The sequence below is a fragment of the Scomber scombrus genome, chromosome 9, assembly GCF_963691925.1.
Source record: "Scomber scombrus chromosome 9, fScoSco1.1, whole genome shotgun sequence".
In the NCBI taxonomy this organism is placed as follows: Eukaryota; Metazoa; Chordata; class Actinopteri; order Scombriformes; family Scombridae; genus Scomber; species Scomber scombrus.
In genome coordinates this window covers 30,144,427-30,205,374 of record NC_084978.1, presented here as the reverse complement: position 1 = coordinate 30,205,374, position 60,948 = coordinate 30,144,427, and the positions used below count along the sequence as shown (strand labels likewise).

The following is a 60,948-nucleotide window of genomic DNA, read 5'->3' as shown; positions in this document are numbered from 1 at the left end:
TAAAATTAGGATTTAAGCCCATAGTTTTATGCGAGGCTTGTCATATCTCGTGTGAGAAGGTGACAGTTGGGTTATCATATGGGATCACATCACTAGTTTGAGTAATGAAGGCCTGCACCGGGTAGGGGTAAAACAGCCTGTTTTCAGGCTCCATACATGCAGCACACAGTAACACTAACACACTTATGAAATCCCATTCACCTTTATTGTATTGAGATGATGCATAAATCTCAGAGACACATCATCATCGTCATCATCATCATCACTACCTCACTGTCACAAAGACTTTCATTGGTAGTATTTTCAGAGGATGTGTATCTGCAGTACACATGTATGGAAACAGCTTGTCAGTGAAAGTGTGTGTGAAGGTGTGTATGTGTGTGTTGGTATCAGGATCAGAGAATGACAGTTTTCCTCTTTCCCAGTCCAGATGCACTCTGATCCTCTGAGGATTTACCATTAGTGGGAGATGAGTGCTTTTGTATGATGGGGACCATGCTGTGTATTCATTCAAATGAAAATATATTTTCCATGATCCACAGATAATTTTTTCCTTCCTCTGGGCAGACTCCTCAAACACACCCAGGTCCCATGATGTGTTGTCTCCAACTTCAACATCCCAGCTGTGAGTCCCTGAGTTGAAGCCCACAGAAGTTAGAACAGAGTGGGGATGGTAGTAACAATAGGCACATCTCTCTGGATTGTCAGGAAGCACCCCTTTTTCTCCAGCTCTCACACTGGTCAGATCATCAGATAGAATCAGATCTGAACTAGCAGTGTTTGGATCCAGAATCACAGGAGTGTAGGAAACCATCTCCTTCATCTTGTTCCAGATGTTGAAGGTCAGGTTGCCCAGATGTTTGGCCTCATCTATCAGAGCTCCTGAGAGCAGCTGTGGATCATCCGGCAGGGGGTGCTGCTGGACTCTTTCCACTGCAGCCTTGTAGTTGTTCAGGAAGGAGACGTCTGCAGCTCTCAGCTGCTCCTTTGTGGCTCTGACTGTGTCTGAAAGAGGTTCTATCTCTCTGCTCAGGGTCTCCATCTTCTCTTTCATCATCTGACTCTTCTGCTCCTCTTCCTCCCTCAGAGCAGCCATCCTGGCCTCCTCTTCCTCTTCTAGAAACTGGTGGAGCTTCTTAAACTGCTCCTTAATCTGCCTCTGTGTGTTTTGAGCCTGGACCTTGATGTGTTTTGCTGTTTGATTCCAGTTTTGTTGAAACCTTTTACGAAGGTTCAGTTTTCCTCTTAAAGGTCTCAGGGATTTCTGGAGTTCCTCCTTTAGATCTTTTACAACTTCATCGATGGGTCTGAATGTGTGGTTGGTGTGTATTTTAGAGTCTCTGCAGACGAGACACGCTGGCTGCTGATGATCCAGACAGAACAGTCTGAGTTTCTCAGAGTGAAGATTGCAGAGAGCCTCAGACCCTGATGAAGCTCTCTGATCTCTCTTCAGTAAGAAGGCCTCACACAGGTTCTTTAACACCAAGTTACAAGCTGGTTCAAACTTTGAAGACGTCTTACAGAGCGGACACTCCTGAGTTTGTTTGTCTGTCCACCAGCTGTGCAGACAGGCTTTACAGAAGCTGTGGCTACATGACAGGAGGACAGGATCTTTAAAGATGTCATGGCAGATGGAACAGCACAGATCCTCCTCTGAACAGGAAGCCATGATCCTCTGTGAGTAAAACAAACCTCTCAACAGTCAGACAGCTCAAACAGCTCAGTGTGGTGAGGTTCCTCTCTCTCCTCTAAAAAGTTACTTTCACCTTCAGTCCTGTTTTCTCTAAAACTGCATTCAGTGTGTGCAGTCAGTAAGTGGTCGAAGTGACAGTATTCCAGTATTCCAGTCTTCCCTCGTGTTGCTGTTCTCACTACGTGGAAAACGTTGTTTCGTGTGTGAGTGTGTTGCTGTGTGTTTCCACAGTGAAGAAGACAGACCGTTTCTTGGTTTTTTATCTGTTGGGTGATGTGAAAGGGTGGAGCTTTATTGGGCTGTATCTGGGTTTAAAGTCCAACAGAGACAATGTTTTTCAGTCATTAAAGAAGGAGCATTAAGGTCAAATGCATGTAGAAAATATCACATCAGTAGATAGTTTGAATCATTGAGGGTGACTTACAGTATCATTACTTACTAAAGCTGATGTCATATTGTTTTGTCTCCTTGTTTCTCCAGAGAAGTACCTGTTGATGTTGCAACCAATAAACAGGACTTTAACCATTGAGCCTTCTGAACCATGGATGCACCAGTGTAACCCTCACATACTGTTCATATTGTGACCCTTCAGAGTATCTCTTCATATTTCATCTATGTACCAAATGTCTGCACAACAAATCCTTCCTTAATACCTCATAAGTCACAGATACATGTGTGATCAATCCTTAGTAAAGCTTTCAGAGAACAGAGAGAGTTTATTTTTATGTTCTATGATTGTGTATGGAGAATACACTTTTACAATCGCACTATATAATGGTTCTACATCATTCATTAACTCAACCTGTTAACACACATTCTAAGGGTCATATGTTGGATTTAGTACTCTCATGTGGTCTTTCTTTTTAATGCTTTATAAAAGTTTTTAATGATCAGTGTCCAGGTATCCTAAATCAAATTGCAAGATTTAAAATAAAACAATATCAGTTAGCATCACCTATCTCAATGATCACACTTGACCACTAAACAAATATAATCCCCACCAAGTTGGGAGTCTGAATGTGTGGTTAGTGTGTATTTTAGAGTCTCTGCAGACGAGACACACTGGCTGCTGATGATCCAGACAGAACAATTTGAGATTCTCAAAGTTCAGATTGCAGAGAGCAAACTTTGAAGACGTCTTACAGAGCGGACACTCCTGAGTTTGTTTCACTGTCCACCAGCTCTCTCTCCTCTAGAAAGTTACTGAACACCATCAGTCAGTTTTTTTTTCTAAAACTGCATTCAGTGTGTGCAGTCAGTAAGTGGTTGAAGTGGCAGTATTCCAGTATTCCAGTATTCCCTCCTGTTGCTGTCCTCACTCAGTGGAAATCCCTGTGTTTCTTCTGTGTGTGTGTCGGTGTGTGTTTCCACAGTGAAGAAAACAGACTGTTTCCTGGTTTGTGTCTTGTGGAGAATGTGAAAAAGTGGAGCTTAGTTGGGCTGTATCTGGGTTTAAGCCTTAAAGAAAGAGCATCAATACAGTGTGTTAAAGTAACATGGAGGAATACTGAGTTCTTCAACTGATAAATGAAATCATCCAGGGCTGAGATTTTTCATGTTATTCATTACAGACACACTTTACATTTCTCTGGTTTTCCAAAGTAAACATGAATTATAAGATTGTTTTTATTTTCCTCCAGGCTCTGGTTTGATGTCATTTCACATCCACAAAAATGATCAGTTTTCACTCTTATTACAATTTTGCTGTGGACATAAAACTTGTTTATCAGTGAGAAACTGAAAAACGTTTCTTTGGTATGCCTTGAAAGCACCATGTGGGGGAGGACGTCAGTGCATCATGGGAAGTCCCCTTGCATCCTACACCAACAGTAGCATAACTAGAGGCTGGTCAAATGCAGTCCTGGCTTGCCCAATTGTAAAACACATGTTAAAGATATGGTATGAGGTCAAAAAATATTTAAAAGAATCACATTCATTATCACAATATAGCCCAATATGGAGCAACCAATTCTTTGTACCAGGAAGAGCAGATGCTACATTGAAATTATGGTACTCCAAAGGACTTAAGTCTATTGAAGATCTTTATCATCCATATTCTGATATCATGGTGTCTTTTGAACAGTTGAGGTCTAAGTTTAACCTTCATAGAAAACATTTCTTCAAATACCTTCAGGTTAGAAACTTTGTCAAAGTAAATCAGAATAATACACTTACCAGATCCCTACACTCAACGCTGGAGAACATAATGGTTAAGGACAGTTTCAGAAAGGGTATTATATCAAGGTTTTACAATTTATTGACATCTTGCTTGCCAGAAAATTCACAGTACAAATCGAATGCTTGGAAGGAAAATCTGCAAATTGAAATTTCGAGTGAAGATTGGAAAAGAGCTTGTGCTAATGCTAACAGAATATCGATAAACACACAAGTAAAACTAATACAGTATAAATGGTTAATGCAGGCATATGTGACACAGGTGGATCTATATCATTATAATAAAAACATACCAGACATGTGTACCAAGTGTACAGAAACCACAGGAACATTTGTTCCCTGTATTTGGCAATGTAGAGCCATTAAAACCTTCTGGGATGAGGGAACAGTTACAATTGAAAAAATAATTTCAAAACAAATCCTACTGGATCCGAAACTTTTTCTATTGGGCTTATATCCAGAGAAACATTATTGAAAAACATTCATAAACCAAGTATTACTCAGTTGACAAGACAGTTGTTATCTGGCATTCCATTAGAAAAGAAGAACTGATATATTAAAGGCCTAACAACATGTTTTGAGAGTATATGGAGGCCCTTCATTAATTATGCTAAAGATTTAGATTTAACAGATGATCAGGTGATTTTACATAGATTGGATGTATGTAACTCTAGATTGTATAGATTACCATTTGTTAGAATAGGAGGAGAAAATGAGGTTTTTTTTTGTGTATGCGTGGGTTTCTGCTTTTTGTTTTTTTAGGTTGATGATGTTTTATTTATTAGGGCCCGAGCACTAACAGTGCAAAGGCACTATTGAATCTGTAGGAATTATTGTTTGTAAAAAACAAACACAGAACAGAAGCTTCACACATAAAACAAAGTATCTGCTGGATAAAACAAGACGTAAAAGAGGGAACACATTAATTGATTTAAACTGATCCTGATCTCAACTCTCATCTTTTTTAAAATAACATATCATCATCATCCTCGTCGTCCTCGTCGTCCTCGTCATTGTTGTCATTATCGTCGTCATTGTCGTCGTGGTCATCTCTACTTCAATGTCACAGAGATTTTCACTGGTAGTATTTTAAGAGGATTTGTATCTGCAGTACAAATATATGGAAACATCTTATCAGTGAAAGTGTGTGTGAAGGTGTGTATGTGTGTGTTGGTGTCAGGATCAGAGAATGACAGTTTTCCTCTGTCCCAGTCCAGATGCACTCTGATCCTCTGAGGATTTCTACTTAGTGGGACATCAGTGCCTTCCTCTGATGAGGAGAATGCTTTGTATTTATAAACAAAAAACTCTATACTCCATAATCCAGAGACTATGTCTTCCTTCCTCTGGACAGACTCCTCTAACACACCCACTTCCCACCATGTGTTCTCTCCAACTTCAACATCCCAGCTGTGTGTCCCTGAGTTGTAGCCCTCAGAGGTTTGAACAGAGCAGGGTCTGGCAAATCTATCTGGATTGTCAGGAAGCTGCTGTTCCTCTCCAGCTCTCACACTGGTCAGATCATCAGACAGGATCAATTCTGATCCAGCAGTGTTTGGATCCAGAATCACAGGAGTGTAGGAAACCATCTCCTTCATCTTGTTCCAGATGTTGAAGGTCAGGTTGCCCAGATGTTTGGCCTCATCTATCAGAGCTCCTGAGAGCAGCTGTGGATCATCCAGCAGGGGGTGCTGCTGGACTCTTTCCACTACAGCCTTGTAGTTGTTCAGGAAGGAGACGTCTGCGGCTCTCAGCTGCTCCTCTGTGGCTCTTACTGTGTCTGAAAGAAGTTCTATCTCTCTGCTCAGAGCCTCCATCTTCTCCTTCATCATGCAACTCTTCTTTTCCTCTTCCTCCCTCAGAGCAGCCATCCTGGCTTCCTCTTCCTCTTCTAGAAACTGGTGGAGCTTCTTAAACTGCTCCTTAATCTGCCTCTGTGTGTTTTGAGCCTGGACCTTGATGTGTTCTGCTGTTTGAGTCCAGTCTTGTTGAACTTTATTAAAGAGCTTCAGTTTTTCTTTTACAGGTCTCAGGGATTTCTGGAGTTCCTCCTTTAGATCTTTTACAACTTCATCGATGGGTCTGAATGTGTGGTTAGTGTGTATTTTAGAGTCTCTGCAGACGAGACACGCTGGCTGCTGATGATCCAGACAGAACAGTCTGAGATTCTCAAAGTGCTGATTGCAGAGAGCCTCAGACCCTGATGAAGCTCTCTGATCTCTCTTCAGTAAGAAGGCCTCACACAGGTTCTTTAACACCAAGTTACAAGCTGGTTCAAACTTTGAAGACGTCTTACAGAGCGGACACTCCTGAGTTTGTTTGTCTTTCCACCAGCTGTGCAGACAGGCTTTACAGAAGCTGTGGCTACATGACAGGAGGACAGGATCTTTAAAGATGTCATGGCAGATGGAACAGCAGAGATCCTCCTCTGAACAGGAAGCCATAATCCTTTGTGAGTAAAACAAACCTCTCAACAGTCAGACAGCTCAAACAGCTCAGTGTGGTGGGGTTTCATTCCTTCCTCTAAAAAGTTACTTTCACTTTCAGTCCTGTTTTCTCTAAAACTGCATTCAGTGTGTGCAGTCAGTAAGTGGTTGAAGTGGCAGTATTCCAGTATTCCAGTATTCCCTCCTGTCGCTGTCCTCACTCAGTGGAAAACGTTGTGTTTCTTCTGTGTGTGTGTCAGTGTGTGTTTCCACAGTAAAGAAGACAGACTGTTTCCTGGTTTGTATCTGTTGGGTGATGTCAAAGGGTGGAGCTTTATTGGGTTGTATCTGGGTTTAAAGTCCAACAGAGATAATATTGCTTAATCATTAAAGCGTTAATACAGTGTGTTAAAGTAACATGGAGGAATAGTGATCTTCTTCAACAGATAAATGAAATCATCCACAGTTGAGATTTTGCACGTTTTTTTCTTAATTACGGACACACTTTACATTTCTCTGGTTTTCCAGAGTAAATATGAATTATAAGATTTTTATTTTCCTCCAGGTTCTGGTTTGATCTCATTTCTTTTCTTTTGTTCTTTTCCTGTTAGTTTTAAGTATGTCATTGTCCATCCTTTGTTTAAAAAAAAATTGGACCTTCTGTTCTAATGCAACTACAGACCTATCTCCAAACTGTCTTTCCAAAAGAAAGTAATTTCTACTCAATTGATTTATTTTATAAATGGCAATAGTGTTTTTAACTAATTTGGGTCTGGTTTTAGAGCCCGTTCATGTTGAGGTAATTAATTACCTACTTTTAGCTGCAGACAGAGGTAACTGCTCAATTTTAGTCATTTTAGATTTAAGTGCCACTTTTGACACAGTTGACCACAGTATCCTCCTTGGTCGCCTGGAGACTTGGGTTGGCATCAAGGGCATGGCTCTCAGATTATTACAAACTTACCTCCTTTATAGAACTTTCTCTGTCGCCCTGGGTAATTACACCTCCACAAAGACTCTGCTGAATTGTGGGGTTCCTCAAGGCTGAGTTCTAGGCCCCCTTTTGTTTTCCTTATTCATGCTGCCCCATGCTGCCAATTCATACAGAGTCATGATGTATTGTATAACTTTTATGCTGATGACACACAGTTATACCTTCCATTAAAACCCTCAGATCTGAGCAGCCTAGGTAAACTAAAATCTTGCCTCGCTGATATTAAATCCTGCATGTCTCAAAATGTTCTTAGATTTAATGACTACAAGTCTGAGGTCATAATGTTTGGTCCCCCGAATTTTATGAGCTCTTTTGCTGCAAACCTTGGTGAGCTTTCAAGAAATATTACAAGGCTGCAAGGAATCTCAGGGTAATATTTGATGCCAACCTCTTATTTGACAATCAAGTCAAAAACATGTTTCATGTTTCTTCCAGTTGAAGATAATTTCTAAAAATGAGTTGCTTTCAAAAAAAATATTTTGCTGATCTTCAAAATGTCATACATCCTTTTACACACGTGGACAAATTTGTTGGTACCCTTCCACGAAAATGGAAAACCCACATTTTCTCTGAAATAACTTGACACTGGCACAAGTAATTGACAGCCATCATGGTTTATTACATATTTTATAAATATCAGATATTGCTTTTGATTTTTTTTTATTCAAAAGAATCTTTTAAATAATAAAGCAAATGAAGATGGTCAAAACTTATGGGACCTTTGACCTAATATTTTGTTGTACAACCTTTAGAGGCAGTCACTGCAAAAAAAGTGATTTCTGTAGCCCTCAGTGAGACTTCTGCACCTGTCTGTAGGTAGTTTGGTCCACTCTTCCTGAGTAAAATGCTCCAGCTGTCTCAGGTTTAAAGGGGGCCTTTTCCAGACTGTTCGCTCTTTACATATATGTTCGATAGGATTCAGATCAAGACTCATTAAAGGCCACTTCATTAAAGTCCAATGTTTTGTTCTTAAAATCTTGGGTGCCTTTGGCTGTGTGTTTTGGGTCATTATCCTGTTGCAGGACCCATGACCTGCGACTGAGATGGAGCTTTCTAAAACTGGAAAGTACATTTCTCTCAGGAATGCCTTGATAGTCTTGAAATTTCTAAAATCTCATCTCTGCACTGATTTAAGGTACCCAATGCCAGATGCAGCAAAGCAGCCCCAAAACGTAACCAAGCCTCCTCTATGTTTCACAATAGGCATGGTGTTCTTTTCTTTGAAAGCTTCATTTTTTTTTGCCTCTGAACAAACAGCTGATGTGACTTGCCAACAATCTCTACCTCACTGTCACAGAGGCTTACACTGGTAGTATCCTCAGAGGATGTGTATCTTCAGTCCAAATGTATGGAAACAGCTTGTCAGTGAAAGTGTGTATGAATGTGTATATGTGTGTGTTTGTGTCAGGATCAGAGAATGACAGTTTTCCTCTGTCCCAGTCCAGATGCACTCTGATCCTCTTAGGATTTATACTTAGTGTGAGATCATCATAGTTTGATGGGGAGCATGCTGTGTATTCATCATTATAAAAATGTATACTCCTTAAGACAGAGTCTACGTCTTCCTTCCTCTGGACAGACTCCTCTAACACACCCACGTCCCACTCTGTGTTCTTTCCAACTACAACATCCCAGCTGTGAGTCCCTGAGTTGAAGCCCTCAGAGGTTATGACAGAGTGGGGGTAGTAGTAGCCATCAAATCTCTCTGGATTTTCAGGAAGCTGCTGTCTCTCTCCAGCTTTCACACTGGTCAGATCATCAGACAGGATTAGTCGTGATCCAGCAGTGTTTGGATCCAGAACCATAGGAGTGTAGGAAATGATCTTTTTCATCTTGTTCCAAATGTTGAAGGTCAGGTTGCCCAGGTGTTTGGCCTCATCTATCAGAGCTCCAGAAAGCAGCTGTGGATCATCCAGCAGGGGGTGCTGCTGGACTCTTTCCACTGCAGCCTTGTAGTTGTTCAGGAAGGAGACGTCTGCAGCTCTCAGCTGCTCCTTTGTGGCTCTGACTGTGTCTGAAAGAGGTTCTATCTCTCTGCTCAGGGTCTTCATCTTCTGTTTCATCATCTGAGTCTTCTGCTCCTCTTCCTCCCTCAGAACAGCCATCCTGGCTTCCTCTTCCTCTTCTAGAAACTGGTGGAGCTTCTTAAATTGCTTCTTAATCTGCCTCTCTGTGTTTTGAGCCTGGACCTTGATGTGTTTTGCTGTTTGATTCCAGTCTTGTTGAAATTTAGTAAAGAGCTTCAGTTTCTTTTTTAATGGTTTCAGGGATTTCTGGAGTTCCTCCCTGAGACCTTTTGCAGCTTCATCAGTGGGTCTGAATGTGTGGTTAGTGTGTATATTAGAGTCTCTGCAGACGAGACACGCTGGCTGCTGATGATCCAGACAGAACAGTTTGAGTTTCTCAGAGTGAAGACTGCAGAGAGCCTCAGACCCTGATGAAGCTCTCTGATCTCTCTTCAGTAAGAAGGCCTCATGCAGATTCTTAAACACCAAGTTACAAGCTGGTTCAAACTTTGAAGACGACTTACAGAGCGGACACTCTTGAGTTTGTTTGTCTGTCCACCAGCTGTGCAGACAGGCTTTACAGAAGCTGTGGCTACATGACAGGAGGACAGGATCTTTAAAGATGTCATGGCAGATGGAACAGCACAGATCCTCCTCTGAACAGGAAGCCATGATCGTCTGTGAGTAAAACAAACCTCTCAACAGTCAGACAGCTCAAAAAGCTCAGTGTGGTGAGGTTCCACTCCCTCCTCTAGAAAGTTGTTTTAGTTTTTTCTAAAACTGCATTCAATGTGTGAAGTTAGTAGGTGGTAGAAGTGGCAGTACTCCAGTATTCCAGTAATCCCGTATATCAGTATTCCCTCCTTTTGATGTCCTCCTTCAGTGGAAATCGCTGTTTCTTCTGTCTGTGTGTGTCAATGTGTGTTTCTACAGTGAAGGTTTGTATGTTTTGGGTGATGTGAAAGAGTGGAGCTTTGTTGGGCTGTACCTTGGTTTAATCATTAAAGAAAGAGCATTAATAAAATGTGTGGTGAGGTTCCACTCCCTCCTCTAGAAAGTTACCTTCACCCTCTGTCCTGTTTTTTCTAAAACCGTAAGTGTGTCAGGATCAATTTTCAGTGTTAATACAACATTGCTGTTGACATGATGTCATGGATGCTCCCTCCACATCTGACATTTCCTAGTGTTTTCTTGTGTTTCCTTCCCTTATCTTTCTGTGTCCTTGTCAGTCTCTGTGTGTCATGTGTCAGGCTGCTGGTGTGGGCGGATGCTTCTCCTGCCTCCATGACCTGTGTCACATTCCAATCCCTGTAAATCATACTCACCTGCTTCTCATCTACTCATCAAGCTACAGTGTATACTGTATAAACCCCGGATCTTCAACCACTCATCGACAGATTTTTGTACTTGCCACAGTGGTATTGTAGCTCTTGGCCAATTTAATCTTGTTTCTTGTGTATGTGTTATATGATGCATTGACTTTCCTTTCCTTTCTTGTGCCCTGGATCATTTGCTTGCCATTACTGTCTGCCAGCAACCGGAGAAGTTTTCCGCTATCCACCAGAGTCTTCGTCTTCACTGAATTCGATCACCACCAGATTTCACTCATCCCTCTTGTGTTTTCTCTGGTGACTCCCCGGACTTTCCCCCATCCCAACACATTACATTTTGTAAATACACTCTTCTAATTTTCCCATGTCTCTGTGTCATGTACTTAGTCCACCCTAACACATGAAGCCTTTTAACAAGTAAGAAACTGGTAATTATATTACTTTGGTATGACTTGAACACAGTATGACACAGCTGTATACAGGGTGTATACCAGTGGTCACCAACCCTGCTCCTGGAGAGCTACTGCCCTGCATGTTTTACGTGTCTCCCCACTATAACACACCTGATTCTAATAATTAACTTGTTATCAAGCCCTTGACAAGCTTCAGCTGTTTGATAATGAGCTAATCCTTTTGGAAATGCCTCTGTCCTGATTGTTGCCTTATTTTTTTTATCTGTCTCGTGTGGTTTTATTTCCTTCTGTAAAGCACTTTGTAACATTGTAAGAAAAGCACTATTTAAACTGCTTATTATTAATGAGTAAAGAGTACGGTCTTGACCTGCTCTATATGTAAGGTGCCTTGAGATGACTTTGGTTGTGATCTGGTGCTATATAAATAAAGATTTATTATTATACTAAGTTACACAAATGTTTTTAAAAAGTTAAAATGTTCCCAATGTTTGTATATTTTGGGTCACATTAGTAGAAGTCATCACATTTCAGGCTAAATGAAAAAGGTGTTTAAGGTGTTTTTACTGCTCTCAAAAGTACAAATGGGTCAAATTTGTAACAGTATGTAAGGGGTTAAAGGAAGTGACCACATAGACTGAACCACTCTTTCATGCATGGCTGCAACCAATAATGTAAATGTTCAGAAAGTGTCCATTGCAAACTCTAAAAGCCCAAAGTGATGTTGTTAAATTTGTATTATTATTATTATATTATATTGTTTATTTGCTGCAGATGTCAGAGTCGTGCTTTGTATGACCCACAAATATCCAAGACTTCACTTTGATTCACTTGTCTGCTCCTCTTGTGTTTGACCCTGATGGAAAGCAGAGGTGTAGGTCCCATGTAACCGACTTCAAAAGAATAAAATAAAGACACATGATATATGTAGAACACGTTAGATTTATTAAACTGTCCTGTTGATCAGAGTGGGAAAGAAGCCATTCTACATGTTGCAAATCCTGAGTCAGCACCTTCCGGTCTCTCAGTCAGTGAGTTGAGCTAGTGTGTGTCTTCATATTTAGAAGCAGTGGAGCAGAGAACATGAAGCTGTCTTCACAGTTTGGCTCGGTGTGTGTTTGTGTTCAGAGCCTCCACCTGTCCAGTGGTGTGGGAGCAGAGGAAGGTGTGGTCCTGATTCAGGTAAGTGGTGATGAACTCTGGGAAATCTCTCTTCAGGACCACCTCCAGGAACATGTCTGCTGCTGTGTGTAACCTCTGTTTATCCCTGAAGGAGACAGAGAGACACTTTCAATCAGGCTTTACAGTATCTCACACACTATGATTAGACTTTGGGTTGTTCTGTCCTATGAATGAAGTTTAAAAATAAGAGGTTTAAAGGATTATTTAACTGCTGTTTTGTAACTGTTTATCTCAATGTATTGTTTTACTCATAGTTTTCATTTATCATGTACAAATGCTGAGGCCAATGTTTCCTTCACAGACACATGCACACACACACACACTCATTTTTTCAGTTTTTATTTTTTTTATCGTTTTCATTATATATCATAATTATTTGGTTTGTTCTCACTTTTATGTGTTTATATTATTTTCTGTAAAATTGTGTAATTTTAACATTTCTTTAGGTGGAGGTTAAATAATCTGCCTCTCCCTGCACTGTGTATTATCTTTCATTATCTGTCATTTTTTGTATATATTTTAACTTGTACAAACTAAACTAAACTAAGTTTTCAGTATAAACACACATTTACATTTTTGTTTCTGTCACAACTTCATGTGTATCCAATTTTAACGGTCCAATGAGTATAAAACTCATTCCTACTAATCCTATTCACTGAAATGTCCACATGAAAAATGACTAAACAAGAAAAAGCACATCTTCTCATTGGTTTTATTAACACCACAGACCTTTTTGTATCCAGTTGTTGTTGAAGAACAGTTTCAAATTTGCCATAAGGTGATGATAACAAAGATACAAAAATGTTTGGTATCAATATTAATATCATTGCAGTTAATCATTAAAATCACCGAACACAAGTAGGTGATACAATGAAGATTTTGGCTCAACTTTTAAAGAAATAGTATACTGTAAGTCTGCTCATTTAGCTTGTTTTAGTGAAGTTGAGGGAGAAATGTTCACAGAGGCACAATGACCAGAGCAAGCTGCTTAACTATATTTGCTGTAAAAAGGCTGACATAACAGATTCATGCTTGAAATATACATAACTGACTTCAGTCAAACACAATGAATGTGGGTTATTCTGCGGTCCACAGCTGCTTTATACTGTATGAAAAGTTTCTCCTTCAGTTCATTAAATCCCTGCAGCACCTGAAGGCAGCACGGCTGATTTATTGATAAATCTGCAGCCTCATATTAGAAAAGTGTGCACCAGAATGCAGCACAGTTACACACACACATTCACTGTGTTTACCCTCATTAATACAGAATAACCACACACACACCTCTACATACATCAAGCTGCTCGGTCATAACTTGACATTCTGCATGTTTATGAAGGAGACGTCAAGTTAGCAGCTCATCAGACTCTTTTTTAAACTTTCTTTTTTGGCAAGTTATTGTTTCATGTTTTATCCATGAAACACATTGCAGTACAAATGCTGTTGTTTAACATTACTTAGTAAACTATATGACAGTGTCAAAGGTGAGATACTTTAACATTATGACTAAAATAGCATTGATGCAATCCTATGCACACCAATGTATTTTTTTACCCTTAACATTCCAGACATTTCCTGAAGAGAAGCTTTCCATGTGTTGGGTTAGGGTTAGGGTCAGGGTCAGGGTCAGGGTCAGGGTTAGGCTGTTGGCTCAGCTGCTTCAGAGCTATGACAGCAATCATGTGACTGGCTGAAAGATTATTTAACAATCACCACACCCACTGATCTATATTCACCATCGCCCAGCCAGTTTGTACTTTGTGCTGCTGCACATACTGTATACGGACCAAAATAGCAGTTACTCATGGATACGCCCACACAGTCCATGCTACCACCTTGCTCTTATCATTGCACTTGGGTGAGTAAAATAACCCTGTACTCATGCACTAGAGTGGTATCAATCTACTCATCTAACTCTCAGAGAGAAAGCCAACAAGTGTGTTTCCCTGAAAGTTGAACTATTAATTTAACACAGAGCTCATAGAGATCTGTTTTCTTTGGATCAGTCCTCATGAAAACTTTGCTCCGTGAGTTATGCAAAGTAAGTGGGACATCGGTTTGTGGCAACCACCAGGCAGCTATCAAAGGGTTACCATTGACCCCTTAATTGCCTCTCTGAGAGTTTCACCAGATAGAGCTCTTGGACCAAATGAATACTAAGATAAGTCAGACACACACACCCTCATTGCTCAACAGGTTGTTTCTAAGGTCTCCTGGAGAGTCTGCTTACCTAACGGACTGACAGAGAGTGCTGAGCTCCATCATCACCTCCTTTGTGAAGTCAGTCACCAGCTTCCTGCTCACCACCCTGCTGTCATCCTCCAGCTGAGTCTGATGGCGGATCCACTGCCACACCTGAAAACACACGTACACACACTTTTGCTTTCCCCTTATGTTTACACTCAATGATAAACTTTGATTTTTTGCATTTGAAAAACAAGTGTTTACAATATAAGCTTGATTGATGGTAAAAAAAATACCAACCACAAACTGATTCTGGAAGAAGATGAATACAAATGGAATTGATAATCTGCTCTCTTGTGAAGGTAGAGGAAATATCACTGTTACCCAACTGTGATGAAATGGTAAGAAATAAGTTTTTCTTTCATCAAATATGTCGTGTTTCCTGTCCTGTTCGTCTCTGTTTGTGATGGATTGTCTTTGCATGTCACCAGATGTCTAAGTACATTTGACAGAAATTGAGCCATGGACCAAAACAAAAAAAACAAAAAAAACTTCTGGTAATTTTTTAAGCATCATTATCCTTAAACATGATCCCTAAACTGGAATCTTATGTTAAACAACATCTGTGTGTTTAGATTTAGGTACATTTCTATCCAGACAGATTTCTCAGCATTTTGCTAATAATAACATGTAATTGTAATTTTTTTTTTTTATATATGCTATTGTTCATTTCAAATGTCTTGTAGGTGAGGCTAATTTGATATTAATTGCAATATCTTTAAAACACATTTTGTACTTGATCAAATCCAACATGCCAAATTCAATGTGGTGATGTCTCAGATACACGTAATGACAGACACGACTTTTTGTTTGTTATTTTGAGACATGATATTGTCCATGTACAGCTAACTTCTAGTCTCTAGTCCACAAACACTGAGAATGTGAAGTAGGAGGCATCCTATTTATATTTGCTTGAATGTTCTGATCAGTCTGATTCAGCTGATATATGTCTAAAGTAAGTCCTCTGTGGTGTACACATGATGAGAGAGCTGATGTTAGATCATTTTATCTTCAACTCACCTGTGATCTGGAAATCTCTGCTGTGGCTGAATCTTCCACCTGGCCTCTGTAGAAAAAGTGACCTTTACCTAGGGAACAGAGTGTGGTTTTAACAGTCAGTCTGCACAATAAGACTCAACAAACATATGAATGAATACACTTACCTAATAGCCAGGCATTAATAAAGAGGACACCAACTGCAATGTTGTATTTCAAACCATAAAGGGTGACTCCTCCCTATGGAACATCAAAATAGATTAAATTACACTTTATTATTAGGGACTAATACAGTACAGGGTCAGTGACAAATGAGTGTTGGCAAGGTGAGCAATTTAAAAAATATCTGTAAAAATAGTTTTAAAGCAGCATCAGGTTTGTTAAAATGTACATTTAGAACTTTTGTTGGTTTTATGGCATTTGAAATGACATTTGCACAATTAAAAACAAAAACAAAAGTAAGACTGAATGCTCCTGAAAATGTCAAATGGTGTTACCACAAAAGAATGATAAATATTACATATTTTATCACCTACAGTGTATTTAAGTGGACTTAAACAAAAAATTACTTTTAACATTTAAAAAATGTAAATGTTTCCTGATCTCCATGATTCTACAGATTAAATGTAATATTTAGAACAATTGTATTCCATTACCTTTATTTTTTTTTATAAAAAGTTATAATGTAAGATCATGTTAAACTAGTTGATATGGTGTTTTATTGAGAATTTACTCTTTTTAAGCAAGTTTAACTATTTGGTATACAAATTGTTTGATGGTTACACCACTTAGACATTTTTATGCTAGGTCCATAAAAAGAATGTTATTCATACATTTATTTTCAAATTTAACCCCTTTAAATTTGACTAAACCACATGAACACAAAAACCATCAATGACCCATATCCAGTAATTTTACTCAGCCCAGTGTCATGTTTTCATCCTATCATGCTCTGTGACATGAAAATACTGAGATCAGATCTCAACCTGACTTAACACCTATGGGAGATTCTGGTTTCAGACATCACTCCAACACTATCATCAAAACACCAAATGAAGACGTGAAAAGAGTTCATCCTCCATTTGGAGAATCTATGACAAGAAGACCCGAATCTGAGGCAGACAATGCCAAACTAACACACTTAATGGCACCTTTTCATTTAATTTGTCACTCATTTGTGTCTTCTAAGTATATTTTCATTCCCTCCTACTAACATCTGCACAAAGTAAAATAGCGCCATCTTCCTGTGCCATAAAGTAACACAGTGTCTTTGCTGGATGACTGACCGCAGGCATGGACAGCAGGTCATCAGGGGTCACAGTGACATCATTTCGAAGCTGATGAAGCTGGTTATCACCTTCAGTGTGGTGTTGAAAGAGCTGCAACAGAGAAAAGAGTATTATCACTGGATAATAGATCAGAAATACTAATTATTATTATTATGTTAGGGGTCATTCTGTGTTTCTAGGAAACAGTATAAAGACCATGATCTGTTACTACTCACTTTCTGCATGGGCTCAATCAAGTTCAGGTCATACACCATGAAACCGTCCACACCTGCCTTGATCTCCAGAGACTTTAGTCTAAAAAGAGGGAGAGAAACAGTGTTAGGAAAACAGGCATCACCAGTGTGGATGTAGTGTATATTAGATAAATATTAAAAAATAAACATTAAAATAAGACATCTCAGGGTGCTTTCACATCTAACCTGTTTGAATTTTGTTCAAAACAAACTGGCGTATTTTGGGTTTGGTTCAGACCGAGCACCTGAAAAACAGTGTCTCAGTCTTCCATGCAGACTGGTGGTTTTCATTTATAATGTTAAGACAAAGCTGATCAACCACAGGACTTCTGCAATATTAAATGCTATACATATAGATTATACATGACTATTAGATTTATGACTCACAGAGGATGAACCCTTTCCATTTTGGCACCTATACTTCAAGACAAAAGATTATATCAGGGGTCGTCAGTCAAGTTCAATAATGGGCCAGTTTTTTAAAAAGATTTTTCATTGGGTGGGCGATAATCGATAAAATGTATTTATAATTTTAATTTGTTTAAGAATAAAACAGATTTACAACACTGTTAAAGATTATATCTAAAGGGGAAAAGAAGCATCAACACCGCATGGCTCTTTAAATGCCAAAAGTTGTTGAATTCACATATTAAACCTTAATTTCTGGAAGGTTTTTTGGACTTAAGATAGTATGACAGTTTTATTGTGCCTGCTGGTGTGGGGGGTAGGGTTAGATCTAACAAGGATATATGACAATATTTGGGATTCACAGGAGCCTTGGGTTTATTTTATTATTTATAGATTTGTGAAAATTCAGTTTAAGTTTTGACGTAAACTATGAAAGTCAGTATAGTACCTTTATAGTCAGTACCTCTGGATTATATTATATCTAAATGTCAGGCTGCCACCAAATGCTCCCAGGAGGATGGACTCTTTTGGTTTCAATGACCCCATAGTATTATTTGACAGACTACCTGTAGAACTCTAGATTTTGGGTCAGTTTAATGAGTCAAGGCCTAAATATGTGCCAACAATGCTGCTCTTGCCTGGTGACAGTAGCCAACACTGTCCTGTAGGGGTCACTGTTTGGGTCCTGAGGCAGCAGCGGGGCAGCCATGCCTCCTGTGGCCAACGCTCCCCGCCGATGACACGTTTGAACCAACAGGTCCATGTAGCTGCGCAGGAAACGCTTCTCCATGTTGACATATTTACTGCGGTCTGGCAGCAAGAAGGCACTTCGGTGACCTGGACGAGAAACATGGAAGGACATTTCCCTTTTCACCTTTTCACCTGATTTTCCCTTTTCAACTGTGTAGAGTTAGATTGAAAAGCTACTCATCTATATAACAATACCAATACTTTATCATACCCTACATCTGATGGAGTACATGTGACCCTGGTCCTTTAATGAGGCAATGACTGGATTGAGAGGCTCAGTGGAAACAAAGAGACAGAGGAAAGACAGGAGCAGTTGAAAATTAAGGTTTTTGGCTCACCAAACTTATTGACAAAGGAGGCTGAATAATCCCAGATGCCACAGTTGAGTCCTGCTGAATGGTCTCGCAGCTCATAGAGGATCTCCTCCATCTCAAATGCTGCTAATACATTTTCAATTAACACCGTCGCCTTGATGCTACCCAGAGGAAGGCCCAGCTAGACACACACAGACACACCAATTCACATATAGCACACACACGTACAAAGGGCAGTTAGTTATGAGTTAACCCAGAAAAAAAATAATAAAATGGAAACCAAAATCAACAGTTTAGATTATTTGTATACAACTACTATTAGGGATAATGGAAGGTACTGATAACTAAAATGACAAGAAGATATGGAATCAGAAAAAAACATCTGACTTTTTCTGTTGCATGTGGCTGCAGCTGTGTTGGATGCATTTGAAACAGTCTGAGATGCAATGTATGAGCAGCAGGGGGAGTCTGTGTGCTAACAACAGGATTGCCTCTGTGCTAATTATCAGTGCAGGGCTTTGGTGTCAAATAATCAGATTTTTTACATTTTTCTCTCAATTTCTCTCTGCACTTTCTGTTCAATATAAAGCATGATTTGAACTGTTTACTGCAGTGTTGTAACTTATGTGTAACTGTAATGTATAACTAGCACTTTCTACTGTTATCATTTCCAGTGAAATATCTTTATTTTACAGTCCACAGTTTTCATATGAATATTTTACAGATTAGGATTTTATGACATGATCATCTCATAAAATATGATACATTTTAACAGATGAATCTACACAAAGAGGTTAAGGAAAGGACCATTATATCCTATTTATACCAACACATGTCAATAGAAGGGGGGGAAGGCACTCAGAGTGCATTGTAATATCAATGCAATCAGATCAGCTAGACCGCATTTGGAGCTGGTAAATTGAAAGGTCACTGATTCCTTTGACCTGGGATGCACCATGTCTATTCATATCATATAGAGATCTAATCACAGTGCACACTTTGATAACAGGTGTAAATGCCACATAGATTGCATGTCATTATTCAGATAATGCCTCCAGATACAGATCACATGTTAATACCAGATGTAAAAGAAGGGTTGAATGCATTATGTGCAGACCTTCTGTTGTGTCCAGACAAAGATTTTGTTCCATAATCTGGCTTCCATAAAACTCTCCACCTGGAAAACAAGGAGGAAAAAAAGTAGAGCTTCATACTGTCCATATTCATATTACACAAACTTTGTGTGTGTGTGTATGTGTCTGTATGTGTGTGTTACTTTTGACAGGTAGAAAAACGGTCCGCTCTTGTTCTCAAACAGCATCTTTCCACAGTGAAACATGAGGAGTCCAAAGTCAAACAGAGGACCAGGAGCCTCCTTCCCCTCCACCTGACAGAAAAAACACACAATATGTTTTTATGCATTTGTTTTTTATTACTTATATAAATGTAGCTTATAAAACATCTTATAAATAATGACAAATAATGGCCATTACAAGAAAATGATATAGGAAAAGTAATAATTTTTTCCTTTGTGTGAAGCAGTTTGGATCAACCATGTTGTATTTAAAATGCTATATAAATAAAGTTGTAGTTGAAGTTGAATCCACAGATAACAGCAGCCACTATGGGGAAATCAGTGTCACATTAATAAAGCCTCCATGTCCTGCCTTATGTGATTATAACAACATTGACATTATTCTGATTTAGTTTGAAGAAAGATTTGACATTTGCAGTGTTTGCATGTTATAGTTTTATACCGCCACTAGGGGGTGCTAGAGTCACATTTTTTAATCCTACACATCAGGCTTTAAATCTCAGACCATGTAGGCGATGAATCCTGGCATTGTCATCTTGGAATATGCCCGTGCCATCAGGGAAGAAAAAATCCATTGATGGAATAACCTGGTCATTCAGTATATTCAGGTAGTCAGCTGACCTCATTCTTTGGGCACATAATGTTGCCGACCTAGACCTGACCAACTGCAGCAACCCCAGATCATAGCACTGCCCCCACAGTCTTGTACAGTAGGCACTAGGCATGATGGGTGCATCACTTCATCTGCCTCTCTTCTTACCCTGATGCGCCCATCACTCTGGAACAGGGTAAATCTGGACTCATCAGACCACATGACCTTCTTCCATTGCTCCAGAGTCCAATCTTTATGCTCCCTAGCAAATTGAAGCCTTTTTTTCCGATTAGCCTACTGATTAGTAGTTTTTTTAAGGCTACACAGCTGTTCAGTCCCAATCCCTTGAGTTCCCTTCGCATTGTGCGTGTGGAAATGCTCTTACTTTCACTATTAAACATAGCCCTGAGTTCTACTGTTGTTTTTCTACGATTTGATTTCACCAAAGGTTTAAGTTTGGTGAAACCAGTAGAACTCAGGGCTATGTTTAATACGGGCATGCATGGGCATATATATATAATATATATGCCAATAAGATATGGATCCAAGCCTGCTCTCAATAAATAAATGTGACTGAGCGAGGTAGAGAAAACACTGTCCTACCATCATGTTGTGCTCCACCATGTTCCAGGCTCGGGGACGAAGCATCAGCACTGGAGCCTGAGATATGTGCGGAACATCTGTAAATACATGAACAGAGGTGGGTGAGTGATAGAGGTACATTTGCTCTGCTCCACGCCTGAAATATTCACACACAAATGTTACTGTCCATGTGAGCGCATGAGCATCAATGTAAAGCAAAGCACTTACTGGGGAACTGGTTGTACACCGCCTTAAAAACATTATGAATGCCTTTGATCTGATTGTAGTATGTAGGGCAGTTCCCATCATCGAAGTCAACCTGCAACAAAAGGAAAAAAAAGAGAGATAAGAGGTATTCAAACTGAGTCTATAGAGGAAGAAAACTTAAGACAATGAATGCTGCTTTAAATATTTTGATATTATTCTATATTTCAACAAATCCCAGGGAAAAAACTCAAATCAATGATGTCTCTCAATACTTTAGAACCTGGCTACCAGATCTTACATGTTGTTTGAGTGAGTGTGGTGTTTTCTTTTTGATATTGTTGTTGGCTCTTTAAACAACTTTTTTACATGTGCAGAAATGAATTTTACTGCATTGTATAATTACTGCAAACATTAGTAGTAGTAGTAGATTTTTTTGGCCTGTATTAACTTTTTTTTTTTTTTTAAACAACACATATAGAAATAAATAAATAACAATAAGGAATTAGATTAAAAGGAAAACAAAAAATATTGTTCATTTTTAATTTCACTCTGTATCACTGCCTCAACTGAAATGTCTTCAGAAGTTTCACTCTTAATAATTGTTCATAAAATCTCTCAGATTCAGTCAGCAGTTGGTTAAAGTCACTGTTGATAAAAAGGTTTTTTTAAATAGAGTCTGGGCTTTTGAAAAAAATGAGGGGCTTTTGCCTGGTACTGGACATTGAGAATGGACGCCACATTAAAGAAGGAGACATGTATCCAGCTGTTTAGCTTTTGAAATGAAGAATGTCAAAACATTCATAGGTTCTGGATTTTTAACGAGGGAGAGGGATTAGATGTACGTTCATTTTAAGGACTTTAATGAGATAGTTTAACTTTTTTGTGGAAAAACCATATGAGACACAAATGATCATTCCCATCAGAGGTTTTCTTAGAGGTCTGGATGTGATTTTTAAATGGTTGTTGTTGTTGTTGATGCTTTGGCTCCTTAAAAAGTACTTTCCTCCTGGGCATCGTTCAGTCGCAGGACAATTTATAGCAAAGTGAAATAAAATACAGTTATTATTATCTTGTGGTATCATTATGTCATGTAGTGTTTTGTGTGAACAGAGTTGACTTCAATATTTGAGTATTTATGTAATATTCAGATCTTGTGTTGGCATCATGTGGTCACAGGTAAATGATACCTGTATGCCTTGTGCTGGTGACTGGAGAGCTTTAATGAAGCGCTGGGTGTCACAGGGAGCCAGATCCCCAATATCCACATGTCTCCTCTGGAGCCTTGAGGGGACGGGGAGCACCCTCCAGGCCGGGTCTCTCCTGACACGGGTGGTGTTTTCCAGGAAACTCGGCAGGTCACCTGAAAGGTCCAACTGGGCCTTTCTGGACACTCGTAATCGCAGGACCTGAGGAGAAAAGAGTAAGAGAGAGTTAAAAACGCCCTCTGTTCATTTAAAAAAAAACATCTTTTTCAGCAGTCCTACCTGGTCCACCTCCTCATCAAATGTGGAAATCAGCTCATGGAGGAAAAGGAGGGAGTCAGTAGTGAACAGTGTCTGATACTCTGCTTCCAGGCCTGAAGGAGGGGGGGACAGCTCCATGCTGACTAGACCCTGTGGGCAAAAAGTTTCTATCAAAATATCTGAATAATGATAAAGTATGTTTTTAAGGGCTGTCTTTGTATTCACAGAAAGGTACTAATTGGACTCATTGATGGAGATGTCAGAAATTCCAAAAGAATCATTGTATCACCTGTGTTCACACATACTGACTCATTTGCTGTAACTTTCAGCTTTCAGCAAATGTCAAAAACATTGAGTGTGGCCACTGGCAGCATTAGTCTGAGTTTTCCTCTGAAAATAGGGAACACAGAGTTGTTTTTTCCTCCACTACCCAAATTTATTTTGTAATTATTAACCATGAGGAGAGAGAATCTCCCCATGGTTAAACAATAACGGTGTTAATGAGATCAAGAGCATGTGTCGGGTAGAGGAAAGCTAGACTCACAGTTCACTAATAGATACAAAGAAACCATGACTGCATATAACAAAGCAGTATCTGGTAAGAAAGGATTGCTTTTCTGAGATTATTACAGAGAATGCTGGGAATTCGAGAATAATATTTTCCACTATTGAGCAGCTACTCAGCACTGTCTTCACCCCCCCCCCCCCCCCCCCCCCCCCCAGGTCTCTGCATCAAACTGTGAAGAGCTTACATTATTCCTTAATAAGAAAATAACATCAATTACATGGGAAAATGAATCTGTATTACATTTACTGAGCTTTGCAAGACTGTCATTGAATGTAGCAGTTCATGGATTGACCCTGTAGCTACTGTATAGTATTTTATAAATGGGTGTTTGACAGTGTTTCAAGTCAGGTCCTGAACATTATGAATATTGTCACTTCAAACAGACACCTTTCCAGAGCTGCTGTTAAACCGTTACTAAAAAAAACCCAACCTACATGGTATTGCTCTGTCCATCCCCTAGACTGTATATAAAATGGACGCAACATCCGTGACGTCACCCATTGGTTTGTGGACTGCTGCTTGGAAGCGAATAGTATCGGATCTGAGCAGCGCCATCTTGAAAATTTCAGGTGCATGCTGGGTAAAAATAAACACGGATTCCACTTATATGAGAATCAGTAGGAGCAAGAGGCGCCCTCCTGAACCTGTGAACCAATCAACCTGCCAATCACAATGTAGCCACGCCCTAATGCATACCCTGCTTTATCGTCAAATATAAAATCAGGGAGGCCAACCTTTCACAAATGAACATCATACTGCATTGAAGAAGGCTTTAAACTAGCGATTGAGACCATAAACACATATTTAAAACGTTTACTGAGGTTAGAAATCAAGTGAGAAGTTGGTGAATTCTCCATTGACTTGTATAGAGACGGAAGTCCTTTTGACACCAAACGGTCGCCCCCTGGTGGCCTTTTGATAGAATGCATTTTTAAATTACTTCCGCATTCGCATCATTTAAGAGGACCCGAACTCCCCGCCTGGTCCAGCAACAGGCCGATATCCAGCCTTCCATTTCTCAGTAAGATACTTGAACAGATCATTTCAGTGCAATTAAACTCCTTTCTTAAATGAAAACAATATCCTGGAGTAATATTAAGCTGGCTCAAGAACAGATCACAGCACTGAAACTGCTCTTATTGAAATAATCACTGACCTCAGACCAAACTCTAATGAAATTAAGGTCTCAGTTCTTATCCTCTTAAACCTAAGTGCAGCATTCCATATGACTGACCATGATATCCTAATCAATCATCTAAAAAACTTTAACTGTAAATTTGGTACAATGACAATAAAGAATCTAATCTAATCTAATCTAATCTAATTTTGGGTTGGTCTCTCTGTCTGTGTGTTAAACTGGTTAAAACATACATCAAAAGGAGAACGTTTTACGTCAGTCTTGGAGATCATGTGTCTGAGGAACATGACAACTATTTTGGGGTTCCACAATGATACTGCCTGGCTCCATTGTTTACTCTACATGCTGCCACTTGGTGACATCATCAGAGAGCAAGATAGTTATGTGGATGATACACAACTTTACATTTCCATTGAACCAAACTTCATTGCTACTTGTTTTCTGGCAATCATTTCTTAAAGTTAAACGAGGACAAAACTGAGATCCTTTAGTCATCTCCAAAACAAACAGAGGAACACTGTACTATAATTTGGAAAATTAACTCCCTGGATTAAATCTGAGGTTACAGGTCTTGGTGTTACCTTAGATTCAGATTTAAGCTTCAGGTCTCACATCAACAATGTGACAAAAACACCTTTTTAAAAAACCTTACAAACATAGCTGAAGTGTGACCATTCATAAATTAAAAAGATGCAGAAAAACTGATTCATGCTTTTATCTCAAGATGTCTTCATTACTGTAGTTCAGCTCATTCAAAACTCTGCAGCTCGGCTATTAACCAGAACCAAGAGGAGAGAACACATGAGTCCAGTTTTTTGACTTCCTGTAACTTTCACAATTGACTTTGAGCCTAATGGCCTAGAATCAAGCCAACTCCCTTGTTAACTATTTCCCTTCAAGAACACTGCAATTATTTATTTTGGGGAGTAATTTAACATGTTATTTTACAATATTATGTTATTACTTGGATTCTCTTTAATCATTTATGTATTCTATCTATCTTTTATTATCTAAAGTACCCATCTTTTATTGTTGTTTGTTTTTGCATTTGTCCTCATTTACCATCCTGTGGGGTTTTAGTCACTAGTAAAGCACTTTACAATTGCATCTGACTTGTATGAAAGGTGTAATGAAGTTAGATTGACTGATTGGATGAGTATAAGCCCTTTTTTGCTATATTTCAGTCTCCTAAATATGTCCCTGCTTTTGGAGTTGAATAGGAAAAACAATGCATGGGAACAGATTGCTCAGGAAAGGGAGTCAACTGGTTTTGAGTGTGTAGCAGAGGAAATAAAACTTAACCTAACTACAGCCTGGCCAGTATTGTTGTTATAAATAAAGCAGCTGAAGACAAGATAAGAAATTTCCTATGACTGTTTCCACAGATAAATTCACAGGAAATGTCCAGGTCCAAGAAACAACATTTCAATAATAACAGCATACTTAAACTGATGAAACCAAAGCTCAAAGTCCATTATGCAACGCAGTGTTATGCCTCCTCACATTTCTCCACATCAGCCGTAACATTGTATTTTCTACTATCCATAATGTCTATTTAACTGCAAAAATAATTTTGTTACTCACAGACATGCTGATGGCAGGTTCCTGTTCACTCAACAGATGTGGACTTTGGTTATGAATTTACTTTAGTCACTGTTTGAACAGGAAGATGTTTGTTTGTATGTAGGGTTTAAAGTCCTATGTGTATATTCTGTACATTTCTATTTGATGCTATTTAAACACTACATGCCCATTTTTTTTGGAAGCGATCTCAAACTTGGATCCGCCAGTCCTCAGAATGTTTTGTCCATTCTCTCTCAGATTCTACAAGATCATTTGTTGCATTGTTCTAAGTTAGTACTTGGTGTCTATTGATTTCTAAATCATAATGCCAAAACTTAACCGTAACTTAATTTAACCTGGGTCTTGGCTTCAGGTTTGGGAGAGTCTTCCAACGAAAAAATGTAACTAGTACCAGGGGAAACTCTCATTCCAGGTTTTGAGGGTATAATATCTTGGTTGAGTTTGATTTCAATCTCCAATAGTGATGATCAGAGATGTACACTTGAGACTTCACTTGTACTTATTGGTCTAAAAGACAAAATACAACTCTTGCTTTTTGGTGGCTATTCTTGAGGGTTTTTTTATCAGCTTGAATCTTGACAATATAGCAAGGATGCACTGTGTACACAAAGACACTTAAACAAATTTCTGTCTGTGGTGTAGGTCATATTGTAGCAGAATAAAGATAAAGGAAGGCCATGTAGGAGATGAAAGTAAAAGTGGATTGCCATTGTGTATATGCATTAGCATTCATTTGAAGATGTATTTTTGTCCTGCTGATGAATGTTGGCTCCTTTTCGCTCTGTTTTGGTCTCCACCACCGAGAAAAATATCTCTTTAGCTGCTAAATTCTATATTATATTCATCTGCTAGTTTTCAATCTATTCACAATCTACTTCCAGTATGTTTTCAAAATGTATTTCACTTTAACTTCCAAATCCATTATCACAGTACAAGGTCAGCCAATAATGTGCACCCCACCTGTTTACCAGATCACATTAGAAATCCCACCAGTCTAAAATCAATTCATAAATTAACCATTCTGTTCTTTCTGGATCAATTAAGTAATGCAACATCTAACCTCTCTCACTTTCATATACTGTGCATCAGTAAATTGTCACCTTTCTTGAAACACTGTGCAATATCATCGTTTTTTGTTAGTTTTTGTTTAGCGTTTGTATGTACATTTGTCTGTATTTCATTACTCTTATTTGCCAAGCAGTGCCATAATCCATAAATGATAACATGGAAAATGTGAGACAAAGGGACAAAGGGAATTCAGCTTTTATTTGTTTTATCATCTTGAAACAGAAACTATTCCCAGAGCAGCGCGACCATAAATGATAACATAGAAATGTGTCAATCAAAGAAGATATTGTCGGCCGCCACTAATAAATGTGGGGCAAACACTTTGATGAAGGGAATTCAACCATAAATTATTTTCTCACCTTGAAATTCAATTTATATCTTTCAGTTTCAGGATGACATTGTGCATCCAGCAGCATGAGCAGAAAGCAGCAAAACTGTAAAGATAGACAGAAAATGTGTCGGTCAGTGGTGATATTGTGATGGGGCCGCCACTAATAGATCAATATATGACAAACACTGACACAAAGGGAATTCAGCTTTCATTTGTTTTATCATTTTGAAACTGTAGCTATCCCCAAAGCAGCAAGACCATAAATTATAACATAGAAAATGTGTTGGTCGCCGCTATTAAATGAATGTAAAACACTAAGATAAAAGTGAAATCAGCCATCATTTATTTTATTATGTACACCTGTGATTTTCTTACTGTGGAAAAACTTACTCCAGGACAAATAAAAACAAGCCTTTAATGAACAGTGGTGCATGATACTGTGCAATACCATAGTTTTTTGTTAGTTTTTGTTTAGCGTTTGTATGTATGTATTTCTTTACTCTTAAGTTTTTATGTTGTATGTCTCACAACACAATAGAGGGACCACCTGCTGAGCCCTGATGGGTTTTATTGCCTCCATGTGCACATTTCTCTTTTGTTAATTATTGTTTTCTTTTCTTACTTTCAAAAAACTGTACTATTTTTTCTTTATGTGCAATAAATAAAACACACACACACACACACACACACACACACACACACACACACACACACACACACACACACACACACACACACACACACACACACACACACACACGTTAACCTTGTTCTCCATGGTCCTCCTCCCACATCTATTGACCCTGTACATCCGCAGGAACGCTTTTACTTTGAAAACACCGCTACACTTCCGCAGGAAGGCTTTAAGTTTGAAAAGGTTCAATTTAAATGGTGTCCGCCTCTGCTTTTCTTCACTGTAGAGTGACAGCAGCGGGTAGCCGGAGGTAGCACTGGTAACACATTGATGAACAACCATGGAAGACAAGGCACAGATACAAGAAGCGATTAAGACTCAAGGTGAAGTCGTTCGGAAGCTGAAGTCCGAGAAGGCGAGCCAAGAGCAGGTCAGTAACTTACAATACGCAGTGATCTGTAGAGGTGATGTGAAGGCCTGATGTTAACATGCGGTGAACAGCATGTTCTGGTGTTTAAATGAACAGACTACAGAGAGAACTTCATTCATACTGCATAGTCATATTTAAAACCCAAACCAAAGCATTCTGTCAGTTAACTGCGGCCTGTTGTAAGTGACATCATGCTGCCCACACCTGACTCACTAACGTAACAGTTAACGTTACTGTCTGGTTCATTATCAATCACTTAGTCAAAATACTTTATATGCACTATTTTAGCGAAACGCCCTTTATAAAATATGCCAGCTGTTGTACCTAAAAGAACAACTTCTTACACTATTATTTATACGCCGAATACACTATAAGACTCCAAGAATTCAGCAGACATAACGCATTATAACACATGCTGCATTAATATCCAGTGATACGTGAGTTCACATTAAATGACACAATAAAAGAGCGGTGTTTGGTGCAGTTAGCTCTAAACGACATGAATAGCTAACGTTAGCTCCACGCGCTGGTGCCAGCCTGCTTTTGTATCACATTTCAGTGGCTAACCGGGTTAGCTCGCTAATGCTAACAGCCGCCGTGGAACTGACAGGAAAGCAGCTAGCCGACCCAAAAAGCCAAACGAAGTTTTAATTTACAAAGCGACGTTTTAACATAACGCCGACAAGATGTGTTGTTTAAACGTGCACTTCATTCGTGTCTGTTTTTAAAATGTGGTGGGACAGCTGACGCAATAGGTTGCTTTATTGACACGGACATTTGCCACTGGCTGTTTCTATTATACAGTCCAGTTAGTTCAGGTGCCAGGCTGTTGTTATAAGCCTTTAATTAATGCTACACCTGTGTTTGTTGTTAGCAAGTAGCTACAGCCTTAGTGCTTGATGCCAGTGTTTATCTCTGCAGCTCTGAAATACAGTATGAAGGTTTGTTCCATTCAAATTGTAGTTCATGTTTCATCTGTGATATTCATGCTCAACAGCATGCCCACAGCAATAGTTTAAGTTTAATGCGTTAGGACAGTGGTATCAAACAAATGGCCCGTGGGCCAGAACCGGCCCGCCAAGGGGTCCAATCTGGCCCACAGGACAAGTTAACAAAGTATGAAAAATTGCTTGAAAGTCATTCAAATTTTTTTCTGCTGCTTCAGACATATTTACACCCTAATCAGAATACAATTATATAAAAAACAATTAATACTTATTGTGGTCAGATATTAAACCATCAATCAGCAGCTTCTGTAATAATTAGAGACATAATACTGTTGAAAATGCACTCATTTTTCTTCAGACTGTTCATCTGTTTTGTAAGTGGATAGTTTATTATAGTAAAGTTACAATATATATATAATATATTATGCAATGATTTTATTGGTCTGGCCCACTTGAAATCAAATTGGGCTGTATGTGGCCCCTGAAGTAAGATGAGTTTGACGCCCCTGCATTAGGGATTATTATGCTATCTGAATTTATCATGAGTAGTCTATAGTTAGCAGCCTTAATGCTGTTTTCTTTCTCTGTTAGCTTTCCTCTCTGCCCTCCTTTATGTATTTGTGTCTTGTGTGGTCTGATTCCTGTTATTATGTCAGGATTTGAGTTTAACAGACCTGTCCGAGCTTTCACCACTACAATATCACCATTGTCTACATGTTTATGCTCACACATGTTCTATAGACTTGACATAGCAGGGGAGGCATGGGTGGTACTGTTTACTTAAATTAGGACTATTAAAGTGTTCCCAAGTCATGGCAGTGTGCCAGTGAGTGCTTGCACGCACCTTAGTCATTTTGAAACTGAAAGCATCTCCTGAGCTGCGCAACGATAACACTGAGATAAAGAGAATTCAACCATTATTTATGTTATCATCTTGAAACTGAAAGTGTGATCATAAATGATTGATAGCAGGTACCGTTCTGCTGTTATCATACCTTGATGCCACACCTGTCACTGTTATCAGAAAACACCCAAAACCTTAAAACTAGAGCTTGGCGCCAGTATTTAGGCTATCTCTGTAAGACAAATATTTAACAAGTTGAAGTTGAATTTTAACTCATTAGGGGTTATTATGCCATCTGAATTTACCATAGCTGAGTAGTCCTGAGCAGCCTTAATACCACATCTATCACTTCAACATCACCAGTGACCACATATTTCAGCACACACATTATTTTGACTAGTCATAGTAGGAGAAGCACAGGTGTTACTGATAATTTAAATTATGATTGTGTTCTATAAAAGTGTAAGTCATAACCGTGTGAAAGTGCCAGTGAGTGCATTCACAGTGTCATCTTGAAACCAAACTTATTTGCCAAGCAGTGCCATAATCCATAAATGATAACATGGAAAATGTGTCAATCAATGATGATATTGTGGGCCGCCACTAATAAATCCGGGGCAAACACTTTGATGAAGAGAATTCAGTCATACATTATTTTCTCACCTGTGATTTTCTTACTGTGACTTGTCAAAATGTCTCCAGGAAAAAATAACATTGGACTTTAATAACCTTTAATGAACAAGTGGTGCATTACACTGTGAAACTTCCTTTAACTTCACAGCTGAACAGTATGCCATTCAAGTCAAGCACTGTGACAGTGTTATGTGTTTGAACAGTAACAGTGGCTGGCAGAGCATCTTATTATTTTACACCCGTGGCTCACTTGGCTTATCTCATAGATAAAAAGTGAAGACACACCAGCTGCCAATCAGGAGAGAAAATACTAGTAAAATTACTTCTCTTTTGAACAATTGACACATCATGGCAAATAACAGCATTGCATGTGAGTGTTGTTTGCCAGTGAGAGACCTGCATTTCTGTACTTGCACCATAAAGACACGCTTTGACTTTATGAAACACACTTTAAATCTTTGTGTACTTTTAACAAAAGCTAGACGCTGTCGCTTTTCAAATGTTAAATGTTCTCTAAACAAGTAAAATACAAACAAAATGACTGTAATTCACCAGGATCACTGACCTGACCAAGCATTCAGTGCTGACTCATCAGTCTTCAGCACTCATAGGTTTTCAAACTCTTAAACATATTGATAAAGCAACATGAAAAAAGTTCATGTTAATGGATTTCGTCTCTCTTGTTGTTGTTCTGTGTTCCATGCTTAACAGATTTAGGGGGACAGTCAGAATATTGTGTCCATCACTTGTTTTCACAAAGTTTAATTTGCATCCTAAAATGTCCTGACTGTCCACAGTCCACAATCCAAACATAAAAAAAAAAATCAGTATATTTAGTTGCTGATTCATTTTCCATTTTCTGTCCGTCGACTGATTGATTAATTGTTGATTAGCAGCTGCTCATCCTGTAGCCAATAATGTGAAATGGAGACATGAATTCTTACAGTCTAGGAATAAACTTAATTTTTATAAAATGACATCAGCACACTGAAACAGTAAACATTACTGGGAATTTAACATATATATATATTAAACTTGAATTAGGAAAAAGGATTAATTATACATGCAATGCAGCCTATATATCTTAAATAAATATTGGCACATACTGGATAGCATAAACACCGATAACGATATATCAGTGATAGGCCAATAATGGCTGATAATATCAGTTGACTGATATATTGGTCGGGCTCTTCTTTAGATACACACAAGACACAGATTTGATACGAGGGTCAGTGTAGGACCCTGTCTGGTTATGTGTGTGTTTGTGTGTATGTCCGGGGTGGGGGGCTGCGATAGGCTGGCTGCTTTGATTGACTTGATACATCTCATGTTCTATCCTCCACGCTGTGATGATGATGATGATGATGCTGATGCGTCATGCCCCGCCCTCCCCTAGTGCTAGGGTTGCTTACCACTTTTCTCCTGTTCTTCTGGGCTGACCCTGAATGACCTTTGACCTGCCTCACCTTTCATCACCATCATCTACCTCATCGTCTGGGGAATCTACCCGTCCTGAACGTCGCTGCCCACCGACGTGATTGGCTGATCCTGGACAATACCTCTGGATGATGCTCTAAACACGATGCACTCCTGAATTTTTGGACTTTTTTTGTTTTGTTTTTGTGCGTGTCCCCCGTGCTGCTGAATGAACATGCTGGCCATGTTATGTGTTCGTGCTTGCTCTGGTCTGGTGGGCTTCCGGACTGCAACACGTGTGCGACCTGTGCATTCTGTCTCTGGGATGACTGTGGCTCAGGTAGGACTCTACTGCTGTGTGCAAATGGAGTAAAATTCAGTTGTGTTAGAAAAATTCTACAATAAATATTCTTTAATGTGTGTGTGTTGCAGATTAATGAAGAAGTGGCCAAACTGCTGCAGCTAAAGGCTTCGTTAGGAGAAGGTGATGGCAAACACCAGTTTGTTCTCAAGACAGCAAAGGTGAGAGCACATGCTGCTGTATTCAGACGCACACATGCATTTACTGTTCTTCCAAAGCACCATTTGAACAGGAAAGTAAACAGGAACACCCAATCTCCATCTGGTGTTAACATAATGATCTGTATCTGGATATCTAGTGCAGAGCAGGACTGTTGTTTTTATGAAGATGACAAGAGTAGTAGCCAAGTTTCCATTCAAATCTAGCGCTCAATTCAACTGAATTTACAGAAAATCATCTTGTTTTCATCCAATATTGTTATTTGAATATTAAGAGTTTGGTTTATTAAGATAAAAGGTTGGTGGCACTATTTTACTAGTCAGGTGTCAGTTTAGTTACTGCAGAAGAAGACAGTGAGATTATGTAATTAATATAGCAGCTGTTTCATGTCTGTTTCCTTTTCTTTAAGCCATACACAGAATCTTCAACTTGGCTGAGGCTACTTAGATATTGTTTTACTTTTTTATTTTATGCACTACAGTACAATTAGACTAACTGGTTAACAGTTTATGCTCAACAACCCAGCTGATAGAAGACCAAAAAAAAAGTAACATTTAGTTGATGGTCTGATGGACACGCAGAATCGTTCTTTTTTTCTCAGGGAACGAGGGACTACAACCCGAAGCAGATGGCCATCAGAGAGAGAGTTTTCAACACCATCGTCGGATCCTTCAAACGCCACGGAGCTGAAACCATCGACACACCTGTTTTTGAGCTGAAGGTGACACTTCACACAAAACACAACCTGTACCGCGCTCATACACATCAACAAAGTGTGGATGCACCTGAAGTCATCTCTCACACAAACATAAACGATGGTTGTCTTTCTCTGTTGGTACATAGGAAACGCTGACAGGGAAGTACGGAGAAGACTCCAAGCTCATCTACGACCTCAAAGACCAGGGAGGAGAGCTGCTGTCCCTCAGATACGACCTCACTGTATCCTACTCACTGCTTTCTGCTTCAGACAGCCTCATGTTCAGTCTAACAGCAGAAGATTCCATTTCAATTTTCACCTCATATTCAATTCTCTTACACCTATTTTTTAATATATATCTGTGCACATTTCCCGCACTTGATCAGGTATTTTTGCCAATGAAATGATGAGCCGCGTACTCTGGAAACCAGTTAAGGATAAGCGTGAGAATTATTATATACGCCTTTTAACAATGGGTTATTTTCTGCTTTGATGTTACATCATGAACACTATTCTGAATTTATAATGCACATAAATAAAAAAGTTGAAAGTGATGTCAGATAAGATACGATTTATTACTTCAACAGTGGAGAAATTTACAGCATTACAGAAGAAAAGCGGATCATAAAAAAATAGAAAAGAACAGCATCAATAAAAAAATAAAGAACAATAAATGATAAGTAAGTAAATAGGAGATAAAATAGTAGGAGTATGCTGAGATGATTATTGGTGTAATGATAATATACCTGAGTGTGATATTGAACACTGATATTGCACAGTAGTGTATATAAAAAGTGAGAAGGTTTGTCAGTTGTCCAGGTCGGGGGTGTGTGAGCTTTACAGGGAGCAGCCCTGATTGTACAGTCTGCAGCTGCAGGAAGGAAGGACCTGCAATATCGCTCCTCTACACATTTCGGGTGAAGGAGTCTGTTGCCAAAGGAGCTCTCCAGTTTCTGCCGCCAAAGCAGAGAGGAGAGGAAATGCAGTTAATGACTGATTAGAAATGTCACTAATGAACAGTGTGGTTTATTTTACTAATAAGAAACAGAGGGTTTAGTTTTTATCTTGTAGATCTGACCGATGGAATCAGTGTGTAAAAGCATCAAGATTGTTAGGAATCCCTTTTTAAGATATAAGGAGATAAGAAACTTTTCACTGTTTTTACAGAAGTGGAGCGCCCACTCTCCAATCCTACCCCCCACCCCCCTTACATTATTATGCTATTATATTATCATTATATCAGTGTTATAAAATGATCTTCAAATGACAATAATATCGTTTATCATGATTATTTCTGAGACAATATATCGTCCAATAAAAATAGTTATCATGACAGATCTATAATAATTACTCATGATGTATTTAGAGTCATTAACTAGCTCTCTGTTTGTTAGAAGCTGTTTTAAACTTCATGACTGATGAAAGTCTGGCACATATCAGGACTTTTGCCCCTGTCAGGATCCTGTTGGAATGATGACTTGATGTTTGCAGGGATCTGATTGGTCAGTAGTCGCTCTGTTGCCAGGTTTTAATCTGATCCTGCGGAGTTACGTGAGCCAGCTTCGTGACACATGAAAAACTTCATTGTGTTTACAGATAGATGTCATTCAAAAATAGTTTTAAGTTCCAAATGTACAAACTACATTAATCTGTAATAGATCTCTCTATCAAAGCAGAGAGCAGTGTGTTGTCCTTGACTGGACATCTTTCAGGTGCCCTTTGCTCGCTACCTGGCGATGAACAAGATAACCAACATCAAGCGCTACCACATCGCTAAGGTCTACCGCCGTGACAACCCAGCAATGACCCGCGGACGCTACAGAGAGTTTTACCAATGCGTGAGTCGTCCTCATATACACCTGCTCACTCCTGCCATTTATCAGATATCTGGAGTTTAAAACCCAAATAATCAACGTGTTGGTGTTTCAGGATTTTGACATAGCCGGTCAGTATGACGCCATGATCCCAGATGCCGAGTGCCTCAAGATCGTCTACGAAATTCTCAGCGAGCTGGACCTCGGAGAATTCCGTATAAAGGTTTGTCTCGTCAGTTCAGTTACAGTCAGAGATAAAAAGTTGTGGTGTCATGTTTGTAACCACGTCTTTTATTCCCAGGTCAACGACAGACGAATCCTCGACGGGATGTTCGCCGTGTGCGGAGTTCCCGATGACAAGTTCCGCAGCATCTGTTCTACAGTGGATAAACTGGATAAGGTTTGCAGATTATTTAGAACACCTTATTTACAGAAGAGCAACTTCAGTTTTTCAACTTTTGTAGGATCAACCTAAACCAGAGGTATCCAAACTATTCCATAAAGGTTCATGTGTCTGCACGTTTTCATTCCAACCAAGCAGGAGCTCTTGATTGGTTGGAAAAAAAACCAGCAGGCACACAGCTCTTTATGGAATAGTTTCGACATGCATTACCTAAACCTATATGACACAGATTCAAATTTGTCAGTCGCTAACATCTTCTTCTCCTTGTTCCTCTGTTCCCTTTTTCACCTTATAAACGTCTGCTTTGGACCATCTGCTCCTCCTCTGGTCCTCCACTAGTTGCCATGGGAGGATGTGAGGAAGGAGATGGTGAATGAGAAAGGCTTGTCAGAGGCGTCTGCAGATCAGATTGGGGAGTACGTCAGTATGCAGGGTGAGACTCATTCACTGCTCTAACTAAAAGCTGCCATGTATTCAAGAACTGCAAGTTTCTACATTGGTAGGGACTGTTGCTTCATGACTCCAAATGAATGATAATGTTGGAACTGCCGATGTTGAAATAAGAAAGGCTTTGTTTGTTTTCTAGGTGGGATGGACCTAGCAGAGCGCCTCCTTAAGGACCAGAAACTGTCTCAGAGTAAGGACGCCTGTGACGGCCTGTCAGACATCAAGCTGCTCTTCACCTACCTGCAGATCTTCCAGGTCACAGACAAGGTGAGACATTCTGTTATTCATTACTCAGCCACCGTTCTTCTCTGCACTGTGTTACTGTTAACTCTGGTTTTTCTCTATGACTTTGCTTCATCGCTCTCTGTCTTCTCCAGGTGGTGTTTGACCTCAGTCTGGCTCGGGGTCTGGACTATTACACAGGAATCATCTATGAGGCAGTGCTCACCCAGGCAGGCGTGTCCCTGGTCTCTGCTGAGGGCCAAAACGGGGCTCCTCCAGAGGAGAGCGTCAACGTGGGCAGCGTGGCTGGTGGAGGGCGTTACGACGGCCTGGTGGGCATGTTTGACCCCAAGGGCAGGAAAGTGCCATGTGTGGGCGTCAGCATCGGCATCGAGAGGATCTTCTCCATCATGGAGCAGAAAGCTGAGGTATTGTGTGGGGTTATTGTTGGTGCTCGTCCTCAGCAGGCACGTGTCGTGCACTCTCTAACTAACAGTCATGTGTTGTTCAGGCTTCAGCAGAGAAGGTTCGGACCACGGAGGTGCAGATCCTGGTGGCGTCTGCACAGAAGAACCTGCTGGAGGAGAAGCTCAAACTCGTCACTGAGCTCTGGAAGGCTGGAATCAAGGTGTGTGAGGGTTTTGTTTTCCACACAGCAGGTTCACAAACATCCTCATACCACACACCAACATTTTTAATCCCAGGAACCACTTCTGTTAGATAAGATTTTAAGATCTGACCAGATGCGGTATTCAAACAATGGCAAAGTTTCTTATGATAGTCAGAGATGGCCAGCATGAACAAATAATACTTTCGAATGATGCTGAGTCACTAACATATGCACAGTAATTTTGTGCGCAAAGTATCTCTACCAACACTCTTTCATTTTCAACAGAAATGTTTTCATGCTCAAGTAATTTCCAAATTTGTTTCTTCTTTGCTGATCTTTTTTACAAAACATTAAAAGCCTACTTATGAAGGGAAAATTGTAAGACTTTTAATGTGAAAATTGTAGAGAAAGTGTTGAGTCATTCATGGTGGCGTACATTGTCTAAATGCTTGATATGAAAGGACTTTAGACATAAAGACCTGTCCCTGATATAACATGCATTTGGTACTCTGATTCCAATCGACTGAGCTGTGATTGAATATTGATTCAGCTGAGATTCAATATTTTGAATGAAACTGTACCAACTAAGTGATTTCTGTGTGTGTGTGTGTATCCAGGCAGAGGTGATGTACAAGAAGAACCCCAAACTGTTGAGTCAGCTGCAGTACTGTGAGGAGACGGGGATCCCCCTGGTGGCCATACTGGGAGAGCAGGAGCTGAAAGACGGAGTGGTTAAACTCCGTGCTGTGGCCACCAGAGAAGAGGTACAAATGACACAGAACACACACACACACACACACACACACACACACACACACACACACACACACACACACACACACACACACACACACACACACACACACACACACACACATGCTTGATACACAGACTCATGCAGCACTCAATATCTCAGCTGATTGAAATAGTTTGGCAGCTCTTCCAACAGGAAAAGCAGGTTTGGTTTTAAGCTTCGTCACACTTAAATTTTCCCTGTTTGTATTTTTCTGTAGTGATGTTTGATAAATGCCTCTGTTTTATTAGTAACTCTGTTCTATTGTGTGAAGTGCATGATGACACACATGCACATCATGTGGTGACAGCGTACATGTTAATTGGTTGCCATCTGCAACCTCATTGCTAGTTGCCACTAAATCCTACGCACTGCACCTTTAACATGTATGATTTCTCCAAATGCATCTGATGCCAGGGAGTAGTTTACAGTGTATGTATTTATGTTTGAGTTTACAGTTTTTAAACTCGGTTGCAGGATTAATCTCACTGTCTGTTCCTCTGCTCTGTCTCCACAGCTCGATATTTCAAGAAGTGATCTTATAGGTGAGATCAGGAAAAGGACCTCTGAGGCCTAGCCATTCCCAGCAACAACTCCAACTGCATCATCTGATTGGTTCAAATACGGATGCTTTGCAGGGCTTTGTACAGATTTACTCGTCTGTTCCTCAACTGAGCATGTTGGACATGAATGCAGACGTGAAAACACTCATCCAGTCGCACTTGTTGAGAAAGGTTACATGAAATGTAATGTTTTGGATTATGTTTGACAGACATGTATTTGCTTTCAGTATCAACGCTGTATAAAGATGTGCTCTGAGGAACAGATCATACATGTTCATCTGACTACTCCAACCTATGAAGAACACTGCATAAAGTTGCTGGAGATCAGTTTGCTTGTTATCACATGAACTAGAAATACTTCATCTGTTCAGGACCAACGATGAGAAACTCTGGTACACATATTTGCTTTCTACCTGCACCCTTCAAATGATTTTCTGAAATTCAATATCTAACTTGAAAGTTTGGTTCTTGACAAACCCACATCTGATTTCTACCTGTATCAAACATGCTTGTGTCAAATAAAAACACATCATCTTGCTCCATACTGAGTCATGATAGCTGAGTTGTGCATGCTTTGTTTTCAGTCATCACACTAGTGATAGTTAAAAGGTTAAACATTTCCCCCTTTTACAATCAGGTACATTGATGATTCAAGATAATTATCTGAAAAGTGTTTATACTTTAAACCACATAACTTGAACTTCGAGGGTGTCCAAAGCAACATAATGGGCCAGATGCAAGAACATGTTTGTATTTTTTTCTTAAATGAGGTGGACCTTTACGAGTGTGCCACGTCGGATTCACCAAACACTTTTATCACCAGGACACAGTCGTAAATGACCTTCATAAACATGATCTCACCTGTTCTAAAGGAACGCCCCAGACAATAATAAATTAAAATAAATGACGCCCTCAAAATACCATATAAGGTCAGACGACCAGCAGGTTGTGGAGAAGCTCCATTCATCAAAATGACACTAAAGACTAAGAATAAGAACTTTACGAGCTCTCAGACTGAGTTCCCGCTCTCTAGCTGTGGACAAGTCGCTTTGTAGTTTCAGCCACTAATATTTATATTGCAAGCTTGCATTACATCATAGTTTCAATTGTCAATTTAAATGACTGACACATCTGCCTATATTGTTAAATAGCCTACTACTTTAATACTAGTAGTAGGCTGGTACTTTTGCAAAGAGAGGAATGTCATCATGATTATGGATTTGGGAATGCAATGTAATGAACAGGACATACATTTGAAAGTTGACACAACAAAAGGAGGGGTCTAGTCAGGAGAGAACAATGCGAGTAAGTGCTTTAAAGCTAAGTTTGAGTTTGATAGGATGTAGGTGCCAACAGGCAGTGCACAGAAACTCTAGTCCATCAAGTTTGGAGGTGTTTGCAAATAAGCTTGCTCTTTAGTCTTTTCTTAAATATTGAGAGGGACTCTGATTGAACAGAGTTTGTCATTCCACCACCTCGAAACTAGACTTATTGCCCTGTTGTAGTGGTAATCCTGGGCACTTTTCATTGGCAGAGCGTAGTTAGCAGGAGGGAGCTTAGACTTGAATGAGGGAGTTCAGGTAGGTGGAAGCTGTTTTAATTACTGTTTTGTAGTGCCAGGGTTTTGAATTTGATGCAGGCACTAACTGGGAGTAAAGAACATTGGGGTCATGTGCTGGTTTAGGCTGGTTGAAGACCAGCTGCCATGTTCTGGATCATCCTCTCCGACATGCTCTAAAAGATCTCCTTTAGAGGGAGGACATGAACTGGTGGAGGGAAAATCCAGAGATACCAAGCACAGTGAATGTGGAGAAGCAGACTTGATGGTTAACAGTATCAAAGGCAGCAGTAGAGCTGAGGATTTACTGGCAGCTCAAGCAGAACACAGTGATTCCATTGCTGACAGGAAAGCAGTCTTTTGAGTGACCCCGCTTAAAGCCAGACTGATTCAGATTGTACAGGTTGTTCTCAGAAAGGAAATCCGACTGTAAGCTCAAATATTGTTGATTGGAAGGGCAGGAATACAATCGGTCTGTAGTTTTCAACCTGGGCTAGGTTGAGTGTAGGTTTTATGAGAAGTAGAGTGACTTCAGCTTGCTTAACCCTTGTGTTGTGTTCCGGTCAAATCTGACCGATTTAAAAGTTTTATCTCTGAAAAATTTAGTTAATTTGATCATACTGACCTAAGATTCCATGACTTTGTCTACAAAGAGGATTCAAACACACAAAACTTTTGTACACTCTTGGTGTTCCCAGTCATTAGAAATGAATGGGGGAGACTATAATTAGTGTAAAAACTGAACTCAGGTACATCCTCATTTGTCAGATGGACGGACACACACGCAATCACACACACACGCACACACACATGCACTCACACACATTGGGTTCCCTGGCAACAACTACGGGAACCTTTGCCCGGTAGAGTCTCTCTCTCGCGGGAACAACACCTGTTGGCAGTTCTCACAGACAGTTGCAACATTGTTTCAATAACATTGAACTTTTCTCGTAGCTTTGGTAGCCTATATAATGCTTTTTTGAGGTGCTCACAGTTCATTGTGTGGCAGCACCATGGCAGATCGATATACCGTAAGTGAGGCTCTTGATTATATATTTGATCACCACACTGGTGAGGAGGAGAGAGGCCAGGAAATTGACAGTGAGGATGGATTAGAGGAGGAAGTGTCAGAAGATGAAGACGACACAGAATCCAGACCAAGAAATAACTGATGGGGAGGAATCCAGTGATGAAGAGGATGGCCATGCTGAGGCTACTGTCACATTCAAGTCAAAGAATCGGAACTTATCCTGGTCTTCATCCCCACCTGAGAATCAAGGTAGGCTTTCAGCTGAACGTTACTGGCAGCTCAAGCAGAACACAGTGATTCCATTGCTGACAGGAAAGCAGTCTCTTGAGTGACCCCGCTTAAAGCCAGACTGATTCAGATTGTACAGGTTGTTCTCAGAAAGGAAATCAGACTGTGAGCCAAAATATTGTTGATTGGAAGGGCAGGAATACAATTGGTCTGTAGTTTTCAACCTGGGCTAGGTTGAGTGTAGGTTTTATGAGGAGTACAGTGACTTCAGCTTGCTTAAATGCTGTGGGGAACGCACGTGTAAGTAAGGAGTTGATGAAGTTCAGGGGAAATGGTCTGTAAAAGGTTGGATTGCAGTGGGTCCAGCAGACAGGTAGTGGGATGAGAGTCCAGCAGAAATTTGGAGACTTCCTCCTCAGTCGGAGGTGAGAATGAGGAGAGTGTGACCCTGTTAGCTGGCAGCTGCAGACTGTTGGTCTGGCTCAGAGAACTGGCTGCTGATGGTGGGAATCTTATCAGTAAAGAACAAGGTGAATATATTTGTAATGAGCAGAGCGGAGGGCCAAGAGGAAGTGGATTAAAGAGTGAGTTCAAAAGGAAAATTTTCCAAGTTTCTGTTAATGAATAATGTTAACGAAATCTAGTATCGTAGTAGTAGTAGAGGGCATGATGAATCATACAGATATGGATTTTGGTGGGTGAAATATTATACAGTAGAGACAAGGTAAATAGGTTAGGTGTAATGGGGTCATGTAGAAGACCAGTTAAAGTGCGACAACTTCGTCCCAGTATGGTAAATAGACCGTACTTATATTGCACTTTTCTAGTCTTTTTGACCACGCAAAAACTCTTTCACACTACATGTCACATTCACACACTGATGGTAGGAGCTACCACACAGGGTGCCAACCTGCTCATCAGAGAGAAACTGACATTCACACACTGTTGGCGCAGCCTTCAGGAGCAATTTGGGGTTAAGTAAGGTCCTCACTTTAAGTAAAGTGAGGACAGATTTGGGCTGAAAGCAGACAGTGCAAGGGGGACATATTGATCATAGATACTATCACATCTGTTGATCAGCACATGCCAATAGAGTGAAGTCTATTCCTTCATAATATATGTTACAATCCAGTTACCCCCTCTAGTGGCTAAATGAGAAACTACCTGAGGTTGCTTTCAAGGTGTTGATATTACTGAGGTTCCTGCAGCCACATTAAGACAATTCATGTACTGCATCAATGTTTCTTACTGACCAAGGTGAATATGTACCATCTCTGAGTCATTGTAAAGTTCTCATCCATAAACTGACACAAGGTAACACAGACATCATATTTTCTTGTTAAATCTCATTTAATTAAAATGAGGAAACAATCTAACAGGAACACACAATAAACAGCATGCATGAAACAAAACATGCAAGATCAAACAAGATAACGTTAATAAAAAAACATGCAGAAAACAACAACATGAACGAGTAAACACTTTTTTTTTTAAAGATTACTGCAAAACAAACAGGTTCTGAAACAGTGCAGTAGGGAGGAGGTAGACGTGTGTCCTCTGATGAGGTCATCAGTGGGTGAACTGCATGTTGTTAATAGACTGCAGGACCTTCTGGGCTGCAGCCTGCTGAGCTTCCTTCAGCATGTTAGAGCCTGCGGATCCAGGCAAGATCATGACCAGCCCTTTGAAGGGCGTGGTTATTCCTGGGATGCACACCTTAAAGGTAAAGTAGAGGAATCCATCTGACCCGGTGTGGCTGTTGTATATATCATAGAGCGGCTGGCCAACCCCAATCAACTCGCACATCTTACTGAGGCGCATCACTGGACATCCTAAGAAGGCTGCGGACAGAATCTCTTGGTAGGTGGAGGAGCAGCGAGGGTGAGGGTGCTGGGGGGGATCAATTGGTGGCCCTCCAACTGCTCTGCAGAAACCTGGGGTCATGGATGGAGGGCCGTCCAGGTGAGGAGACAGAACTGAGGGCTGCAGAGAGTTCAGGATGTGGCTCGCTGGCTTCAGGAGTGATGACTGGAGGCTTTTAGAAGGCTGCTGATGGTCGTCTAGACTCAACTTCACTGATGTCTGCCACTTTACTGACACGCTCAACGCAAAATGCTTCTTAAACGCTGCAGAAACAGGAGAGGAAGTACAGCTGAGGATATATGTCATTAAATCCTTTTGAACATCTTCTAATCAAAGTTCAAATGTATTGTATATTAATGTCATTTTGAGAGAGGCTGATGGCTATACACTAGAAATTGGCACAAACCAGTAACGTGTGGGTTGTCTAGGTAGTACATTTACTGTGATGAAGTATTATTCATTCTGCATCATATTAGAGAGTTGATAGTAATGACTGGATCAGGGCCCCTTTACCTTCCACCAGCACTTTTTTGGCCATAGAAGCTGCGTGGTGCGATGAATAGGCGACTATAGCACTGACCCCCTTTATACCAGGCCCAGCCTTCAGAGACAGTCTCTGTACCTCGTCTGTCAGTCTGCGCAGCACCTGCAAACAAAGTTTAATAAAAACGAACAAACAATTAAACCTATATCCATACAATAGCAGCAGTAAGACCAGCTGTCATTTTCAGGGTTAGAAGCCAGAAAAAACCCATGTCATCTGGCCAATGATAACTTTTCATTCTTACTTCCCTATGCTTCGGTTTTCCGCACATTTTAGTCAGGGGTTAAAGCAAAAAAAAATCCTGAGCCTGAACTTTGTGTGTGTGCAGAGGAGGTTTTTAAATCTGTCTTTGGTGACCGTGTTAACAGAAACCATGTCCTTGGCAATGTAGTGTGTTATGGCTGTCGTTATCTCCCGGTGTCTTCGGCTGCTCTTATCCTAAGGTGATAACCTGGCAAAAGATGCTGTAATTGTAGTCTGCTTGCTACAGTGGGCCTGAGTATCATTTTCACAGGACGTTTTGGTCATGCACTCGTCATGCAAATGCCTGTGGTGATTTTTCAAGTGCCTAAATTGGTTGAGTTTCCGCTGGATGTTGCAACTTTAGCGCGACAGGTTTTGCACAGTACCTGTTTCTGGTGCACGTCTGCAGCCTCAAACCCGAAATACTCCCAAATGACCGACGTGCTGTTTTTCTTGGGGATTAAATCCCCTAACTTCGCTTCTGGTCCAGTTGAAGCCATTTCTGAATAATTACAATTAAGGAGCAGGTTAATACTGATTGGTTAGCGTGACCTGTCCACGAGTAGCATGCCGCTTCTGATTGGTGAGCTTGGCAGGATGGTAGGGAGACGTCATGTTTAAAATACTTGACACAACAGATCCTGGGTCAGTCAGGAGCGCTGCAAAAACGTCAGCTTTGGCGATCACATGATCGCGTTGTCTGAAATCGCAATTTCGATCAGAAAACGATACATCGTTCAGCCCTAATAGGCGGTATCAGCTGTAAATCCTAATAATGTATAAACAGCCATTTATGCATATATATATAGTTAGTTAAAGATTTTCTCATGCGGGGCATGTCCTCAGACCTTCACAGGCGGAAATCTCAACCCCCCCCCCAATGTTCAACTCAAAGTTACGCCCTTGCCTTGACAGGTTACAAGATGACCTACAATCACAAGGTGACATATTATAAAAGGTATGTGAAATTCAGTCAGGCATTGGAAGAATAAGATTTGATTTGCAACCATTCAATTGAAGGTATATTAAAAAAGGACATCGATTCACTTCTTAAACAGAATAGGCATCATTTACCTAGAGGTCGACCGATACCGATTTTTTTGACATCAGCCTTGGCCGATGGCCGATATGTGCTGCCGATATTGCCTTTTCTCCCTCCAGATGAGGAGCAGCACTCACACACACCGCTGTGATGGCTGCTCTGTCCCGCTCTCAGTCAGAGTGAGAGAGAGAGAAAAACACACACACCCTGATATTGGCTGCTCTGTCCCGCTCTCAGTCAGAGTGAGAGAGAGCGAGAAACACACACACACTTGTGTTGGCTGCTCTGTCCCGCTCTCAGTCAGAGTGAACATTTAGCGTTCTCTCACGGGACTCCCGGAGCTGTGTTGTTGTTGGCAGGCTTCTAAAACTTCCAGCTGAACCCTGCCAGCGAGGGAGGGGCAATGCATGCGCACACATGGTGAGTTATTAATGCCGGTACATCAACTGTGGTTGTTGCTCGCAGTAACCACGTTGTGTGTGTGAGAGCGCGAACAGCTGCACTGTGCTAGTTGCGTATACTAGCTTTCTGGAGCATAAAGTGCAGAAGCAAGTACCAGTTTCTCTTAATTTTTACACCAGCTACCAAAAGGCTTACCATATTTTCCGACCTCTTCTATCCACGCCCAGCGCCATTTATTTTTTAATCCTTTATCAACTAGGAGGGCATCTTCCCCAGGATTCATATCGCTACCCGATGTGAGTTACACATGCGCAGTAGCGTCGGCCATCTTGGACAGCTACTTACGGCAATGCCACTTGGACAAACTACTGTTATATGTTGGATAGATGTATTTCATTTCAGCAGTTGGACGCGAATCCGCACAAAGTATAGAAACAATAGAAGTTCAAGTTCAAAGTTTGTACATTTGTATGTAACCGGGGAAGTATTAATACTAGAGCGCATTTTCGCACATGCGCAATGTCGCTACCCAATGTGAGTCCGACCAAGCCATAGACATAATAAAGAGTAGACGCCGCATCGACCGCTACAGCCTATTGGCGCTGACGAGCCGTGGGGCCGCCATCTTGGACAGGTCACCCGCTCCACTCAGTGTAATCTGTTGCGAAGTGTCAGCAGATTTTAATCAATCATAACTCACTGAATACTTAACTGATTTTCACGCGTTTTTTTTGCTGCAAACGTCATACATGTAGCTATGATACAGGACACATGGTTTGGCGTATATTAATATTCATAGAGGGCTTAACAGTAATAGAATATTCTGATATGTGACGTATGATAGGTATTTTGCAAAACACACAATATGTGTATATATAATAATAATAATACATTTATTTATATAGCACCTTTCAAAAACAAAGTTCACAAAGTGCTTTGACAGACAAGGCAAGCAAAAGCATTACAATAAAAAACAAGACACACAACACAGAGGTAACAAGACTGGCATTGACAAGATGAGAGTAGAGGACAATAGAATACATGGAATATGGAATATATATATATATATATACACACACACACTACACTAATATATGATAGAGATGCAGGAGCAGATAGTGGCAGTAAAAGTACTACTCAGCTTTTTTAATAAGTTTAAAAATGAAGAAACAATATATGACTACATTATTTATATATAGATATAGAGTATATATAGATATACAGTGGTGGAAAAACACCCCATGTATTTGTGAAATATTGCATTAAGAATCACTGTTAGGTCTTCAAGTGCAATTTCTTTTAGTACAGTCACAGACAAAATACTAAACAACTCTTAAAAAATCCATTAAAAACTTAAAATTGATTGGTTCCATAAAAATACATAAGACATTTTGAATATTGGGTCATTTTGGTACCAGTGATCCACTAATGAAGGTCATGCTTTTTATTAAAAGACACAATTTTTGTTACCGTGCTTCGTGTCTATATAAAGCCAGCACATTTGAAAGTTCATCAGAGACAAAAATGGCTAAAACAAGGAACCTAACGCAGGAAACATGCCTGAAGATACAGATTCTCAGCCAGGAAGGGTACAGCTGCCGCCAGGTAGCCAGGAAGTGCAGATGCAGTCCTTCAGCAGTTGGATACACTCTGCAGAAATACAGACGAACCAACACCTTGGAAGACAAACCAAGATCTGGGCGTTCAAGGGTTTCTTCAGCAAGAAATGACCGCATCCTGATCCGCATGTGCAGGGAAAACCCCGAATGACATCACAGGAGCTTCAGCAGCAGTGGTCAAACCAAACTGGTGTCCAGTGTTCCACCCGCACTGTATGTGGCCGACTTTTAGACCATGGCTTAAGCTCCTACAAGGCTGTCAAGAAGCCCCTGATCAATGAGAGACAAAGGTTAGCCCGGCGTCGTTGGGCCCAAGCTCACAAGAACTGGATAGCCAGGAATTGGAAGAAGATTCTGTGGTTAGATGAGTCCAGTTTCCAGCTTTATCTTCCTCCTGCTAATGTGAGGGTACGCAGAAGGCCATGCGAAGCATTATCTCCAGCATGTACAGTACCTACTGTCAAGCATGGTGGAGGCAGTATCATGGTTTGGGGATGCATGAGTGCTGCTGGTGTTGGTCATCTCACTGTCTGTGATGGCACATTGAACTCTGCCAAGTATTGTGCCATTCTTGAAACCCACATGCTCCCTTCTGCATGTGCACTGTTCCGTCGAGGTCAAAACTGGATGTTTCAACAAGATAATGCCCCTTGCAACACATCCAGGGCCAGTAGAACTTGGCTGCAGGAGCACAGTATCCAGGTCTTACAGTGGCCAGCTCAATCCCTGGACATGAACCCCATTGAAAATCTGTGGTGGATTATCAAAAGGTCTGTTTCAAAGCGTAAACCAAAGAATTTAGGAGAATTAAAAGCAGTAATTCATGAAGAATGGGACAAGATTACCCCTCAACAGTGTGAAAGGCTCGTGGGGATCATGCAAGCAGGATTAGAGCTCTACTGCGTGCTAATGGCAGGGCTACTAAATATTAATTTGATGATGTGCTGGTTTATTTATTTTTTGTTCAGTTTTGAACACATTATCTGTTATTTGTTGATTTTGATACCGACAATGTTGAGAACTGACATATTGGAACTGTCAAGAATTTAGTTTAGTTTTTATTGTAAACAATAAACAAAACAAAAATCATTTGTATTTGTTGGTGTCTGTCTAATGCAGCCACACCTTTTGAAACACAAAAAAGATTTTTCCACAAACATTTCATGATAATATTTGAGATTGTGTAAACTTTTAAGGGTGTCCGAAAATTTCTTTCCACCACTGTAGATATAGATAGACATAGATATATATATATAGATATAGATAGATAGGCTAGATATAGTGATAGATAGATAGATAGATAGATAGATAGATAGATAGATAGATAGATAGATAGATAGATAGATAGATAGATAGATAGATAGATATAGATATATATATAGACAGATAGATAGATCTTGCTGCTTTGGTTTGTTTACGGGTAGGATGACAGGTTCAAGATGGCGGACACATTTCTTGTGCCCCAGCAGCCAATGCAGCGTCTACTCTTTATTATATCTATGGACCAAGCGGCCAATGTGAGTCGCGCATGCGCAGTGTTCATTAGTTTTTTTAAATATAAACTTTATTGATATATCCTGATCTGAGTTAGCGGCTGATGTGACTGGGACTTTTTTCTTTTTACTTAGACTCTATATACTTTTTAAAAGCCCTTAAAGGAAGTATTTATGAGTATTAATGTGAAAAATACACAGACACACAAACTTTCCTCGGGTCACGTGTGTAATGATGACTGACAGCTCTACACTCCCTCTGCTGGAGCCCTGCAGTTACTACACAACACTACTGCTGCTGTTAGATTAACATTATACACATAAAACATGAGGAAACACAGAAATAAGTCTTCTCACAGTGCTGCAGCTGACAAAACAATATCTAAAATACAAGATAAACTATAACCTTAGAGATGTAAAAAGCACTCAAAAGTTCATATTTCTCACGAATCGCGATTGAGTCGGGTGAATAATGTGTTTTTTCCAAGCAAAGTTGCCGTACATAACTGTCAAAGATGACGGACGATGGCGGACGCTACTGCGCATGTGTGACTCACATCGGGTAGCGACACTCTCCATCCTACTGTCCTTTGACGTGACGTAGTCATTATCCGACGTGAGTCCCTGCCGATGGCATCTATGCAGCATAGGATTCGGTTGAAACACATTTTTCCAAGACCCGCCCCATTCTACTTCTGATTGGCTAATAATTAGGGCTGAACGATTTTAGGAAAAGATCTAATTGCGATTTTTCTGGCAGATATTGCGATTTCGATTTGATTCACGATTTCCTTCAAATCAAGATTCAGTGCAATATTCACAATGTACAGTAACATTTAAACATTAAATGCTATTACTCTAATGCAAGGATGAAAACTAAAGTGAAAAATTGCTTCCAAATGTATTTATTCAGAAACATGCATGTACATTCTTTAAAGTCCTTGACCAACGGCAGTTATTACAAATGAAGAACTAAAAGAGCCATCTTTGACTGTCTTCACTTAAAAAAGTAGTGCAAAAAAATCCTTAATTGTGTTAAGTTAAAAAAAAGTTAAATAAAATACAAAAAAACAACAAAGTTAAATAAGTAATAAGAAAAACAAAATTCAACACTTCCAATAAAGGAAAAAAGGATCTTGCCCAACAGTCTCAAGAGAGCTAGCTTATCAACATCTATAGCAGCAGTTAAAGTACTTTATTCAATCCTATATTAAGAAACCTGGACTATCTTTAAGTGAAATTGAAAAGTAATGGTAATAAAATAAAACTCTTGTTAAAATAAAATGACCCTTCAGACATGAATATAGGTGGGTCATTCAGTTATGGCTCAGCAGCACCCAAATATAGTCTATTCTGTAAACAATAGAGCATTTTTCCTGAAAAATAGCAAATATCTTTTTTAACTAAGGCTGACACCACAAGTCAGGGTGAAGTGCTCCACATTTTTCAACTCTGTTACCACTTTTTCTTTACACTCTGCATACAGCTGTGGGATGGCAACCTGGTTGAAGTAGGTGAGGGAGGGAATCATATATCTTCTGTCCAGCGATTTTTCAAGTGCCGGTATAAATTGGTTGAGTTTCCGCTGGATGTTGCAACTTTAAAGCGACAGGTTTTGCACAGTACCTGTTTCTGGTGCACGTCTGCAGCCCCAAACCCGAAATACTCCCAAATGACCGACGTGCTGTTTTTCTTGGGGATTAAATCCCCTTACTTCGCTTCTGGTCCAGTTGAAGCCATTTCTGAATAATTACAATTAAGGAGCAGGTTAATACTGATTGGTTAGCTTGACCTGTCCACGAGTAGCATGCCGCTTCTGATTAGTGAACTTGGCAGGATGGTAAGGAGACGACATGTATGTGTAAAATACTTGACACAACAGATCCTGGGTCACTCAGGAGCGCTGCAAAAACCGCGGCTTTGGCGATCACATGATCGCATTGTCCGAAATCGCAATTTCGATCAGAAAACGATAAATCGTTCAGCCTTACTAATAATGCTAGTTTGAGATATATCATTGGCAGACAAACTCATAAACTCGAACTCACCGCATGGAGTACATACCCAGATGCAGGGACTGGTTTTGTCCCTGTAAAAGTTCCAGGACATTGTCTCCATAGCAGGAACCAGCCCATCGACGGTCAAGTTCCTGTAAAACTACCCCAAAGTTCCTGGAGTGCAAACGACCCTATAGTGGGTATAGGTGGTGTACTGCCATGCATTATATTGAAAAGTGTTCCCTAAAATGTCACCCTCATGTATGTAAATGAAGTGGACAAAAAATAAGGAAAATATGTTAAAATGTAGATTTGCTGAAACGTGCAGTTCTATTCAGGCTGTAGATTCATAGAGAATCTGTTTTGACATTGAATGCTGCTGTTTTCTTACCTATCAAACGGCTTCTCTCATGCTACAAAGAAAATCAACCTTGATGTTGTACCTGCAGTAGCTCGTCTGGCTTGGTGGTGGTCGGCAGATCACCGATGCAGATGTGTCTCTTCTCTGTGCTCCGGCGCACGCTGAGGCGGAAGCCGGGCTCCAGCATGTGACCGTGCAACACGCGGATGGCTTCCGAGGCGACGACCACCGAGCCGTATTTGGCGTAGGCGAAGCCGCGGTTCTGGCCGCTGAAGTTCATCATGAGCCGGAACTCCCAGAGCGGCCCCACGGAGCTGAACAGGGGGATCAGCAGGTCCTCGTAGGTGTCCCGCGGGATCTGGCTGATGAATACCTCGCAGCGGGCTCCTGGGGGGGGACCGGTCCACACTGGCAGCACGAAGATAAGGAGAAGAGAAAGGGTTTTATTTGTGTAGCCTCACTCAGTGATCACTCAGATCACTGACTTCTTTCCATGAATTCAAGACTTCTTTGCTTGTTTACCTTAAATCTACCAGTTCTTGTTTTTCTTTGTATTTACCCTCAATTTAGTTTAAAGTAGACTCTACTTTGACATAATGTTATTGGATCTATTCATTTATTTTATTTCTCATTCAGTCTTTATACAGATGACATGTGTAACAAATGTAGTGGGTGTGGTTTGGGATGGTGGGAGTGCCCGTATGTGTGTATATGTTTCATTTATTATCATTACCATTACCCTGTTGAAAATAAGATGTATCTTCTAATTATAAAATAAAGCTATGGACCAATTCCATATTCATAGTATACTGTATATTATATATACACATTTTTATAGTATTAAAAAAGACTAGAATTCAGTGATTATTGTTCTGTTTTCTGTGGTTTTGCTGGAGCTGTTTCACCACCCTTTCCTAATTACTTTTAGCTTCTGTGAGTAGCTCCTCCATGTCCTTTGTGCATTGCATTATGGGAGAATAATGTGCATCAACAGCAGTGCAACACAGAATTGAGGGGATTTTAATCTGCATACCAACTGTCACTTTTCCAATGTGAACTCACGACACACTCCAAGCCTGGTTGTAATTACTGTAGAGCGGATTTGGGAAACAGCTGTGAGGAAAGGGTCTGTCTGCAACTTAATCACACCTCATCATCAGTCATATTACATGCAGCCAGAGACAAGTTCAGGATAAAGATGTTCACAGTCGTCCTTCTGTGCAAAAATGTAATATCAAATTGAAAAGTTGATCTGAAGTTAATATGAAGCTTCAGCTGCCAAATGAGTCAAATCTTCATTATCTTCTATGTTTCATCATTACAGTGTTTTTAGTGGCAAAGTTCCTCTTTGTGTTACTATACTTCCTACACAGCTCAACAGGGAAACACTGAGAGGGAATGTGATGTTAAAAAAGACTGTAAATGTGTCAGATATCACTTGATATGACTAACTCAGACTGATGAAGCTCAATAGAAGCTGATCATCTACTTTAAATGACTGTGTGGACACACTGTGGATACAGTCCTCCATCACTTCCATTGTTAAAAGATCTCCTTCAAACTTTTAGACAGTATGAAGGAAAACCTCTTCCACTCTTCATACAGACACCTGACTGCTGGTTTAACACACACACTTAAACAATGTTGAACCTGTTCTTTGTACTCCAAATAAAGTCTGTGTGTATCTTCGTGTTTCAGTCATCTTGTGTAAAGGCATGTGTGTTGGAGTTTGGAAGGAGTCTCACTCTCAGGTGGTCCTCCGTACTTCCTCTGGCCGTTAACTTGAGCCAGCTTTGTGTTGGTAGTAGTCAGCCAGGCTTCCAGCGCCTGCACACGCTCAACGTTCAGCACCTGAGGTGGAAACAAAGTGGAAACAGCTCCTCAGTGACAGAATGGGAAAGACCAAACCTTATGAAAGGGATTAGAATCTGTTACTGACTCCAAATCACACAGACTCTGGTAGATTAGAGCTAACAACAGCTGGGTTGTATATGATATCAGTATATATGATATCAACCTTTTCCAGGTTGTAAAAGCTGCAAAGTGATTCGATTCCATTTCCTGTGTTCATTAGACTGTTCAGAGCACAATTTGGTCACCACAAATATATATATGTGTGTGTGTGTCATACTGATCACAAACAGAAACCTCTGTACATCATAAGGGAATCCAACAGAACAGTTTAGTATGAAGTGATACTTTCTGTCGAGCATCATTTTCAGAAAACACACATTTGATTATTAGAGCAGGCAAACATCACCATAAGTTCAAAGGAGAGCCAACAACAACAAAACATATTGCTGTTCATTATCTGAAGTATAATATTGGGCCCTATTATGTAATACTTGATGCACGCTTTTACATTGTATACTATAATGCTGTGAAGTGATGTTCACATTTCACCATCACATACAGCACCAATCACCTGGTTTCAGAACTGACAGTAACCAACAGGCATGAAAAGGGTGAGCTGCTACATTAAACTGAATATGTATTTGTTTGCCCATTGATCTGATTATGTTGTTCTTTTTCTTATTCTAATAACTTGTGACAAACAGTCATCTCCAAATCATTATTAGATTGATGTTATTGGTAAAAAGTTACACATAGTTTCACATTATATTTGTGTATCTAAAGCGTCCTATGCCAGTGTCAACTGTTTTTTGTTTTTATTTCATTTCAGGGGTTCAAATGTGCTCAGCTGTGTGATAAATAAACATAATGGCTGCTTTAATGGTGGTGAGATACTGAAGGAAACCTGGAACCCAACAACTAGGTGGTTTCAAACTTTAATATAAACTACTGAAATTAAAGAGTTAAAATAAAGGACAAAACATATAAAAACATTGGTGGGGGCTTCATTAATGTGATGAGTAGTAGCAGGTGTAGGGCCCTATGATTTCCGCGATCACGGAATCGCAGAATTGGCCGATTAAAACGGAATTTATTTTTAAAGCGGGATATCACGGAATTTGACACAATTTGACTGAAATGTTGTTTTCGTTTGGAAGAGGAACGTATGTCTGGGGAAAACTGCACGGAGAGAAGCAAATCTGGGCAGTTAATTTCTATTTAATTTGTGTACATTCTAGTCATTTACATTAAAAACACGCTGTTTTTGTTAGTAAAATAAGAGTAAAAGGTAAAAAAAAAAAAACAGGATTCCCAAAAATAAAAAATAAAACGGATTGTATAGGGCCCTACACGTGGTTCAACAGGCCGCAGCTGGTGAAGGATAAACAAAGTAAAAACTAAAAGTCGAACTAGTCAAACAGAAAAGATGAAACAAAGTTACCATGTACAACTCAGCTGTCACGCGACATCACACAGTTTGTTTATCAAAAGCTCGTGCCACCAAAACAAACTGAAGCCAACTTGTTGCTGTGGTCTCGCGCCTTCTCGTCATAACAGCTACAGCCAGGTTGGTCTGTTCACGCGCCAATTTCATTTTAAGTCACACTCACACAAAAACACACAAGAAAGCTTAGTTAGAATGTGTCTGTGTCACAGCTTGTTATATTAGTTTTTTACCTGTTCCCGTGTATTCTCCATCATGTCCTTTGCATTTCATGTCACGCAGAGTGACGCTATTTTGTTGCACCTTACAGAAGCCCACTACTGGTCAACTCATTTATGACACGCAGGCCCGTCGTAATCAGGCAAGCAAACCGATCAATTGTCTAGGGCCCCGAGATGGCCTGGGGCCCCCAGACAACGACTGGTTAGGAATTGGATGCAATGACAAACTGTGTGAGCGCCCCTTTAAATTCTGTGATGGTCAATGCAGGAAAAGTGCAACGACACTGTTATCGGAATCCCCCTCAAGGGGGCCCCTCCCACTAGTTGCTGACTGTAGCCTGCCAGCCAGGTTCGTGATTCCTGCAGCCGGGCCCCGGCAAAATTTGAACCTTCAGCCATCATGAAGCGGAGTTACCCCTCAGGAAGTCATAAAAGAAAGAAAGAAGAAAAAGGAAGAGGAGGAAAAGAAAAAACAAGACAGCGGTAAGTGATCATTTACATTGGATAAATTAGGTCTATGTGTCTTGTTCAAATGGTGTAATTTAGCAGCAGGTAGGCTAAATATATGGGTAATGTTTATGTTAGCTACCTGCCTGACAGTCAGTGCTGGTAACGAACTCGAACAGTTAGTGCAAGTTAGCGTAGTTTTTTTGGAACAATTCATGCAATTAAATAGAAAACATTTGTAACTCTGTTACCATGACATATTATATTAAATGTCTCATAAATGCCTCAAAATTTGTCATGGACATACGCTTTTCGGTCATATGATAGAAAACAATTATAAAAACATTTCCACATTTTTTAAAATGTTATATTCTGAGAACCCCATGTTTGACGATGTTGAGTTTTATGCAGGCGGGGAGTTCTGGTCCTCTGAAATGATGCGAACGCGGAAGTAACTTAAAACTGCATTCTATAAAAAGGCCACCAGGGGGCGACCGTTTTGGTGTCAAAAGGACTTCCGTCTCTATACAAGTCAATGGAGAATTCACCAACTTCTCACTTGATTTCTAACCTCAGTAAACGTTTTCAATGTGTGTTTATGGTCTCAATCGCTAGTTTAAAGCTTTTTTTCAATGCAGTATGATGTTAATTTGTGAAATTTTGGCCTCCCTGATTTTATATTTGACGATAAAACAGGGTATGCATTAGGGCGTGGCTACGTCGTGATTGACAGGTTGATTGATTCACAGGTTCAAGAGGGCGCCTAATTTTCAAGATGGCGATGCCCATATCCGATACTATTCGCTTCCAAGCAGCAGTCCACAAACCAATGGGTGACGTCACGGATGTTACGTCCATTTTATATACAGTCTATGGTTTTATGGTTAAAAAATGGTGTTCATTTTCTGTAACTCTGTTAACGAGCACATATTGGCTTCAAAGTCATATTCGGTCTTAATTTAATTAGATATTTTTGTGTTGCCATTAAAGTACTTCTACGCACACACAAAATGACATGTTTTTAAATGTCGGTTCATTAATCACTGAGTGGACCAAAATATGTTGTGGAAGTGTAACTCCATTACCGCGTGATCTTCCTTATTGATAAAATGGTCAAACATATTTTTCGCTGTACATTTCACTGGACATTTCAGATTTTTTTAATATGGGGCCCTCCTAATGTCTATGTTATGCACTCTGTACATGAAAAATATGATGCATAGACTTAATTGTTTTCCCAGCTGCACCATCAACTTCATCTCCCATTCATGAGGAAGAAGAAGACATGGGAGAGATGTAGTCTCTCCCATGTCTCCCACTTGTACCATGGCCTCAACATCAACACAAATTGAGTCTGCACCACTTCCCAGCACCTCAACAACACAAGGTACCACAAGCTCTGTAATTATAGCTGATATCTGGCACAGTTGCCCAGAGTCTTAACTGATCGTGTGCACTGTGAAATTGTTAAAAAAAAGACCAGTGCAAATCACAGATATTGAATTCCCCCAAAACTGTGAAAATACCAGTCACTTTGCCCATGGACATTTCAGATTTCTGAATATGGGGCCTGTACTAATGTCTAGGTGTTAGACACTCAGTGATGCACTCTGTACATGAAAAGTGTGTTATATAAATAAAAACTTTCTTCTTTTCTCAGCTGTACCATCAACTCCAGCTCTCATTCATGAGGAAGACAACGAGGAAGAAGAAGACATGGAAAAGACTTCATCCAGTGGTACCATGGCCTCAACATCAACACGAACTGGGTCTGCACCACTTCTCAGCACTGATGTTATCTCTACAGCACAAGGTACCACAAGCTCCATAATTATAGCTGATGACCCTGCGCAGTGGCCTGATAGTGCGCGCTGTCAAATTGTTAGAAAAGGACCATGTGTGCTTTTTCTGCATAGTTTTTTGTTAGTGTTTTGTTTCAAATGTTTAAATATTGCTTTTGTTAATAACTTAAATAAGCAGTATTTGCACTGTTCAAAAATATTTTATTTATATAAAGTGTGGTTTAACTTAAACAGTGTGTCTATGCTGTGGTTCCTGTAGGCTTTGGGCAGGCGGGGTGGGATGGTGAGGCTTAGGTTTTTTTGCTGTGGTCCAGGGGTGTCGGCGGGCGGTGGTCCATTTTGCTTGGGGCCCCCAAATTCCTTGAAACGGCCCTGGTGGCATGCCGTCATCATGGTCCGCACGTGCCGTACCTGGCCACACAGGAAGTGGAAATGTATCAGTGCTGAACAGTCCAACTAGTACTTCAAAAGTAATTTTAAAAAAAAATAGATGCAGGGCTTTTTAAAGAAAACATTTGGGGCTACAGCCCCAGAAGCCCCCTCCCTGGCTCCGTCAGAAGACAGAAATACGAACAATTCAGGGCTGAAATGATTAGTCAGTTAATCGGACTCACATAGCTTTAATTATGTCATTGCCAAATATACCTTCTTTCATGTAGTCATATTTTTCATATATCTATTTTCATACACGTTGCATACAGAGTGCTGTTCATGATAAATAAATGTGTTCTTATAGCAGTAAATAACCCAGTTGAGAAGCCACTTTTTAAATTTCTAGTTATTGTAAAATTAAGTTTGGACCATCACTTGTAGTTTATGTCAAATTCCACAAGGTGTCAGTGTTGCATCATGTCTGTTTTCCCTGCAGTGGAGAAACTGGAGAGTTGGCTAAAACTATGTTTACATTCTCTCTTATGAAACAAGTGATTCTAATATATCAAAATATCTTTGTAATATAAAAAAACTCATTTATCTATCCAAAAAACATTGAAGATAAGCATTACATATCACCAAGGTTATTTCTGCATATTGAACCAGTAAATGTACTAGTGATATCAGACAGTTTTATTCTGTTTTTTCTTTTTAATCAATGTTGACATTTTTAAATTTGAATGATATCACCCTAAATTTACTTTGTACCAGCTCAGTTGTTTGGCTTGAATAAAAATAATCATTTTATGAGAAAAGTATATTAACAGTAACATTCAGTCCATGCCTGGCTGTACCAGTTTGATGAATTTGCAGTGTTGTCCATTGATAGTCATCTGTCAAGTGAAATCTATAGAGCATGTAGTAACTGTAACAGTGTGAAAGGGCCTCCCATATGAGGAGTTACTTCACAGCTTTGATTGGTGAGATTACCACTGATTACTGGTCGATTATGATTGGTCAGAATGGCAGTTTCTACTTCAACTATTACAGAAAGGGAGCAGTCGCTACATACTAACTTAAGAGATAAGCAGTAGTGATAATAGTAATATTGTTGCCAGTTATGTTTCCAGACATGTCAACTGCAAGATGAACGAAGACAGAAAAGTCAATATCAGTATTCCCAAAGAAGTCCCTTTCACCTTGTCTCACTTCAGCATCAATGGACATGTTCAGTTTAATGTGAATTATAACGCTATGTAGGCTACAGAGTTTACGTTGCCATGGATGCAGTTCCAACCATAGTATCTAACAGACTGAAGATGAAATCATTTTTTAATTAATAAAATCATTGTTGTATCATTACAATTATTATTATTTCAGGGCGATGCAATATAATGACTGACTAGCTGTACATTATTTCTTACATAACAACTGACACATGAAGAGTGTCAGGTGTCAACATGATTAGAATGCAACAGGAGAGTTATGATATGTTCAGCACTATTTTACCCCCCTTACTATATCAGCCACCTCATATTTATAATGTGCTTATGTTTGAGGTTTAACATGTATGAGAGGGCAACAAATGAAGATATCAAAATTGTCTATAATATGCATGTCTCTGATTGTGATAAGTAGATACTTTGCAAACTAAACTTTATTATACCTGAAAAAAGACAGATACACTTAAAATATATATTTTTATATTTATTTAAGGAGGAAATATGTTGTTAAAAACAGATACCTATTAAACCATACAATGTACTTTGCATCATAAAATGCAGACTGACAGACACAGACAGACAGAGAGACAGGAAACAATGCTTTGGGTAATCAATCATCAATACATATAAAACAAATATCTATATTCTATGGAATGTCTTGTTATTTGTGCTTTGGTTGGTGAAAACTGCAGACTTTATCTGCTGATGAAGACCAGGAGATTTCCTGAATGTCCTCTTTGTATTTCTCCTGACAGTGTTTCCATGCTGGGCTGCAATGGAGAGATAGTAACACACAAAAAAGGAGTTTCATACTAATAAGACTGAAACTTTGGAAGATGCCCACTCCATGTGTTTGACTAAGCCTCATATAAGCTCCAGATAAACTTTGGAATGAATTCTTACACAGAAGAACTGAGAATTGTGTCCCATTTTATGCCACTGGAAGTGATGTTAGGAAGGGATGTTTTTATGTTGATGTTATATGAACAGAAGGAATGATAACAGCAAGCAGAATCTGTCAGACTGTGTGAGACAGACACTACATTTTTGAATCAATTCTTTAAAAATGCTGTTCTGATCTGCTGATGTACAAAGAGACTGTCCTGCCAAGAAAAATAACACAATAGGTCATAATGTCAGCTGTCAAAAATGACCTATAGTTACGTTTCAGTGGCAGATGTCAACTAGCAGATGTAGTGATTATGAAGCAGGGGAGTGACGGAGTTCAGATGACGTCTATATAAGGTGACAAATTTCCATATTTGGGGGTGTTGGGTTGGGTGGCCGGTTAGATCCTAACTTGCAAAAAGTGGACTTTGTGGATATTTGCAGGAGACTGTTATTCGCTTCCATCAGTGAGTTGGGAAAGCTTTTTAAAAACCGTTACTACAATTGTCACGATTGCCATGATTATGAAAGTTGACTATCTTTAAGAAAGTAGTAACTTTAACCCACACCACATTTCAAGTTATCATTTTAACCCAAAACATGACCTTTCCCTAACCCTAACCAAATGTTTTGGTGCCTAGACCTAACCAGACCATCATAAAACATGATATTTTATAATAGTGATTTGACAAATAATGTTTACCTTAACTTACCTGATTTAAATGCTGTCTGTAGTGACATCTTGAATTTGAAAGTGGATCTGTGTTTTGTTTGTAGGAACAACTGCTTTTCTTTCTACATGTTTTTTTATCAGCTCAGTAGGAAATTTGACTTTTGTGAGAAAATGGAGGAATGGAAGAGGGTTTTTGCCACTCTGACAAATGGAAGCATGCCAACACCTACATATATAGGCCTATATCTGGGAACCAATATGATGACAGACAAAAATAAAACTATCGAAAGAGACCCATAAAAACCCCATAAAAACTCATTCAATGGGCTGTGGTAATGTCAGCTACAGGTAAGTACAGCTATCTTCTTTAGATAAATAACTGTGTGGGTTAAAGTTACTACTTTCTTCCGGGTCACTGCTCGTGTGGTGACCGGTGGCATAACGAGCAGCTATTTAAAAAAAAAAAAAAAAGTTTTCATGTGTTTTATGCTGCTTCTAAAGACTATTTTGGCGTACTGTCAATGGCTTTTTGTCCCTTATATCTTGGACAACTTGCGCCTGTGTAAGTGACTGTGAAAAGTTTGTTGGTGCTGTTGGAAGCTGTGTGAAGCACAGAAGCTAACGAGGCTAGTGCTAGTTAGCACTCCGTCACATGGAGGATGGATTACACTAGGGTCCTGTGGATTACAGTGTTCCTGCTGCACGGACGGCATCAATTCTAGCATTTACTGAGACATGGTTAAATGAAAACAACAGTAATGATGCCCTGCACAAAGATGGCTTTGGCTCTACCATAAGGCTTGACAGAGACTCTGCACTCACTGGAAAGCATCATGGAGGGGGGGTCTGCATCTATGTCAACACAAACTGGTGCTCATCTGTCGTGGTTAGGGAAGAGCTGTGTAACTCTGATATTGAACTGCTGGCTATTTCCCTTTGCCCATTCCACCTACCAAGGGAATTTCCACAAATTTTTATCATACTGGTTTACATCCACCCCAAAGCGCAAGCTTCTGTTGCCACTGAGCATGTCAAGAACACTCTGAACAGGTTAGAATCATATTCTCCAGATGCTCCCAAATTCCTAATGGGTGATCTTAACCACTGTTCACTTGATAAATCTCTTAAAGGGTTTGATCAGTATATTGACTGTACCACACGATTTGGAAAGACAAGTAGTGTTGTTTTTGGCAGCCTGTTTTAATTTTAGTCTTTGTGACAAGCTATCATTTTAGTTTTATTAGTTTTAGTCACGTTCATACTTTTTAGTCTAGTCAAGTTTCAGTCGACTAAAAGTCTGAGCATTTTAGTTTTATTTTAGTCAGAATTATCTGTGACTATTTTATTCTAGTTTTAGTCAATGAAAATT

The 60,948-nt window shown here is 39.8% G+C and overlaps 4 protein-coding genes across 4 annotated transcripts; 1 reads left to right on the top strand and 3 right to left on the bottom strand.

Moving 5' to 3' along the window:
- Positions 1-4,920: 4,920 nt before the first annotated feature.
- On the bottom strand, positions 4,921-6,411 carry LOC133986353 (nuclear factor 7, ovary-like). Its single transcript, XM_062426178.1, has one exon. The coding sequence runs from the start codon at positions 6,310-6,312 to the stop codon at positions 4,921-4,923; it is 1,392 nt and encodes a 463-aa protein (XP_062282162.1). The 5' UTR covers positions 6,313-6,411.
- A 5,548-nt stretch (positions 6,412-11,959) lies between these two features.
- ugl (ureidoglycolate lyase) lies at positions 11,960-25,954 on the bottom strand. The gene is made up of 15 exons (XM_062425919.1): positions 25,901-25,954; positions 22,632-22,760; positions 22,335-22,553; positions 21,169-21,259; positions 20,962-21,038; positions 19,728-19,838; positions 19,569-19,628; positions 18,476-18,632; positions 18,026-18,224; positions 16,962-17,040; positions 16,744-16,836; positions 15,625-15,697; positions 15,482-15,549; positions 14,448-14,572; positions 11,960-12,302 (listed from the first exon to the last, which is right to left on the bottom strand). The coding sequence occupies exons 1-15, from the start codon at positions 25,904-25,906 to the stop codon at positions 12,131-12,133; spliced, it is 1,659 nt and encodes a 552-aa protein (XP_062281903.1). The 5' UTR covers positions 25,907-25,954; the 3' UTR covers positions 11,960-12,130.
- Positions 25,955-28,214: 2,260 nt separating this feature from the next.
- hars (histidyl-tRNA synthetase) lies at positions 28,215-38,819 on the top strand. Its single transcript, XM_062425920.1, has 13 exons — positions 28,215-28,363; positions 32,639-32,728; positions 33,328-33,447; positions 33,570-33,665; positions 35,136-35,261; positions 35,353-35,460; positions 35,539-35,637; positions 35,980-36,073; positions 36,227-36,354; positions 36,465-36,737; positions 36,821-36,937; positions 37,537-37,683; positions 38,230-38,819. Exons 1-13 carry the CDS (start codon positions 28,274-28,276, stop codon positions 38,287-38,289), a joined length of 1,548 nt encoding a protein of 515 aa, XP_062281904.1. The 5' UTR covers positions 28,215-28,273; the 3' UTR covers positions 38,290-38,819.
- Positions 38,820-42,660: 3,841 nt separating this feature from the next.
- On the bottom strand, positions 42,661-54,210 carry dnd1 (DND microRNA-mediated repression inhibitor 1). Its single transcript, XM_062425588.1, has 5 exons — positions 54,187-54,210; positions 52,401-52,506; positions 50,738-51,063; positions 43,468-43,600; positions 42,661-43,217 (listed from the first exon to the last, which is right to left on the bottom strand). Exons 1-5 carry the CDS (start codon positions 54,208-54,210, stop codon positions 42,661-42,663), a joined length of 1,146 nt encoding a protein of 381 aa, XP_062281572.1.
- Positions 54,211-60,948: the final 6,738 nt, after the last annotated feature.

Coding starts and splice junctions, on each gene's coding strand:
- LOC133986353 (XM_062426178.1), bottom strand. CDS start 6,312: ATGGCTTCCTGTTCAGAGGAGGATCTCTGCTGTTCCATCTGCCATGAC.
- ugl (XM_062425919.1), bottom strand. Junction 19,629..19,727: donor CGTTTTTCTACCTGTCAAAA/GTAACACACACA, acceptor CTTGTTTTCCAG/GTGGAGAGTTTTATGGAAGC. Junction 12,303..14,447: donor ACTCTCTGTCAGTCCGTTAG/GTAAGCAGACTC, acceptor TGTCTCCTTCAG/GGATAAACAGAGGTTACACA.
- hars (XM_062425920.1), top strand. CDS start 28,274: ATGGAAGACAAGGCACAGATACAAGAAGCGATTAAGACTCAAGGTGAA. Junction 32,729..33,327: donor TTGTTCTCAAGACAGCAAAG/GTGAGAGCACAT, acceptor TTTTTTTCTCAG/GGAACGAGGGACTACAACCC. Junction 35,638..35,979: donor CAGTGGATAAACTGGATAAG/GTTTGCAGATTA, acceptor GTCCTCCACTAG/TTGCCATGGGAGGATGTGAG.
- dnd1 (XM_062425588.1), bottom strand. CDS start 54,210: ATGATGGAGAATACACGGGAACAG. Junction 51,064..52,400: donor GTACGGAGGACCACCTGAGA/GTGAGACTCCTT, acceptor TCGTGCTGCCAG/TGTGGACCGGTCCCCCCCCA. Junction 43,601..50,737: donor AGCCAGACGAGCTACTGCAG/GTACAACATCAA, acceptor CTTTGTTTGCAG/GTGCTGCGCAGACTGACAGA.